The 63,860-nt window shown below is 34.1% G+C and overlaps 1 protein-coding gene and 1 pseudogene across 1 annotated transcript; one reads left to right on the forward strand and one right to left on the reverse strand.

The window, feature by feature from the left end:
- Nucleotides 1-18,009: 18,009 nt before the first annotated feature.
- On the forward strand, nt 18,010-21,138 carry LOC122282494 (annotated as a pseudogene).
- Nucleotides 21,139-37,228: 16,090 nt separating this feature from the next.
- Nucleotides 37,229-42,450, reverse strand: LOC122282061 (sodium/calcium exchanger NCL-like). The gene is made up of 7 exons (XM_043093988.1): nt 41,978-42,450; nt 40,185-40,370; nt 39,752-39,936; nt 38,584-38,729; nt 38,191-38,467; nt 37,797-38,105; nt 37,229-37,654 (listed from the first exon to the last, which is right to left on the reverse strand). Exons 1-7 carry the CDS (start codon nt 42,384-42,386, stop codon nt 37,406-37,408), a joined length of 1,761 nt encoding a protein of 586 aa, XP_042949922.1. The 5' UTR covers nt 42,387-42,450; the 3' UTR covers nt 37,229-37,405.
- Nucleotides 42,451-63,860: the final 21,410 nt, after the last annotated feature.

Consider the following 63,860-nt stretch of genomic DNA (forward strand, 5'->3'; position numbering starts at 1 on the left):
TTACTTTTAAAATGGATAAATGCATTATTTTGAATGATCATGATTGTAATATTTGTTTTATTGCTTTTAGAAACAATAATGTTTATACAATTGATTTTGAAGAAATTACCTCACAAGATGCTATTTGCTTGTCAGCTCAAAATGAAACTAGTTGGTTATGGCATAGAAGATTAGGTCATGCCAACATGAAACTTATTTCCAAACTTTCAAAAAATGATCTTGTGAGAGGTTTACCAAAAACATATTTTCTTAAAGACAAAATTTGTGATGCATGTCAATTTGGTAAACAAACAAAAACTTCTTTTAAAACTAAGAAACATATTTCCACTACTAGACCATTGCAACTGATACACATGGATCTTTTTGGACCAAATAGAGTTGCAAGTCTAGGAGGAAAATATTATGCATTTGTTATTGTTGATGATTTCTCTAGATATACTTGGGTCATCTTTCTTGCTCATAAAGATGAGGCACATAATGCCTTTATCAAGTTATGCAAGAGAATTCAAAATGAAAAGGGCTATACTATTTCAAGTATCCGAAGTGATAGGGGAAAAGAGTTTGTTAATAAAAATATTGAAACATTTTGTGATGAAAACGGTTTTATTCATAATTTTTCTGCTCCTCGAACTCCTCAACAAAATGGGGTAGTAGAGAGGAAAAATAGATCTCTTCAAGAGATGGCAAGAACAATGCTCAATGAGAACAACTTGCCTAGTTATTTTTAGGCCGAAGCGGTAAGTACTGCATGTTATGTTATAAATAGAGTTATGTTAAAGTCTAAATTAGATAAAACCCCCTATGAGCTTTGGAATGAGAAAAAGCCCAACATCTTTCATGTATTTGGATGCAAATGTTTTATTTTGAATGATAGAGATAATTTAGGCAAGTTTGATGCAAAATCTGATGAAGGTATTTTTCTCGGGTATTCTACTAATAGTAAAGCTTATAGAGTATTCAACAAAAAGACTTTAACTGTACAAGAATCTATGCATATAGTATTTGATGAATCTAATTCTCCACTCTCCAAGAAATCTATTGATGAAGAAACAGAAGGTATAAATAACACAGAAAGTCTCAATCTCAACAAAGAGAAAGCAATAGAGGAAGTTCAACATGGAGCCATCAGGAAAGATCATCAAAATTTAATACAAGATGCAACCAAACAGTGGAAATTTGTGAAAGATCATCTAGTAGAACAAATTTTGGGAGAACCTTCACAAGGTGTAAGTACTCGATCATCTCTTAGAAATATTTGTAATCATACTGCTTTTCTATCTCAAATTGAACCCAAAAATATTGATGACGCACTTCTTGATGAATCTTGGATTCTAGCTATGCAAGAAGAGTTGAATCAATTTGAAAGAAATGATGTTTGGACACTTGTTCCTAGACCCAAAAATTATACTATTATTGGAACAAAATGGGTTTTTAGAAACAAGAAAGATGAGTCTGGAGTCATTACTAGAAATAAGGCTCGACTTGTAGCCCAAGGTTTTAATCAAGAAGAAGGAATCGATTATGATGAGACATATGTACCTGTCGCAAGATTAGAAGCTATTCGAATGCTACTTGCATATGCTTGTTATAAAGATTTCAAACTTTTTCAAATGGATGTTAAAAGTGCTTTCTTAAATGGTTTTATAAATGAAGATGTATATGTTGAGCAACCTCCAGGTTTTGAAAATCATATTTCCCCAAATCATGTTTTCAAACTCACAAAAGCACTATATGGACTTAAACAAGCTCCTAGAGCTTGGTACGAGAGACTCAGTGGTTTCTTGATTGAAAAAGGTTTTTCAAGAAGAAAAATCGACACAACTCTTTTCATTAAATATGAAAATGATGATATTCTTTTGATTCATATTTATGTTGATGATATAATATTCGGTGCTACTAATGAAAATATGTGTCAAGTTTTTGCTAAGACTATGCAGGAAGAATTTGAGATGAGCATGATGGGTGAACTTACATTCTTTCTCGGATTGCAAATTAAGCAAGCAAAAAGTGGGACATTCATCAATCAATCAAAATATATTAAGGAATTACTGAAGAAGTTTGGGATGGAAAATGCTAAGGAAATTGGAACACCAATGAGCCCATCAACTAAACTTGATAAAGATGAATCCGGTAAGCCAGTTGACTCGAAGATATATCGAGGTATAATTGGTAGCTTATTATATTTAACAGCCAGTAGACCAGATATTATGTTTAGTGTGTGCTTATGTGCACGTTTTCAATCATCTCCAAGAGAATCACATTTAATTGCAGTTAAGCGCATTCTTAGATATCTTAGTGGTACAATTAACCTAGGGTTATGGTACCCTAAGCACACATCTTTCGATCTAATCAGCTACACAGATGCAGATTATGCTGGCTGTAAAATAGATCGAAAAAGCACTAGTGAAACATGCCATTTCTTAGGTCATGCATTAGTTTCCTGGTTTAGTAAAAAACAAAATTCTGTTGCACTATCTACTGCTGAGGCAGAATATGTTGCTGCGGGTAGTTGTTGTGCTCAAGTTCTCTACATGAAGCAACAACTTGAAGATTTTAAACTCATGTATAATCACATTCCAATCAAATGTGATAATACAAGTGCTATAAATCTTTCAAAGAACCCAATACAACATTCTAGAACTAAGCATATTGAAATAAGGTATCATTTTCTTCGAGATCATGTACAAAAAGGTGATATAATGTTAGAGTTCACAAACACACACGATCAGTTAGCAGATATTTTCACAAAACCTTTACCAGAAGATAGATTATGTATGATCAGAAGAGAAATAGGTATGATGCATGCTATGAATATCTCTTAAAAGATAGACCAGAGTCAATAAAAATAGAGATAGATTTTTTTTTAATACTTTTACATAAATTTGAGATTCTTAGCCTCATGTTTGAGACGCTCATTCTCTTCATACAATATCATGTCATTCTTATTCATGGGAACCGGCAAGCGGAATGAAGAATCTAATAAAGATTTCAACTGTTTATTCTTCTGCCAAATGATTCCTTCCCTTGTGTGAGACTCTTGAACAATTTGTTGAAGTACAACAATTTGTTCTTTGAGCTTTTCAACTTCGTGATTTTTGGCTTGTAGCCGCTGAGAAAAAGCCACAATAGAGGAAGAGTAGCGAGTCCCAAGACTCACCAAGTCATAAATAGCATCAGAATCTGACTTATTAGTCAGATTATTATTTTCTTGCTGCAACATGGCACCAATGGTAGCTGCAGAAAGAACAGGAGGTTGAGATGCAGAATGCCTCATGGATGGATCTAGAGAAATGTTAGAAGAATGAGCCATTGAGAAAAGAATAGAAGGCTTAAAACGAGAATGCTGAAGGAATGCAGATGAGTTATAGAGATGAGATGAAAACTTGATGCGGATTGGATGAACTTCAGGACTGATTTTATAGAGATAGCATAAAGAATAAGACAAACTATTTTCTCTTCAAATCTTATTTAGTCAAAAGAAATACAAGATATGCTGGACACACATTGTCAAAAGTTTTCTTACTAAGCCAGCGAGATTAACAGTAGATTGTCCCTATTTTTCTAGTAAACGATGAACCTCTGCTGTTATCTGCCGATGTTGACCTTGTATCTGAACCCTTTCTCGTTCCAGCTCCTCTATTCGTGGTTGCAGATCATGAGCATACCAATCTGCAAATTTTTTCAACTCTTGATTTTCTTGCTTTAGCCTTTTATTCTCACTATCCTTATTAGCAAGCTTCTGTCGTAACTCAGATATTTGCATGTTAAGATGATCAATCTCACTCACCCTCGCCATTAACCTTCGAGACATGATCGTAATAGAGGCAGCATATTGATTACTGAGCATTCTTGATTCTGCAATAATCTCAGAATCAGCCTTACTAGAAAAACGGTTCACTGCTCCTATCATGGTATTGACGGCCTCAGGAGAGAAGATTGATGATTAATGCGTCAAGGGTTCCTGATTCAAGTCTGGAACATTAGTGGAAGAGAATTGCTCAGCCATTCTATCGTTGTGGAAAAACAGAACTCAGGTCAAGAAGTGATTATTTTTTTGGCATCTGATAGATGAAAATGATCATTTTTTTATAGAAACTCGGAGCCTTCAATCCCGTTTGTCAACAACATCAGGCGATTGTTTAAATCTTCAGCCGTATTAAATTCATAGAGTTAGGCCTCGAGGCTTTGCAGCACTTGTCGGGTCACGGACGGCTCCATTTTTCAACTATCTACAGTGACTATTAAACGCATCGTTTTCTTCAGGTCCATTTACTTGTTGCGGATCCTTTTTAATGATGCCAAAAGGGGGAGAAGTGTTAGACTAGAACATTAACATCGTTTGAATTGCTAAACTTATTATATATATTTGGAATTATATTTATACTTTTGCTTGAAAAACTAACGCACATTCTCAGGGGGAGCTTAAGTATTAATTCAGGTTTCAGGTTCTATCAAGTATTTGTCATCATCAAAAAGGGGGAGATTGTTGAACCCAAGATTTCAAGTTTTGTGTAATTATATATTTACACATGGATTTTGATGATAACAAATGAATTCAAAGAATAAAGAAGTTTCAAGCTCAAGTTGTCTACACAATGGAGTCAAGCACATCAAGGAAACAAGCATGAGCAAGAAGGGAACAAGTTCACATTAAAATTATAGAGTAATGTTGTAAATCTCTTCAAAATTCGAAATTAGGATTAATGCTCAAAATTAATATTTTATCATAAAGCATTAAAATACATTTTCCACATGTGCATGAATATTTTTGAAAATTATATTTGAAAATTTTGAAAGATGATTGATTGTCATCTTTTGCATGTGCATGCCTTGATTAAAAGGTTGAACTTTGAAAATATTAAAGATGATTGATTGTCATCTTTTGCATGTGCATGCCTTGATTAAAGGGTTGAATTTTGAAAATATTAAAGATGATTGATTGTCATATTTCACATGTGCATGTTTTATTTGAATATTTTCAAAAGTGATTGATGCTTTTTTAGACTTATACAAAAAGTAAAAGATTAGGTTTGAATTTTTTGAAAATGAAAGTATGCTCATTTTGTCATATGCCAAAAGTAAAAGATTAGGTTTGATTTTTTTTGAAAAAGTGAATGATGTTGTCTTTGACAATTGAAAAAGAAGAACCTTTTATTTGAATTCTTTGAAAAAGTGAATGATGTTGTCTTTGACAATTGAAAAAGAATAACCTTTTATTTGAATTTTTTGAAAAAGTGAATGATGTTGTCTTTGACATGTGAATCTTTTTAAATTTGAATATGAAGTCTCATATGCCTATAAATAGATCATTTGAGAGCTTCACATATATAACTCCAAGAGCATACAACATTCATTCAAAGCTTTCATTCTCTCTTCTCTAAACATTGAGCCTTAATCCTTGTTCATTTTGAGAGATATAGTTTGCGCTGTATTGTTCTTATTTCACTCGTTGAGGAGTGTTTTCTGATAACCTACCCACTATCAGCTTTTGTATCAGAAAAAGGGTGTGTATAACCCTTGTGTGTGTAGAAAGTATTCTACACGGGGAATAGTTGAATCACCACGTGTAAGGTGATTGCAAGTGTAGAGGGTGTTCTACACGGATCCTTTGTAGCGGTGTTGGTCAAAGGTGTAATAGGTTTCTATCTCCACCTGAATGAGGTTGAATAGTGAATTTGAGAATCCTCAAGGGGTAGCTTGAGGCGAGGACGTAGGCAGTGGGGCCGAACCTCGTTAACATACTGAGTTTGCTTCTCTCTTACCCTTACTCTTTATATTTATTGTTATTTCATATTTTATTTATATTTTATATTATATATTTGATTTATAATTGTTATTTTTTTTAATACAACTCAATTCACCCCCCTCTTGTGTTAGTCATCTGGGCAACACGATGATATCTTGATTATCATATGTGAATCAGAAGTTCAGATGATAATTAAATTTTTGATATAATAAGATAAAAATGTCTCATATTCTAGCTGCTAAAATCCCAATGAGGATTGAAGTCCCTGTAGGACAATTAAGAAATTCAGCAGTCTAAAGACATGTATAAAGGCATGTGAGACTTATCGATACAAAAGATAGAGTATCTCAAAAGAGAAAGGCACAAATAATTTGGGAGAAATACTTTTTGCAGTCGGCAGATGCAGTCGCCGTGCAGTCGGCTGTAAAAAAGTGAATTAATACGGGACCTACATGAAAAAAAAATTATTTTTATAACTTTGTTTTATTCATGTAGGTTCCCTTGAATATAAAAAAAATTTTTTATAATTTTTTTTTATTCATTCCGTACAGCCGACTGCACGCCGACTGTATGTAGCAAAGCCCATAATTTGGTACTCCTGAAGAGGCCATTCCCACAAAACAAGCAATAAAGTCCATCCAAATTCTCTGTATAACATTCTCCTATATAAACTCTTGAAGAATGCCTCCTGAAGAGATTTTTCATGAAAATGTCTTCCCTTGAAGAGGGACAGGTACCTGAAAATAATAAGATCTCGTTACATTTCATGAATAATGGAGAAATTATGGATAGAAATAAAATTGTTGTCGACAATGTATTTCCATATGAGATGGCAATTGACATTACTAGAAGTAATGATGAAAGTGAATCAAGAATCGTCGAATAATACGACGTAAAATATTGGCTAAATTTGAAAAAAACAATTCCTGCATAATTGATTCACTAGTAAAATATGATGCATCGGGACTTATAGTCCAAACACCTAAAGATGTGATGCTTGTTGAATGTCAGTGGGTATTTATGGAAAGGAAATAAAAATGTGATATATAAATCACGAGTCAGTTTCTCAATTCCTGCAGAATTGATATCACTAAGTAAAATTTGATAAATATAGACTTGAAGTCCAAATACCTAAAGAGGTGATTTTTGTTAAATATCAGTGGATATTTATATACATGATATAAAAAGCCCGAAGCTTTTAATATGAAAATGTGATATAAAAATCACAAGTTAGTTTCACTAAGAGACAATATTGATATGATTTTAAAGTGGTTGAAATCATATTGAAATTTTTATTAGCTTGAAAGTTACCGAGAGTTTGGATATGCATGATTAACTGCATATTTATATGGATCATTGGATCATGATCCATCTGGAAATATGGATAGAAAATCCCTGAAGGATAGAAAATGTCTGAAGCTTCTAATATGAATACATCTGGAAATATGTATTCTATCAAGTTTCAAAGATCCTTATATGATCTAAAGCAATCCAAATGCAAATGAGGCTCCAGAAGAGCTCATGAAAACTGCACATATTTGAAATATAAATCTGAAACTTTTGCGGCTTCAAGGGGAAGATGGATGAGTTATTGGTCATGAAATACCATCTTTTAATACAATTAGTATTTCAGATTCATATTATGGATTTGATATGAAGTGTGCATTATTAAAGAAGAAATAAAAGAGAGCAAACAGAACATCTACCAAAAGATAGAAACATAAATATATTTGTGAAATATTATTTTATTATCTTGAAGCAAGAATTACAGAAATTTGAGGCACTTTGTCTCATTCTTCAAACGCTCTTGTTCTTCAAAAATCTGCATGGCATCCCTATCTAAAGGATTGGGCAATCGAAAAGAAGATTTAAACAAGGATTTTAAATTCCTATTCTCTTGCTTTATTGATTCTATCTTAATGTTGGACTCCAGAAGAAGTCGTTGAAGTATAGAAATATTCTCGTGGAGATTGTCAACTCCACAAGTTCTGGATTGCAGTCGCTGAGAAAATGCGATAATGGATGATGAGTATCGGGTACCGAGACTCACAAGCTCATAGATAGCTTCATTATCTGACCTATGAGTCAGATCATTATATTGCATAATAGCACCTGTGGTAGAAGCAGGTACAGCTGATGAACGAGGTGCAGAGTACCTCATATATTGGCCATGAGAAGATCGCTGAGCCATTGTAGGATAAGAATGCAGAAAGAGATTGCAGAGTAAAAATGCAGTATGATTACAAAAAATTGAAGAAGATGAGATGCGAATGAAGATGAGCTGAATATCCCTTTTATAGAGAAAATTATGATACAACATCTCTCGTGAAGTAAAAGAAAAGAGACGAAATATAGCTTCATAACTCTGCGGCGCCTGACAGCACGCCTGACACTTATAGAGGAGTTGAAAATCCGCGGTGCTTGTCTGATCTTAAAAGGCTGGCCACTATTTTTATTAAAAAATGAGGTTAGCGGTTTAATGTTGATGAATTCTCCACTAACTGTGTTATTTACAAGAATTCCAGAAGAGTACAACTCCAAAAAAGTAGTGATGAGCAGAAAGATCCAGTTGTGATTATTTTATCAATATGGATCAAGTCCATAGTTAGTTAGATGTACAGAGCGAGTTATCTTTCAGATACACACAAGAAAATCATTGCAATTCATGAGAAGAAAGTTAAAATTGATATCAAGAAGGTACGGTCAAGTAAAAATCTGGCAGATTTATTCACTAAAGCATTACCAACTGCAACATTTAAGAAGATTATGCAAAACATTGGAATGCGGAGGTTTGAAGACCTGTTATCATGCACTACCAACTGCAACATTTAAGAAGATTATGCAGAACATTTGAATGCGGAGGTTTGAAGACCTGTTATCATGCACTTTTCAGGGGAAGTAATGTCTTGAAGACTTGTGTTAATTGTACTCTTTTTCCTTCGCTAAGGTTTTATCCCACTGGGTTTTCCTTTGCAAGGTTTTAATGAGGCAATCCTAAAGCACTCGGCGATACACATGAATACTGTACTCTTTTTCCTTCGCCATTAGTTTTTTTTCCACAGGGTTTTTCCTTGGCAAGGTTTTAACGAGGCATATTCTTTAAATATGGTCATCCAAATGGGAAGTGTTATAAACTATCTTGAATTGTATGACCACATTTATCTAGTCATCAAATGCATAGTGCATAGTGCTAGCATAGTGAGTTGGTCGACATATGCATAGTGCATAGTGCTAGCATAGTACTAGCATAGTGAGTTGGCCGACATATGCATAGTGCATAGTGCTAGCATAGTATTGGCATAGTGAATTGGCCGACATATGCATAGTGCATAGTGCTAGCATAGTGAGCTAGCATAGTCCCATTTGTACGCCTATATATATCGTTGAATTTTTTAAGAAATTCATAAGTTTCATAACCTTTCTGATCTCTATCTCTTTCTCTCTCCTTTTAAAAGTTTTATAATACGTTATGGCTCTCTCTTTTCTATGATGTCATAACAGTGCCAACATTATATTGTTGGTTACTAATTATAAGCAGCTTCCAAGCTGCCTATTTTATATATAAATACCTATTTTTTTTAATCAAGCTTTCATATATTATAAATAATAAGTGTCAGATTACAAAGTTTACAGTGGATCATTTTTATTATCAAGAAACAACAAACACCTAGACAATAAATCAAAGGGTATACAGCCAAAAACAAAATTGGTTGCTACCCATTGTGCCACAACATGCGTACATCGATTTGCAGATTGATGAATTTTAGCCAAATTCCACTGCCTAGAAGAAGCGGATATATACTTAATGTCTTCAATGATGGGATCTATTTACTAACAGGGATTGGTTCTTGTGCTATCCAAGGCGTCAATTATCAGTTGCGAGTGACCTTCCAAGATTGTCAATTTTTGTTTCCTTTGGGAGGCCATTTGCGTGGCTAATATAGCTGTCTTTGCTTCAGTTACTAGAGGGTAGGAAGTGAGGATCTTTTCCGTCTTGATTTCCAAAATTTTTCCGCTATGATCCTTATAGATTGTAGAGGTCATTGACTACTACATCAAAAGAGAAGTTTTGGTAATTAATGAGAGGACACTTCCAGCTAATAATCTTTTTATGTTTTTTGACTATCCATGCTTCCTTTTATTCCTAGTAGATTTTGTTCAGTTGGATTTTTGCTAGCGCAAGAGAGAATGGGGTATGGTTATGGAGTATATCATTTCTTTGCTTCCAAATGAAATCCAAAATTAAAACTGCAAACAACTGAAAGTTATGTTCTTCTTCTTCCCGCAGTCCCAATTTTTTGCCCGGAGATATGATAATTTTTATCCAACCCGTCATAGATTGAATTGATAAATTTTCTAGCTTAAGTGGCCATGGGCTTTGATACCACATAATCTCGACAGTAGGACATTTTATGAAGAGATGAAAAGACGTTTCTTTTTCATGATTGCAAAAGAGACATTCTTGTGAAGGAGTTGCTGAGATAACATTTTTAATTCTTGATCTTGTAGGTAACATGTTTCAAAGAAGTTTCTAAATCAATAGCTTGTGTCTTTCATGAATTTTCAGTCTCCATATGCTCTTGAAGATATTCAGACTGTAGACTTGTTTGGCTTCTTCTTAGTTGTTGATGATCATTTGGTAGGTTTTTTTTACTGTGAATTCGTTTGAGGTACTTGGAGTCCAGATTGCTTTGTCCTGGCTTCTAGAGAAAGAAGGAAATGGTATTCTCCATATTTCTGCAATGCTTTTTTCATCAAACAGTTCTTGCATTTTTTGGATGTTCCATGATCTAGGGACATCATAAATAAATCAGAGACTTTTTGTTATGGGTGAGTCTTTTCCATTCCACGTATTGGCTTTGGTTTGAAGTTGCATATGGTGGGAATCCATGGTTCAGACCATATGTTGATTGACCTTTCATTCTAAATCTGGTAGCACATTCATTTTTTAAGCATGTCTCTGGTTTGCAATATTCTTTTCCATAGTCCCGAGTCTGACTGGTTCGAAGTAATTTGCCAGAAATCCGTGCTTTTGAGGTATTTTGCAGGTAAAATATCATGCCAGAGTCTATCTTGTTCTTTACTCATTTCCCATCCCCTTTTTGCTAGTAATGCTCGATTCAAGTTTTCCATTTGCCTGAGTTCTAGTCCTCCCAAAGCTTTTGGCTGTCATATGGATTTTCAAGATTTAAGAGTTAAATTGTAATGTCTATTCTTTGGTAAGCCCCACCAAATTTTTTTAAAGATTGTCTCAAGTGTCTTGCGTACTAATTTGGGTAATTTAAAAGAAGATATGAAAGAGGATGGGATGGTGCTTGCTACGGTGCTACCATTCTAATCAATATTGTTCTATCAGCTTGGGAGAGTAGTTTTGTTTTCTAACCTTTTAGTTGCTTTTCCACCTTAGTAAGCAACTCTTGGTAGTCTTCCTTTTTTTTCCTACTAAATGAAGTTGGGAAACCCAGATATTACATTTTTGTCGAGGATGATTTGAACGGAAGCCATTGTTTAATTGCTGTGTTGACTTCTTGACTTGTATTTCTTGCGACAAAAATGGAAGATTTGTACATATTTACTTTTTGGCCCAACCATTGTTGGTACTTGTTTAGACTCTTGGATATTGTTATTGCACTTCTTTAATTTGTTGCTTTTGCAAAAATAATTGTGTCATCCATGAAAAGGAGATGAGAAACTAGTGGGCTATTCCTGCTTATTTTAACTCCTTCCATTGCACCTTACGCTTAAGGCTTTAGGAGGATCTGTGATAGTGCTTCTGTCACCTGATTATACTTCAACCTTTAGGAAGATCTGTGTAAAAAAATAAAAATTTTCATCAAAAGCAGTGTCTGGTTGCGCAGGGGTTCCCCAACCCAGTTGCAAGTAGAATTTTTCATCCTCACTGTCTCTATTTACAACATTTACAACCGTGAGAGCATCCCCTTCTAATATAACCTTCCTGATGTTTAAATCATTGTAGACTTTTTTTGCCTTCCAAAGTGCATAGCACTCTGCCAGTACAGGTTCCCTCACCATTTCCTTTTTAGCACTTACAGTAACAAGGGCATTGCCTCCTCCATCTCTCATACTGATTCCAATTCCCATGGTTTTTGTATCACGTATGTACAAATAAATTGAAACATAGGATGGTTGAATCCCTTTAAATGACCGGACCGGTAGCTATATATCGGTTTGGTCAAATTATTTATTTATTTTTTTTTCAAATAAATTAATAAAAAATTTATTTAAATTACTAAATTAAAATTAAGTTAATTATTAATGTAGATTATGTAACTAACTCATTAAAAAAATATTTTATTTGGTCAATGATAATAAATTGGATGAAAATTACATCAATACCTTATATAATTACTACATAAAAATAATATATTAAATTATTAAAAACATTTCAAAAATATATATAGGAATTCGTTCCAGTTTGATCCAAAATTTATAAACCTCGAGACCAGACCGAATAGTTTCGGTTTACAATTTATGAGACCAAGACCGATTAGTCTAGAGTCCAGTCCGGTCCGGTCGTTTAAAATTAAATTCCATGCGGTTAGGGATGTGCGGTGTGAAGGGTAGGGCTTTTATGTATACTTACTCAAATTAGCATTACTTGTTAGAAATATGGAGGCCTTTAAAGCGGCCAATTGAATTATACCTACTTTCTGATCTGTGTTGTTTTGCATGTGTCCCATTTGAGGTGGAGGCGCATTACGCCGCCTAGCTATGAATACAAATTGCAAAATATGTAATAGGTTGGCCGGGGATGCAAAATATAATTTTTTTTAAGAAATCTAAAATAATTATTAGACTAATTACAGCCGTATGGGGTATTGCAAGCATGCAAAATCAACTCTTCTCATAATTATCACGTACGTACTAATTATGTCGACTGACATGCATGGCAGCTCCCATAGCTAGCATGCATTTAGTTTTCTCTATAAATAGTTGAGTTGCTCTCCGACATTGAAGCACAGAAAAACCACATCGATCGCCAGCCACTTGCAGCTTCTGCATACATCATATATATACAAAAGTACCCAGCTTGATGATCATCTCAAATTGGAAATAGATCAGAGATCATCATGTCATTCCCAGTTTCAGCAGTCGATCCTTCTTCAATCCAAATTGCAGCCTCTGGAATATTAATGGGTCGTAACTTGGCGAATTTTCGTCCCAGCGTTTGGGGTTCTCATTTCCTATCTTACGCTTCTGATTCGAACGTACTGGTGAGGAAATACTACTCGATCCCTACACACACACACACACACACACACACACACATATATATATATATATAATCTTATTTATTACACATATATAGCAATTAATATATATTTTCCTTTCTCATGATGATGTGTTTACGTAATTTATAATTTGCTGCAGCATGCCTATGTAAATTTGTGGTTGAAATATTAATATTGTTTTTACTCTTTGCAAATTTTCTTTAAAACATGTGCTAATTAATTAATTAATTATCAAGTAAACAACTTAATTTAGGTGAGGATGTACAACAAGTACTACTTCTAGCTAGCTTATTCCAGAATATATAATTAATCTCCACATCTTGATCGATCACTTGCAGTGTCACATGTACATGATGATCACGATCGAACAATATATACCAAGTTAAACGAAGGCCGCTTTGTACTGCTGTTTGTTCATCAACTTCTTAATTGCTTGTAGGGTAAAAAATATATTGTAGCGTTTCTGCTTAATTTCTAATTATATTACTTAATTTCTGGATTCTGATCACTAAAGACCGGATTTATAACCTAAAGAACCAAGCTGCCTATGATCATTTCATTTCATTTCCTAGTATAGAAGCAGAAATTCGTGCAGTACTGATGATCTCATCGGAAACAATCTTTTATGATGTGAACAAATTTGCTAATTGATCGATGTTAAAAATACTAAGCTCTGTATTGTATTTTTCTGCATATGGAGCAATTACATGATTGCCTTTTTATAGAGGTTGTGCTACAAAGAATCCAGAATGTTCTAAATGCAAAAATAAGAGTGATCGGTTTGTACAATGACAGCTAACAAATGAGTGCAATATTCAGGAGTGCATTGTGCATGCTCTGCAGAGTTTGTTACGCAGAGATAAGACTCAAATTCTTCTGCTGTGAGGTATTGTTGCTCACTGTGGGTGCAGGGGTAACTTTGTCCTTAACATCCCCCCTCAAGTCAAGCGGCAAAATTTGGAGCTGAAGACTTGAACAAAGCGATGCGAACCGAGACGATGAAAGAGGTTTAGTAAGCAGATCAGCAAGCTGATCTTTTCCAGAGATGAAAGCTACCCTTAAGGATTTGTTTTGCACCCGATTTCGCACGAAATGAAAATCTATTTCGACATGCTTAGTTCGTGCATGGAAAACGGGATTAGAGGACAGGTACGTGGCTCCCATGTTGTCGCAATATAGTAGGGGTGAACTTGTTAAAGGAACACCAAGATCACGACAGAGGTGTTGAAGCCAGATGATTTTGGCAGTGGCATTTGCAACGGCTTTAAATTTGGCTTCAGTTAATGATCTAGCAACTGTTGGTTGTTTCTTTGAGGACCAAGAAACAATATTAGAACCAAGGAACATGTAGTAGCCGCTTGTAGAACGCCAATCATCTGGGCATCCTGCCCAATCAGCATCAGACCAAGCTGTAAGATGTGCAGAAGATGATGGGGATAATTGCAAGCCGACAGTTGACGTATGCTTGAGATAGCGAAGGATTCGCTTGACTGCTTGCCAATGAGGCACATGGGGGCTATGCATGAATTGGCAGACTTTCCCTACGGCGAAGGCAAGATCAGGCCGTGTAAAGGATAGATACTGCAGAGAGCCAACTGTGCTGCGATATAACGTAGGATTCTCGAATGGTTGACCAGAAAATGCACTGAACTTCTCAGACGTAGACATGGGGGTCTTTACTGGTTTTGCATGTTTCATATTTGTTTAGTGCAGCAAGTCATTGATATATTTATGCTGGCTCAGAAGAAGACCCTTGACATTATAAGAAGCCTCGACGCCGAGAAAGTAATGCAGTTTGCCCAAGTCAGTAATGGGAAAGTCACGACGCAAAGCTTGGATGAGCTCAGAGATATATTGCATGGAAGACCCGGTGAACAACAGGTCATCAACATATACTAAAATAAAAGTAGTGATGTTGGCAGAGTGACGAATAAAAAGAGAAGAGTCTGCTGTAGAAATCGTAAAACCAAGGTCGACTAGCCGTGAGCTTAGACGTGCATACCAAGCACGAGGTGACTGTCAAAGGCCATAGATGGCTTTATTTAATTTGCAGACAAATGATGGATACTGAGGATGTGAAAAGCCAGGCGGCTGAGCCATGAAGACCGTTTCATGAAGTGGTCCGTGCAAGAATGCGTTCTGCACATCATACTGAAGGACGTTCCAGTTTCTGGAGACAGCAAGTGCAAGCACAGTTCGAACCGTGGTGGCCTTAACCACAGGGCTGAAAGTCTCTTCAAAATCGATGCCGGATTGCTGAAGAAATCCTCTGGCAACTAGGCGGGCTTTACGATGTTCAATCGAACCATCGGCAAGCCTTTTGGTTCGGAAAACCCATTTGCAGGTGATGGTATTGGTGGCCTGTGAAGCAGGAACGAGGGTCCAAGTTTGGTTGGTGAGGAGGGCTTGAAATTCCTTGGTCATGGCATCCCGCCATTCAGGGTACTGTTTGGCTATGGTCTATGTAGCAGGGGTTTCGGGAATGGGATCAACAGCAGTTATGAAGGCACGGGGTAATGGCCATTTGATGGTACCATCATGAAAGGTAGTGGGGCGAAGAGAGTTGGTTTGTGAACGAGTAACCATTGTGTGTGTGTGCAGTGGAGGTGGTGGGGACGATGGACTTGGTGATGGCAACGAGGAAGGTGAAGGCAAAGTGGGAGGTCCAAGAATTGATGGAGAAGATGAAATGGAGTGCGTAGGGGGACTGATGTGAAAAGGAGGAAGAAGAGTGTGAGTGGGCTGAGATGAGGTGGTAGGCATCGGCAGAGAAGAGTAAGGGATGTTATTTTCATTAAAACGAATGTCCTTCGAAATGTATGTTCGAGCGGTAGGAATATGGTAACATAAAAAACCACGGTGATTTTGACTTAGTCCCAAAAATACACAGGAAAGGGAACGGAAATTGAATTTTTGTGAGTTGTAAGCAACAGTTAGAGGCCAGTATTCGGAGCCAAATACTCGCAGAGATTTATAATCTGGGTGAGTTTTATGAAGTAAGAAATGAGGTGAAGTATTTTGTAATCTAGCAGATGGTAACATGTTAATTAAATATACGGAATGAAGAAACGCTTGAGGCCAAAAATGGAGAGGCACGGATGAGTGAGCTAAAAGCGCTAAACCCGTATCAACGATGTGATGATGCTTTCGCTCATCAATACCGTTTTGAGTATGCGTGTGAGGACAGGTGATTCTATGAGTGATGCCACATGATTTTAAGTAATTGGAAAATGGGCGATATTCGCCTCCCCAGTCTGACTGGAATTGCATGATTTTTGTATTGAATTGAAGTTCAACATTAGTCTTAAAGGTGATAAAAGCATCAAGTGCTTGAGATTTTGTTTTGAGTGGAATTAACCATGTGAATCTGGAAAAATCATCGACAAAGATGATATAAAACCGATAATCATCAGGGGATACATACGGGGATGGACCCCATAAATCTGAAAATAGAAGTTGAAATGGTGCAGTTGATTTATTTAGTTGATGATAAGCAGGTGATCTATGATGTTTGGCCTAAGCACAGGCATTGCAAAAGGGAGTTAAAGTATGCTCAAAAGGAAGTTGATGTTGCCGAAGAATGGACTGGACGAGCTTGATGGAAGGGTGGCCCAGCCTGTTATGCCATGTGGGTAGAGAAAGATGACTGGAAAACGCAGAAGGTGGTGAGACCGAAGGTGGAATGGTGTAGAGGCCATTACGTGTGGTTCCTTGAAGAAGATGCTTCCCGGTCTTGCAATCATGAATAGAAAAAGAGTTAGCAAAAAATTGAAAGAAGACATTGTTATCAAGGCAGAATTGTCGGACAGAAATCAAATTCTTTTTGAACGAGGGAACACACAAAATTTTATTGAGTAAAAAATGAGATGAAGAAGAGAGGAAGGAGGCTAAACCAGAATGTGATATAGGAACTGAGGATCCGTCACCAACACGAAGTTGTTCGTCACCACCGTACTCGAGTGCATGTAAATTTAGATTACTCAGTTCACTGGTGATATGGTTGGTTGCAGCTGTATCAGGATACTAGTTGGTATCAGGTGAATAATTTGTTGAGGTGAAGTTGGCAACGGGTGATGGACTGGTGTAGGCTTGGTTAAAGCGATACAGACAGTTGATGGCAATATGATCGTGACGATTGCAAACCTGACACACCACACGTTGATCATTAGAGGAAAAAGAATTGTGAGTTGGGTTACCTGCATAGTTGCCAAGCCCCCTAGTGGTATTAGGACGTCCACCATTTCGTCTGTGAGTAAAAGGACGTCCACCACGATGTCCTCTTCCTCGTGAATTGGAAGAAAATTTGGTAGTAAAATTAGCCGAGACTTCGTTTGGGAAGGTGCAGATTTCGGAATTGTGAAGTAGTCTGGCTTCATGAGCCAAGAGGTGTCCGAGTAGCTCTTCTGGAGAAATAGGAATGAGTCTAGCAGTTACTGAGGTGACGATTCCATCATAATCGGAACCGAGTCCAGCAAGCAGATATGGCACAAACTCATCAGGAGGGAGTGGACGACCTGCAGCTGTCATGATATCGGCAAGGCCCTTAACTCTACGAAAATAAGCAGAAATGGTATCAGCACCCTTTTTGAGAGAAGCCAATTGGAATTTGGTCTGGAGAAGTCGAGCCTGAGAAACGGAAGCATATGTTGATTCCAGAGAAAGCCAAACTGCACGGGCTGAAGAACAGCCAACTACTTGGGCCATTAGGGGTTCAGACAGAGAAGAAATGAGGGTGGACATGACTTGTTGGTCCTGTTGAAACCAGAGGGCATAGGCTGGGTTTGGGGTATGATTATCAAGCTCAGGTTTCGGTGCTGGACAGGAACCATCCACATACTTCTAAAGGCGATTGCCATGGAGATAAGGTACCAACTGAGTTTTCCAAAGAAGATAATTATCGGGTGTGAGTTTCACAGCAAGAATGTGAGAAAAATTGGCTTGTGGGAGGGGGGGGGGGGGAGAAATGATAGGAGGAGAATTTGGAGGGATGAAAGATGCTTCAGAATCGGATTCGGCCATGTACGATGAGTCCTTTTAGGCTTTGATACCATGTTAAAAATACTTCTGATACCATGTTAAAAATACTAAGCTCTGTATTGTATTTTTCTGCATATGGAGCAATTACATGATTGCCTTTTTATAGAGGTTGTGCTACAAAGAATCCAGAATGTTCTAAATACAAAAATAAGAGTGATCGGTTTGTACAATGACAGCTAACAAACGAGTGCAGTATTCAGGAGTGCATTGTGCATGCTCTGCAGAGTTTGTTACGCAGAGATAAGACTCAAATTCTTCTGCTGTGAGGTATTGTTGCTCATTGTGGGTGCAGGGGTAACTTTGTCCTTAACAATCGATCGTGTAGGACACAGATGATCAGGATCATAAAATCATGCAACAGGTTGAAGAATTGAAGGACGAGGTGAAGAGGATGCTAATTATAGCTCCTGGTAGTAACGATCAAACGCTTTCAGAAAAGCTGGATTTGATTGATGCAATTCAGCACTTGGGTGTTTCATACCATTTTGAAAGTGAGATCGACGAAATACTGCAAAAAGCGCACAAAATCAACCCTCCTTGCTTTAATAACAGCAATATTATGGATCATGCTGCAGATGACCAGCTTAAACTTTACACCATTTCTCTTTGGTTTCGATTGCTTAGACAACAAGGTTATTACGTTTCATCCAGTACGTACGTACGTAATTCTCATTAATTTGTTCTTCAAAATCTCTATTGTTTTCTCCTTAGTTCGGTAAAACTAATAATATTCATGAAGTGAATGTATATATAACAGCATTCGATCCTCCCGCATTTGAACCCTACATGATCTACTGCATGATGCTAATATATCAGCATGATCAGCATTAATATTCAAATTAGATGAATTCTTTTTTTGTCTGTTTTGAGTGCTCGATCACTAAGTACTGGCTGTACGTGTGGTTGTGAAACAGACATTTTTAACGAGTTCAAAGATGACAAAGGTAGCTTTAAGGCATCCTTAATTTCTGATGTGAAGGGCATGCTGAGTTTATACGAGGCTGCCCATCTTGGCATAAATGGAGAAGACATTCTAGACGAAGCCCTTCCTTTCACTACCACTCATCTCGAGTCAGCTGTGAATAATCATATAAGACCCCACTTGGCAAAGAAAGTAAAGCATGCTCTCAATCGGCCCATCCGCAAAGCGTTGCCTAGGTTAGAGGGATTATATTACATCTCTATCTACAAAGAAGAAGATTCATACAGCGAAACTCTGCTCAAGTTTGCCAAGTTAGATTTTAATGTATTACAATCACAACATCAGAAGGAAATAGGCGGTATTACAAAGTAGACGGTCCAATTACTTGATATATATATATATATATCGATCGCTGAGGCCTTTTTTTTTATTTGGTCCTTGGCGCATGTATATATATTTTGGTTGTAAATGATCAGTCCTAAAATAGTTGTAAAAGAATTGTTCGTGTTATATATTACCAGATTTTATTTGATTGTCATAAATTATAATGTGAATTAAGTTAAGTCGAATTTCTCTTTCAGGTGGTGGAAAAATTTGGACTTCACTACAAAGCTGCCTTATGCGAGGGATCGAATTGTAGAGGGCTATTTTTGGATAGATGGGAGTGTTCTTTGAACCCCAATATTCTCTTGCAAGAAGGATTATGACCAAAGTAATAGGCATGGCATCGATTATAGATGATACCTACGACGCTTATGGTTCATATGCAGAACTCAAGCTCTTTACAGAAGCAATTGAAAGGTTAGGTCGAGCACAATGCTCATATTATAATTTGGTTTATAATTCCATTTTCCATTAGAAATTTAGTTTATAGTTTAAAAGCTTTTCTCTGTCATATACATAATTAAGATGGTGAGAAGGAAATTCTTCTTGTTTGAGCTTCAGATGGGGCATTAGCGCCATAGATATACTTCCCGAGTATATGAAACTAATTTATCAGGCACTGCTAGATGTTTACGATGAAATTGAAGTAGAGACTGCGAAAGATGGTAGACCATTCTGTAGCCATTATGCGAAGGAATCAGTAAGCCAACAATTCCTGTTTTACTACGAACTTTTTTTTTTTTCTTTTGGACGAACAACTTTACATTGACGTTGGATATATATTTGCTTTGCAGATGAAAAAACTAATCCAAGCTTACCTTATCGAAACCAAGTGATGCAACGAAGGCTATGTTCCAACAATGGAGGAATACATGTCTAATGCCATGCCGACGTGAGGATATCAAATGCTAGCCACAACTTCCTTTCTTGGCATGGGAAATATTGCAGACGAAGAGGTCTTTAAATGGGTATTCAATGACCCTAAAATTCTGAGAGCTGCAACAATCATTTGCAGACTCACGGATGACATTAGGGGCCATAAGGTATAACGAAATACTTGTCATTTTCCCTTTGATATTTCACCCAGGCCAACATCATTTTTTTTTGTTGTCACTTGCGGTTTGAGCAAAGAAGAGCACATGTTGCGTCAGCGGTTGAATGCTACATGAAGCAGTACGGTATTTCGGCAGAGGAAGAGGTATACAAATTGTTCTGGAAAGAAGTTGCAAAAGCATGGAAAGATATCAATGAAGAGTTCATGAACTCGACTGCAGATCGTGTGATCCCGATGCCCATCCTTGAACGTGTTCTGAATCTTGCTCGTGTGATAGATTTGCTATACAAGGAGGACGATGCGTATACTAATTCTCATTTGATGAAAGATTATGTTGCCTCCTTGTTCGTAAATCCTCTTGTGCTACAGTGATCGATGCACATACACCAGTAGGGTTACCATTCACCATGCTACGTACCTGTTCCCTTAAAATAAAGGCTCGATCTATTTCGATTGCCCGCGGTCTGCAATACATGCACCGTAAGTACTGTTATTTGTGCTTGTTGTCTTAATGTAATCATCAATAAATGGAATAAGGTGAGAACTGGTGGATGAAGGAAGATCAACAATATGTATGCTAAGATAATATTGAATCGATATCATGGAACACGAGTTTTGAGTCCTTGGAGTTATATATCTTCGATGTATTTACTATCAAGTATTACTTCACTTAAACTCACGAGGATATATATATATATTAATTATAAAGTGCATCATGTCACATTGTTGACACGTGATCTTATTAACATGTCCAATAATCAGGATGTTCCAGCAAATTAACCGAGCGAAGTCTGAAGGCTCGCTGCACATGATCAGAGCTTCAAGGTCCTAATTTGCAATTAATAGATCAAAATTCTTCATGACATGAATTAAACCCGAATGTTCCAGCATGTGGATCAAGGATTTAAACACGTACGTGCATTAAATAAAGAGGGAGAGATCAGAATTAGAAAAATCTAATACCAAAGACTCATAATTAATCATGGATTATTATATTATATTATGGTTCTTAAAAACTCTCAAACATAGGAGTACTGTTGCACAAATGATTGCGTAGGGATTTTGCTTGGTCCCTTTTTTCTTTCGTTGTTAGTTGGGCTAGCTAGCTTGATGCACCCCGGTACTATACCAGTAGGCAGCAAGAAAAATATAGTGTTCAATTAAATAGGAATAATTAATGACTACTGAGGATTTATGGCTTAATTTCATGTTCGGTCGACAACTAACTACGGAAGGGCAATAACTTTTTCTCCCTTAAAAGATGGAAGCGCTGAGGAAACCTACGAGGCATCAAACAGAGAGTGTAATAAGCGAAACCCCCCGACCCCCCCCCCCCCCCCCCCCCCCCCCCCCCCCCCCAACACCAAAAAAATCTCTTTCTCACTACAAGAAAATACGCATTTTTCAACGACATAAATAGTCACAAAAGAGTCATAAAATCGCTGGAAATAGCTATAATTAGCGATTTCTTAACCGCTGGATGTTAGTCGCAATTGTATACTCACTTATAAATTAGTCTAGCGATAGTCAAAAATCGCTATAAATGTTCTACTATTTCCAGCGTTTTTTGCCACTGGAAATAGAAAAAAATTCGCTGATCTTATAATTCTGTTTTGACTATAAATCGCCGAGAATAAATTTTTCAGCGTAATATAATAGTCGAGAATAACTACAAATTTGCTAAAAATATCAGTAAATATTTGTAGCGTATTCGGAGAACGCTGGAAATATTCCAGTATTATTTTCAGCACTTTTAGATTACGTTGACAATACTTTTATTTCCAGCGGTACTAAACGCCAACAATAGTGTATATTTTCAGCGTTTAAGCTCTACGTTGAGAATATATTATATTTGCAGCGGTTTCTAACGTTGGAAATAAACTTCCAGCATTGTATATTAATGTTACTTGCAGTAGTGAGGGATCGCTGGAAATAAATTTGCGGGTAGAATTTTTTATTCCTAGCGAATGATGTAGCACCGAGAATTCTGCTGTTTTACACCTACCTAGTCCGTAAATTGGAATTGCTTTTGACTACCTAATTGACATCCAACTCAGATCACAACATATATTTCTGAAATATATTTACAAACATTCCATTTAGATCCAAATACCATACCATTTAACAACCATACCATTTTCTGTTAATATAAATTCATTCATCCAATACAATATTATGCGGATTCTTTTAGTTATAAGTAATACATTGGCTTGGTGCATTAATGGAAGGGAATTTTAAGTACTATAAACCTGAGCAACTAATCTGTTACACAAAATACATATGAAAATTTCCCAAATGTTCTTCTCTCAATAAAGACACAGCTGCACCCATGCGAGTAGACAAATGGTTAATCCTGAAAGTTCAACACCTTGTTGGCTGGAACATGTACAGCACAGCTGCACCCATGCGACTATACAAATAGGTTACGTACCCCTTCGATCCGTGTGGTCCAAACAAATGCAAGAGCTGGTAGGAACAAAAAAATTTAGTACGCAAAACGTACGATCAACATTATGATTCACAGCCTCTACATATTATATATATGCACTTGAAAATGTTGGGATACCCAAATCAGCATTACACCAAAATGATTTCTAGGTGGGTTACACATTTGTCTACTTATCTGCATATAATATATATATATATATATAAAACATCATACGAAGTTTTTCCTTATAAGATCTTATATCAGATTATGCTAACAACTCTATATAGACACATGAAAACTTATTACCTTAGCATAAACAGATTTCAACCTCTTCTAACTGTATTGTACTTAGAGATTAAGGCATTTACTCTATATAGACATATATATTGAAAGTATTTAAACAAACTGAATGTGTGCTTGTTTAGAAAACCCATAAAAACACTTACTGCAAACGATAAAGACCAAATTCTCCCATGCTTGTAAAATTTTGGACTTTCATGGAGTTGTGGTAGCTGGATTTAAGGAATTGTATGGGAAGGATAAAACCCAGTTTTCAGTCTACTGCAAAGAGGCAAAAAGATGCAGCTCAAACTGAATAAACTAGAGCTAAAATGAGTTAGGATAAAGCCCAAGACTCAAACTTAGTCGAGCCAAATAAAGTGAGAGAAATGTATGCCAAGGTTGAGATAGAAAATCTTCAAAAATGAATTGCAGAGTTCTAAGATGCTATGACTGGAAAAACTCAAGAAAGTATACAAGCTCCAGTGCACTGCATTCATATCAAACATTAAGGCAAGTACAAAAATGAACAGATGATAAAAGTGCTATGATGAGCACTTTGCTGCAGTTGGTAGCAAAGAACAAACAGATGTTACTTGGAAATAGGCTGAGCATTGCTTGGTCAATTCCAAGGAAAAGCAGAAAATCTTTATCTGGTCATGATAGTCAAATGGAGTATGGTAGGCTAATGGATTTTATAATTCTTAACTTTGTGCATGCTAGTTAGGGAAAACATGTTGTGTGTGTGGACTTGTGTGGTGTGCTTGCTATATTTTGCATGAATTTGTATGGTTGAAAAAGTGGCTTGTGACGTCAATTAGATTAAAAATGTAAGGTGTCTTGCAGTGCGGACATACCTTTGTGCCAATTTCAATAATTGCCCAGTTTTTGGCTTATTCATAACAAAGGTTGTGTATTGCCTGCATTAGTTGCTTTATTATAGAAATGGGCAACTATCCAATATCAGATGGGATTAATAGGGCAAGATGTTTATGTTAAGATGGTAAAAGTAGCGGCATATCAAATATTCTGCTACTTGAAAAATTATGAAAGATGGAGAAAATTTGTTATTTGGGTTGAGAACAACTTATAACTAGAGTGAATCTGGTAAGGAGAGATCTCTCTCTCTCTCTCTCCACCATACCTATTACCTCTCTCTCTCAATCCTTCATATCTATCTTCGGTCCAATTCTCACACACACAAAAATTCCCCCCCCCCAAATCTCCTCTCTCTCTCTCTCTCTAACCCTTCACATACATATTTTTTGAAAGGAAACTGTCATCATTCATTTATCAGAGAAACTTACATCCATGACCGAATATGTTTTGGGATGTCCTCATATCAACATGAATCATAAATCAAAATAATGCATTTCGAACTCCACCAGTACACTATTTCCTTTTGTGACTAGTCTGATTTTCATTGTTGCCGATATTCTCTACAGACAAACGTTCAAGAGACAACACTCTCTACCCAAAAAGAGACTCGACCTCACCATTTATAAAAAAAGGACTCAACCTTTATAGACAAACATTCGAGAAATGAACACTTTTTAATAAACAATAAAGAAACAAAAAAAAAACAGTAAGATAAATGCGAAAAAGGACGAATTACTATTTGAACCAACTCTGATAGACTTCATAATCTGTGATGGTCAATAAAGGCAACACACTTGTCCATTTTTAGCCACAAAGACTAGATCTAAAAGGTTTGGTGGTGGCGAGTCCAATGATCTAGTGTGTGTGTCGAGAAGAGTTACCGGAAGGAGTGGCGCGTGAGGACCATGCGCAGATGTGGGTGGCACGTGAGAACCACGAGCAGTGATTTTTGCAAAACCACCACTTTTGACTTAAGAATCTGCATATGCTGAGTGTGTCTCTGAGGAGTTGACAGAAAGCTGTAAATCTATCTTTTTCAGCTTTAAAAAAAGTAAAATAAAACTAAACAAAAGAAATCTTGATAGATAAGGTGGGCGAATGGAGGAAGGAGGGAAGGAATGGAGGAGGAGGAAGCCGAGGCCTCCTCCCCTTCCAACGAAAATAAGATTTGGAGCTCTTGATTTTTTAAGAGAGAGAGGGGGGGAGGAGGCACCTAGGGTTTTCTTGGGAATGAAGTTACAACTTTTAACCCTCTGTATATATATACATATATATATATATTATTTTTATCTCTCTCTCTCTCTAAACCGTACATATATATATTTCTCTCTCTCTGTAACCTTAACCCATGGCCACTCCTCCGTACTGTTTCATCACCATCAACGATAATATTAGATAAATTCTCATCCTTCATAAATAGTAGATTTAATAAATTTTTTATATGAATTTGTTAATATTTAGTGTTGTGATTTGTTGACAATATGCCTAGTTGATTACGTTATTAGGGTCTATTGAAGATGAATTTACTATTCAAGTGTTAGTGGTAGCTAGGTATTAGCTAGAATTAATCTATGTTTATGTCATTATTATATGGTTAAGTGTAGACATTATTTATGTTGAATTAATAAGGGGATAGAGGCTGTGTATGTGCTGTCCGAAAGCTTATTTGCAACTTAAAAATTTGTTATTTATCAATTTTGGAGGATAATCTTTTAGGACAAGTCTAAATTCATGTTATTGAGGATTGTATGAAATTTTAAAGTTAAATGAGATAATTTTTAGAGTAGAAATTGACGGATTAAAATGACCTTGAAATAAGTTCCGAGTGACCGTTGGTGAAGGAATATCGTGACTATTTTGAGTACAATTCGAGGTAAGTGACTCTTTAATGAGTTTTTAATAAAAGAACTGTTGGTTTTGTTTAGATGGTGCACTTGGGTATTATATTTTAAACTTGTATAAACTTTAAATTTGTACACATTCTTATGCTATTTTTTCCCTGCTTGTGTGATTTGTGCAAATTTTGTAATGGTTGAAATGCTTGAAAAATTATATGTGGCTTATTAAATTTGGAAGTTAAATGTGATCATGCTATTTATTCTTGATCCCATGATATAAATGTCTTTGTGACATATTTGACGTCCCTCATGACGTGATGTCTTTGTAGCATGATATATTTGTGGTATATTGGTGATTTTCCTATTATCATGTGGCCTTGAATATGATATTTGGCCGAATATGTTGGTTAAGATAAAATTGTATTGCTCATATTATTTTATTGGGAACTTATTCACTTTCTTATATTTAAGAAAATTGCCAACTCACACACCCCCATTAAATTGCTATTTACTGAGCACGTGGCAACTCACCACTTTATTTAACATATTTTTCAGAGTTGTAGAAGTTTCTTCATTTGAAGTGATAGTTTTTGAGTCAAAGATTCAAAGTGGACTTGGTTTAGTCACTTGAGGTTGGAAGTTTTGGGGATTAACGATTTTGTTGCTTGAAGATGGTTTGGTTGTACAAAGAGTTTTCTTATGGTCATATTTTAGTTATTTTACAGTTTTTATTGGAGTATCTATATTGTAAATATTTAGAATTTAATGACTTAAGCCGAACTTGTGAATGGATTTTTTAGAATCATTATATTATAGTTGTGAATAGTTTAAAGATTGTGTATTAGATATATGTTTGTAAATAAGAAAAAAGTTTTAAAAATATAGGCAGAACTTTATCCTTTTATAATTTTATGTTTAGGGCGTTACAGAGAGCACCAACAATATAAAGAAAATTAGGTAATACCATCGTACGTAGACATGATAGCCTTCAAATATTTAAAAATAAAGATTTTAAAATTTTAAAAATAAAGTTATCAATCACATTTATTTTATTTTATTTATTTATTTATTTTTAAGTTATCATCACATGCAATATATAAGATAGCGATAAGAATATAAGATCATGAGGCAAGCTACTCATCATTCTACACCACACATTTTATATATTTTAAAATTATTTTTTATTTTATTTTATTCTTGTTAAACTAATTAAGTTGTTCTACTTATCAACTATACATCACATATTTGTTATAGGAAAACAAAAATTAAAATATGTATGATATCTAGGAATGATAAGTAGAATTATTGATATATATACATATATATATATATATATATATTTTCATATATTTTGAAATTCTTCTAGTGCAGCTTGTTTGAAAGGTTGCATGCATGAATTCCGATCCTAGCTGTACTGTTTGTAAGAAATATTCTAGTTTCTCAAGGGAAACTACACTATACTCTTTTAAATTAGTCGTGCCCTGAAATATTATTATTTATGTTAGAATAATGTTATATATATTCACTTTTATGTACTCTCTGCGTATTCCACTGATGTGATTAGCTATATCAATTTTTTTAATACTTAACCAATCACATCAGTGAAGTGTGTAAAAGATTACACAAAAGTGACTGCACAAATTATTTTTATTTATGTTATCACCTTCAATCTAGATATGTACACATATGTATATATGTATGTGTATGTATATATATGCATATATATATATTTGTATGTATATATATATGAGTAATGTTATATACAGTTTTAGGGTCAAAGTGTAAGTTTCGTACACTCTCTAGCTTTAAAAAAAAGTGGGCTGCAACATTAAAAAATAAATTTTTTTACTTGAGTTTGAGATTTATTCGTGTTTTTTTTAAAGGAGTACGTGAGATTTACATACCCTACAACTACAAATATTATATATATATATATATATATCGCACCACAATCGCTGCAGACGATCATCGAAATCAAAAATGACTTTTGGTAAGAAAACGACAATGTCTCGAGAAGACAAAATATGAGCACATGAGAAATAAGTACAAGCAATATCTTGAGTCTTTCTCCTTGTCTTTGCCTCTGTTTTGCTTCTAACTCACTTTAAATTTATAAACTTTAGATGGAAAAGAACAAGAACGGATAAAGCGGATCAAACCAAGAAGTATAACAATAGCGGGAGTGGTGGCAGTATCGGCAGCATTGCTAGAACTTCAAAAAACTTAAACGAAAAGAAAGCCCCACACAAAGGATGTATTTGGGGTGGCGCAGCTTGAAAAGATCAACTAGAAGAACTACAAAAGAAAGATGTAGCTGCAATTTTGTCACCACTAACTTGATTATAACAGAGAAATCTTCGTTTCTATCTTTGCCAATTCCAGCTTACCACCACTCTATCCGTCTTCATGTTCCATTCCCTTTCCTTCTCCATTCATGTCTGATCATTCATCATGAAATTTGTTAATTTAGTCACCTCAACCGGCACAAAACAATGATATAAAAAAATTCGAGCAAGATTGTGACGCCCCCAAATTCCGTTTGGGATCGGACAGACATTTGAAGCATCGAGACATGCAATACAAGGTTACCTGCCCCCGTTCATGACATATAAGATGCAATGTTCCTAATATGCATATAACAATATGCAATATTCGCAACGGATAAATTTTTTTCTTTAGCAATACTATGCACCAAATTGAAAATATCCCAAATACTTAAAACATACTTCATACATAAAAACCCATTGAACAACTAAAATCACAACACTAGTCCAAAATGGTTATGATCCAAAAAGTACTAGAGATGCAACTCAATCGTTCAAGTAGTAATTTACGTTAATTACTATATTAACATTGATGTCGCACCGTCGCTTAGTCAACTGTGTCTAGTTGATCAGCTCCTGATTTTCCTTTAGGTCCTGTAACAAGATCTACCATTCGGGGGGAATGGTAGTTGGGACTACCAAAGTGAGATTTGATTACAAATCTCAGTAAGTTAACAAAAAACTTCCACACAAGCTAATAATGCATGGATGACAGTAAAAACATAAATGCGTAATCAAATTCATAAGTAATTAAAGCATAACTTGGCGTACAACATAGTATAATTGACATAACTTAAATTGAAACATGAACTGAACTTGACTTGACATGAACTTGATCTGAAACTTGACTTAGCATGAACTTGCTTTGAAACTTGAATTAACATGAAAAATACATACTTCACAGTTATTGTGGCCCCATGTATTCTACGTGTAAATACATACTCCACAGTTGTTGTGACCCCATGTATTCTACACAAACTTGACTTAACATGAAAAATACATACTCCACAGTTGTTGTGGCCCCATGTATTCTACGTGTAAATACATACTCCACAGTTGTTGTGGCCCCATGTATTCTACGGAAACTTATTCTTTAACTGCTTAAATACATACTCCACAATTGTTGTGGTCCAATGTATTCTACGTATCACAATTGCTGTGTCTCACGTAGTGTATGCGCCACAATTGCTGTGACCCCATACATAAGTAATCAAGATGAAACGTGACTGGAATACAAAATGACTAAAGCCCTGACGTAATATAACGTGACTTGAACATAACTTGAAATACATGACCAACTTAAGATAGAAACATTTCGTAACATGGCATAACATATAATAGACAACATATTTAATATGACATACTTGCAACAGTGAATATTACATGACTTGACATACATGTAATAGATGGCATATTTAGCATGACGTACTTATAAGGTACAGTAATACATGACAGAATATATTATGTAACAGATAAAAATTGATGACAGAATAAATTCTGTATAATAGACAATTACGTGATAACTTGGCATGACATGACATATATGATAACACACATACATACACTGTAGTTCCTTTACTTAGCACACATACACAGTAGACTACTAGTAAGTTAAAAGCTAACTTACCTCGATCTCCGCGTTTCTTATAAAACTTCAAGTGCGATCACGAGGAACTGTAATTAGTGATTCTAAAAGTTAGAACTAAATTACTAATAATTTGAAATATGGAAAATATTAACTTAAAGAGTAAAATTTTTATTTTACTCTCTACATGTGGGAAAATGACCGTTTTACCCATAACTTAAGGATTTTGCATACTAACTCCAAAAGTTTCCAAAATTTACATTCCTCATGTAAATTTTGTCCTAAACTTAAATATCAACTCAAAAAAATTTAAAACAAAACACAACTATGAAGAACACACTATGACCGAAACATCCATAGGCCATTTCCCTTGATTTTTGTTGCAATTCCTTCCAACTTCAAAACTCATGCTTAAACCAAAATTTTGCAACAAACATCTTCCAATCCTAAGTTCAAAACCATACTTAAAACATCCATTTAGAAAAAACTAATAATTAACACCAAACTTTTTTGTAAAAAGATCCAAGCACTTGAATCACAAGTTTTGACCTTAAATCAAAACATCTCCAAGAATTTTAAAAATCAAATCTTACTTCTAACATATTCATAATATCATCCTAACATCAACCATGCTTTAAATCATCAAACTAAAGTCACCAAAATCACAAAATAACATTTGGAGTTTTTGGTTTTACACTTAGTCCAAAAACAGAAACTTTTTCCTCAACTAGTTTTGATAAATCTCTTGATCTATGACTTATAAATATATGATCTTCAAACCAAACCATCACATGATTTAAAAAGATGTCCTAAAACATATATAAGCTTCTAATTCAAGATCACATGGTTAGAAATTAACCAAAACATAAATTTAGTCAAGAATATCCACACTTTGGCTTATCTGAATATTTCTTTGCATAAAATTTCATATCTTTGAAACTAACATCAAATATCTTCAAAATAATAATATAACATGTATATAAGATTCTTAGGATCCTCCAATAAAATTATTAAAGTCATTAGAATAGGTTTAGACCACCAAAGAGTTAAACTTTCTCAAAACAGAAACTGTTTTTCTTCTTCCAGTTTCTAAATCTAAGAAAATCTTTCATCAAAACCTTTAATCATGCAAAAATCCTCAACCAATAGTCACATATACATGTTAACAATACTCCATAAAAATTTCAGACCAATATCTATCCATTAGCTTGGTCAAAAACTCCAAACTATAACATATTCTCCAGTTTATCTCCCAGAATGACCTTTCTATATTTTATATAATATTTGACTAACCAAATGATCTTCAAATGGGGCAAATAATATATTCATATAAACTAGACTAAAAAAGGAACAACTTATATGAAGAGACTTTATGATAAAACACTTACAAAAGCTTCGAAATGGGCGTGCAAAAGAACTCCTAAAAGCTGTCCGAGAGAAAGTATTTGATATTCTTTTAAAGGAACGTGTAAATGAAGATAAGTTTGTAAGTGATGGCTGAAGCTACTTATGGACGATATAAGGAAGATGATAAGGCTGTAGTTGAGAGTTGAGTGTAGTTTTCTCCTACCCAAAATATCTATAAAAGATTATCTCATAATATTCTATCCAATAATATCTACAAAAAAATCAACTTAAGATATTTTTATCTAATAATATCTATAAAAATCAACTCAAAATATTTTTACCCAATAATATTCACGAAAATTACCTCAAAATATTTCTTTTTATCCAATAATATCTACAGTTTTGAACAGACATTTTGTCCGAAAATATGAAAAAATGTTATTACGCCATAAGACTTTAAATAACCCTCCGAGTCTAATGGCACAAACCATAATACATTTTGACACTTCTAACTATCTCCAATAATAAAAAACACACTTCTGATACCATAGTAAATAATAACACTAACTATGTAGTTAGACAAAAACCTATACGATTAATGGATTCGTGAAAACTTATGGGGTTTTCACGAGGTTCCTAAAGTTAATAGAAATTTCACAATTGAATTTCTAACGGACTGTTACAAAGATAAATAGTTGTGGGTTTGAAGCCGGACGGTTAGGGATTTCAATTCCTAAGCAGGGCTGCATGCCTAGATTGTGGAACTCCCACGAGTAAGGGTGTAACCGATTCAATTTGATTCGGTTTTGGACAAAATTTGGTATTGAAACGGTATGTACCGATTTTGCATTTTTGAAAACCGATCATACACCGGTTACCCTCCTAAACTGGTACCTTTGGTTTTACCAGTTTCAGTCCGATTTTTCTGTTTTAATAATATTAGTATATATATTAGTATTAGTTATAGTGATTAGAATAACTACATTTTAGTATCTGTTATAGTGATTTTAATTTATTATAACTATATCATTGATAGTGATAGTATTATTATTATTACATCATTATTTCATATATAATTATTTAGTATAGTGATGTATATAGTAATTTATATATAAACTTAAAATATATCACTAATAGTAATATAGTATTACACTATTAGTATTAGGTCATAAAATGTAAATTGTAATTAATATACATTATATATTAATGTATATTAGTATTACTAATTTACTAATATACTTGTCAAAAAGAATATTTGAGAATTTATTAGGTCATAAAATATTATTAATATATATATTTTATGACTAAAGTGTTAATGGCTTGTTTTGTATACCTAAGGGCTAGGCTCTCAGTAGTCCAGATCTTTAGTTTCTTGGGTTTGCGATAACAAAGAGAAGATTGGAAAGGGTGGCTCTAGGACGGTCCGGGAAGCCTCCGATACCTAAATTAGCAATAACTCTCTTGATAGTTTGTGAAGTAACGAAAACAAAAAGTCAAATGCTTACTCGGAAGAATTTGATCTCTTTACCTAATGACTGGGGGGCCTTTTATACCTAGCCCTGAGGGTCAGATGGTCATACCCTGCAGCCTAGGGGGAAGGGAAGTCCTCTCGGAGCTCCCTTCGCCATACCGTCTTTAATGCGATGTGACCCTCTAGAATCAGTTATTAATGCGATGTGACTGTCTAGTAATCCCATTTAATACGGTGCGATATCCTAGTTCTGCTTTGGAGTCTCATCTCTTCCCTTTGGTGTGCTCCCTTCCCTTTCTTCTGGTCTGGTTTCTTGCACTTCTTTTGTAACATCCCATCTTAACCTGAATACGTATACCTGACTTACATGGGTTGCCGGTTCTTCTCAGATTGTTAAGGGGCTTTGTGGGCCTAGGCTAGGCTTCTCAGGTTCTCTAGTGTTCGGGCCAATCTTCGTGGACCTTGAGCCCTCAGCAAAAATCCCCCCAACATAAAGCATATGATCATATAAATTTTCATATTTAAGATTAAAATTTTATGTTATAAATTAGAACAACATTATTATAATAACATTATATTATATATAATTATAATTTATATTATTATATCTAAATTATATATAATACAAAAAATATTATATATAATATTAAAAAAATTAATTTAAAATATATAATTTAGTGAACTGGTTAGGTCCGGTCCTAAAAAGCATAGAATTGGAATTGGATCAGTACCGGTACCTGCCGGTTTTAGAGCTAAGGGAATTGGTCCCTGACTGGACCAATTCCACCAGTTTGGGTTGGACCAATTCTATTGTTTCGGGCCAGTCTGATCCGATTTTTTGATTTTTCAGTTAATTTTTACACCCTTACTCACGAGTATAATCTGGAAAATGAGAATTCTGGCATGGATCCAAGATTGACATTTCAGTTGAATTTGAATTTGTCTTATGAATCGGACAGCCCTATCTGACTCCCTATTACAGATTTAATATATTGATATGTGACGTGTACAAATGTTAGATGTATGATGTGCAATTTTCTCATTGGTTAACACTCTGTTTCTTTGCATATACAAATAGAGACTTTCTTGTAAAAGAATCATTAGAAATAAAAGTAAAGACTTCTTCTCCGAGCCGAGATCTTCTTTCTTTCCCTTCTTTATTTCATGGTATTAGAGTGGTTACCTTGAGAAGGTCCACTGCCATGCCTTCTTTCGCTTCCGTTTCTCTGAACTTGGATAATTTTGCAAGTACTTATCACTTACAGAATGGTGATTTGCCAGGCACCATGTTGGTGTCTCATGCCCTCATTGGAAAAAATTATCATACATGGAGCAGATGGATGTTGATGGCTTTGAAAGCAAAGAATAAAATTGGGTTTGTAAATGGGTCAATTGTTCGACCAGTTTTGACAAATCCTTTGTATGAGATGTGGGAACGATGTAATAACACGATTTTTTCTTGGATAATCAATTATGTGGCTAAGGTAATTGGTGGAAGTATTATTTGTGCAAAAAAAAGTAAAAGATATGTGGCAAGACTTGAAGAATTGATTCGCACAAGAAAATGGGCCAATAATCATTCAATTGCAGAAAGATTTATCAGCTTTAACACAAGAAGATATGTCCATAAGTGAGTATTGTACAATATTCAAGTGTTTATGGGATGAATTACTTGAATATAATCAAATACCTACTTGTTCTTGTGGTGGATTATGAAGATAGGCACCATGTCATATAGTTTCTGATGGGGTAAAATGAATGTTTTTCCCATGTGAGAGGGCAAATCTTGCTTATAGAGGCTTTACCCGATATCATTGAAGTGTTTTCTTTGATAGTTTAAGAAGAGAAGCAATTAGAAATTGTTTCTGGGAGAAAAAAAAAATATGGTAGATAATGTAGCCTTCATGAGCAAAAAAGTAGCAGAAAATACAAGATTCAATTTTGGAAAATAGCAGGCATGAAAAGAAAAAGAATTTCTGCACTCATTGTTGTATGAATAATCGTATAATTGATAGTGTTACAAGATATATGGCTACCCTCCAGGTTTCAAGCAGAATTCCACCAACTTTCAACAAAATAGAAAGTTCACAATAGTTAATCAAGTTACAAGCCAGACTTTGAGTACACCCTTCGAGATTTGTAATTAATTTCCTTTCTCTAAAGAAAATTGTCAAAGATTGTTGGATTTAATTGATCATTCATAGCCTACTAACACTAACAATATTAGTCATCAAGTAGCCAATGTCATTTCTAATTCCAAATCTTTATCAGGTATACCGTTCCATTCAAGCCTTTCTTCGTGTACTTCTTTTCCTACTTCATTATCTTACAGAAGTTGGATTACAGACATGGGAGCCACAGATCATATCATCCATTCAGTTGATATATTCACATCCACTACAAAATCGTTAAATACCTCACTCAAACTTCAAAGGGCGATACTCTACCTATTCCTCATCTTGGCATAGTTCAATTATTTGAAAATTTAATCTAGCAAGATGTACTTTGTGTACCATCTTTTTCATACAACTTACTCTCAATCAGTAAACTCGCTTCATCTTAGAAAAACTTTTTTTTTTTTACCTGATTGTTGCTTTCTTCAGGAACTTACCCCATGGAAAATGATTGGGATAGCTAGAAGATCAGCTGGCTTATACATTCTTCAAAGGTGTTAATGTTGTTAAGATCTACAACAAATCAAACATGGTGAATTCTGCTATATATAAATTCCAAAATTTGGCATAGAAGGTTAGGCCATCCTTCCATGTCTAGATTGTCAATCCTTTCCAAAGTTGTACCATATATTCCTTTCTCAGACAAAGTTGTTGATCATTGTACAATTTTCCCTTTGGCAAAATAGAAAAGGTTACCATTTCATATTCATTCATATAATACAAGTTTTCATTTTCATTTGGTTCACTGTGATATATGAGACCCTTTTTCTACTCCTACTCATAATAGTTCTAAATTTTTCCTTACTATTTGATGACCATTCTGGGGCTACTTGGGTTTATTTGATGAAATCAAAGTCTGAAGTTAAAATCCTATTCATTTCCTTCTATAATCTCATTGAGACATAATTTGGTACAAAAATACAATATGTAAGAAGTGATTATGGTTTAGAATTTAAAATGACAGATTTTTACTCCTCACGAGGAATCATTGATCAAGTCTTGTATATAGAGACACCTCAACAAAATTTTATAGTTGAAAGAAAACATCAACACTTACTAAATGTAGCAAGAGCGTTAAAATTTCAGTCAAATGTACCCTTAACCTTTTGGGGAGAAAGTTTCCTTACTGCTACTTGTCTTATAAACTGTATTCCATCCTCAATCCTAAACATTAAATTCACATGAGATCCTTTGCAACTCAATTCCACCATACAATCACTTGAGAAACTTTGGTTATTTGTGTCATGTTTCTGCTATTACCCAAAACAGAACAAAATTTTCTTCTAGAGCAAGAAAATACATTTTTGTAAGATATCCCTTTGGTACAAAAGGATATAAACTTTTTGATCTGCATTCTCATACATTTCTTGTTTCCAGAGATGTAATTTCTCAACAGACAAGAGAAAGAAAGAAGATCTTGGCTCAAAGAGGAAGCCTTTACTTTTATTCCTAATGATTGATGCAGATGGCTTTGAACGCAAATTATCATTTCTTCACTAGGAAAAATTATCATACAAGGAGTAGATTGATGCAGATGGCTTTGAACGCAAAGACTAAAATTGGGTTTGATGAAAAGAACACAATAATATCAGCAAAAGCTGATGTTAAAATATTTGCTATATTTGTGTTTTTCAGCTTTTGGGGGGAAAAAGTTTTCATCGGTTTCATGATTGTATTATTACTCCATTTTGTTTCTTCAACTCCTTTTAGCTATGGATTTGAAGAGGACTTTGGTGTATGAAAATTGTAGGTAAATGTCTAATCGGGTACTTCATCGTCATCTGTACTAAAGTTTCGGATGGAGCCCCCTTCAAACCAAAGCTATTATTGCAACTATACACCTAGGTGGCCTCCTTCTTGTCTTAATGTATTCTGCTCGACATTTTATTTTAGAGAAATAATACTTGCAGTTATGAATATGTAAGTGCTGCATAATTATTTTAAAAAAATAAGTAAATATAGAACTTATATGAAAAAAAAATTAATTTTTTAATAATAAATCTTTTTTTTAAAATAACTGCACGACTCTTACACATTTCACGACTATATATAATATTTATTTTATTATCTAATCATTACAACTTTTATTAAATTTAAAACAAAATACAAAATAATTACTTTACATTCTATTACTATTATGCTCGGGATTTTATTTTATTACTTAATCATTTTAAATTTTAAAACTTCAAAACAAAACACAAAAAAATAAGCATAATTTTTTCAAATTTCAAAAATATAATAATAACAATAATAAATAAAAAATCATATTCAAACAATTTGTTAACTCTATAATTTTTTGTTTCAATTTTTTCTCTCATTTTTCAAAACTCAATAAAACATCTTAGTTCAAACAATTTCATTACTATTCACAGAATTTTGAGATAGTTTAAGGGCTTGTTTGGAACATAACTATTCTCAAATTTTTTCAAACTAATTCACTAGTATTTTTCAATTATTTCACTACAATTCACAGATATTTTAAAATATTCAAATATTCAAACAAGCACTAAATATAAATGTCCAAGCGAGCCTTGATTAAATGCATCACAAAATGTCCAAATCATGTCCAAGCGAGCCCTAAATAAAATCAAAACGATTAAATGTATTACAGAATAATCATTAATAACATCTTATTAAAAAGAAACAACCTCAGTTCTTTCAGGAAATGGAATACATCCGTTAATCTATGACCAGCCCAAAACGTAGTGAAGAACATAGATCAAGACAAGGGAGAAAGGATAAAGCAGGAAAGCAACAAGAACTGTCCAAAGAGGGAAATGGGTACGGAAGCTAGCGAAGCCACCCACCAGAACGCTGACAATAACAATAACCAGCACTTCAGAGGAGAAATCCCATGTCAATCCCCTAATGTTAACAAGGGCTAAGAACACTGAGATGCAGAGAACATTATTTATTGTTACCACCCCATATAGCTGCATGCACCAACAAATATATGCATTATAATCAATCACTTCAAATCAATCGAGGTACAAGACAAACTTCTGTAATTTATCCGACATTCCACTCCTATAGAACAAGCACATTGATATGAAGAGTGGGGGATGAGAAACGAACCTCGGAAAATGTTAAGGAGGCAGTTATACGTTTGTCATGGCTAGCAGATGTAATTGTTGACACAGCTTCCCTAGAGTTGGTAGCTAAAGGCAGCGCGATGAAGGAGACGAAGAAAGAAGGAATACTGGTGGCATCAGCAAAGTTATCAATAGCATCTACTAAGGGGTCAGCAAATGCGATAGCAATGAGAGTTCCCAACAACAACAATAGCACTGCTTTGATAGATGTCCACCTGGAATCCCCAGCATCCTCAAATTCTTCATCGCTTTCATCATCCACATCCAACAAATCATGCTCTCTATATGTGTCCTATAGCAAATGAATTTCCAAAGAGGTCAAGCATCTTGTTTGATATGAAAGTCAGATCGAACACAATACAGCTCAACTTAATTACCTGGTGAATGGCATCTAAAAATCTAAGCGTTTGAGGATTAGGATTCCGAGAGGCAGTCCGTATATGCCTTGCCCTCTTCAGCCAATTAGAAATGACCTTGACAAACTCTGCCTCATCAACGCGATGATCCTGGGATGTATCAAAGTCTCTCATTAATTTATTAGCAGCCTCATCCTTATTCAGGTCAATCTCTTCAAACTGAATTGAAACAATCAATGCTCTCAATTCACTATATGAAATGTTTCCATCTCCATTTGTGTCTACTGCAGAAAACAACCTGTCATGATATTGAACAAAATTCAGCAAATACCAAAAAAAGCTTTGTAATGGAAAAAAACCTGTTACATAGTTTAACAAAATCAAGATTAAAAAAAAAAAAAAAAAAAAACCAACTTTTTAATGCTTTCCTCATTAGGTTCACCATTATCCCTTAGCAGCTTTCCCACTGCCCGGTCTCTTAGATGCCTTAGAAGTCCTAATACAACATGCTTATGCTTCACATAAGATATTTTCCGTCTCTGGATCCAAGGTTGAAGGACCTGCAAAAGGTTTTCCATGTTATCCATCCAACAACCAATGCTCTGATCAATTCGCTACATGCAAAAGGACCTGCGAGCTTGAGATTATGGTTAATTGAATGTTCGATCCACAACTTCAAATTCCCTTGGCAACGGTGAACACGGCAAAATACAGAAAACCTTAGGGCCCAATGTGCACTGACCCAAGTCTCTAAAGAGCTATGAACTAAGGATGGTGGATAATAAAGTACTTAAAACTACCCCGGGGGTACTTCATTTGAGGTGTGCTTCGGGACTCTTTCTTCAATATTACTTGGCAGAAAATTAAATTTCACCACTTGCATACTGTGAGGTCAAAATCAAAATGAGATTTTACATAGAATAAGATCAAACCTTTCTTTTTTTAATTTTTTTTCTTTAGTTTCAAACCTAAATACATGGGATTCCTCTCTTATTATTAAGTGCGTGTGCCATGTGCCAAGTGTCAAGTGTCAAGTGTCAAGTGTCAAACATTAGCATCTGAAATTAAGTCATTAAAGCATTACCAAGCATTTGATAGGTTATGCGTATTAAGTATACAAGTTTAGTTTATCATCAATGTTACAAGTTTTCGTAAAACTGAAGAAGTAGCTCAACAGTTTGGCATTGTCAAGCTTCTTAAGAGGCCAGAGTTCACTTCCCTTCTAAAACCCTTGACGAAAACTCTTGCCATGATCCCCAAACCTGACTTCAACCATGTATTAGTTAAAACCAGCAGTTTTAACAATCTGATCATGGACCAGTTTGGTTGCTTATCAGGTCCATAACATAAACTGGAGCCCTTGGCCTTCACATACTTGCGTATGGGGCATATTTGCTTCAAATTTCCACCTAGAGTACAGGTTTAATAACGCTGTCCAAAACCCTTAGTAGAACAAATTTTCAAAGTTTCCACATCAGACAAAAAGCACCATTCAATATGATCCACAGGAGAACGAAAATTTTAGATAAAGATGGCTAATGAAACTGTACAGAAAATATAATTATGGCATAGACGCATTTACTTGATAAAGACAATAGGAAATCAATAGTAGGAGAGAGAAAATAAGCGCAATCCAGACTGCCAAGTGCCTCCCCGAGGTTGAATTGAGAACTTGTACTGGTATTTGAACGATTAAAAATGGCATGGCAGAAATCACCATAATCCTTGCAGTATAGCTAGTCCAGATATCAGTACTAACACCCGATTCTGCAACCATGGGGATTTTATTGGGTCATGAATCCATCTAACACGTTTAATCCTACAGTTAAAATACAGTTCACTCTACAGGAAACATAAACAAACGATTCATGTGTCTAGAATAGTAACTTGAACATCCATTCATAACTCTCATAAGTTCACGGTACAGTTCGGTGGATGGCATAATTTATGCATGTCTACTGCATATAAGCTATGTCTCATGTAATAAAAAACCCAAAGCCAAAGGACATACATACCGGTTAAGTTAAACCCTTTTGTGTCTTGTGCATCTTGTGCAACATCGTCAACGAGGTCGCACTTGCCAACAATAACACATGTTCCCCATATTATCGTAAGAAGCGTAACAGTTGAACCAGCTAGCAAGCCCATACCAACAGAAATTTGACTTTGAGCAGTTTCTGTGCTTCCTGAAAGACCGGATACTAAACAAGGCAACAGATTATAAGAATTAGCATTAGAAACCAATCTGGGGAATTTTCAATGGCTCTGACAGATAAAATGCAGTAACAAAGAGATAGATTATGACAAATCATTTCTCATATATAGATAATGGAGTCTAAGTAACCGGTCAGACCTTTTAAGCACAATGAACCAAAGAGCGTATATGACATCTAAGCAAACTAAAATGAGCAAATTTTAGAGAAGTTTGAGGTTTAACTCACACCCTAAGTGTACTATGATAAAAACAATGATAAGTAAGTTAATGTTTAAATGAATATCATCCTTTTTTTTTTTAATTTTAATTGATAAAAAACAATTAAGAAAGCTTCAAGACTTCTTAACGCTACCAAAACTCAGTAGCAAACTTCCTAGTTCTTTCAAATTATCCAAGAAATTCCATTTTAAGGGTGTTCGAAACCTTTTTAATGAAACCCAATAGGAAAACAAAATAGCCCATTGTTTAGAGTCCTTGTTTATGAAAAATTTTATTCAGCGTTCCTAGCCACATGTTTAATGAGAAAAAAAATGAAAGAATTTTCCTACTTGGCAATTATGTGGTATAAAGCTGTTAAAGTAGAACAACTGATCCTTGTTTATTAGTCCGTACCCCTTACGCTGTATTTGCTCACCATCTCCACCTACCTCTCATCAATCAATTCGTATTTCGGCTGGGTTTTTTAGGCCTTGTATGTGTAGACTATATTTTTATATATATTTTTTGAAATATTATTTAAATATAAATTTTTTTTAATTTTTCACTATTTTCTCTAATCATTATCTATTTATTGTCTAAGTATAAAATTCAATATAAATTTTGTAAACTTACAAATATAATATATTCAAACTTCAAAGTAAAAATATTATTAAAAATTATTTTTAAATAATAATTTTTTTTTATTTTTTTCCTTATTTTTCAAAATTTAATAAAAATTTTAACTATTTTTCAAAATTCAATATCTCGAGATATTCTTTGAGCGTACAAACAAGCCCTTGTTTCCACGCTTATCCGATGAGTAGCAATCAAAACTCGAGAGCAAAGTCGTGGCCACCAGTCTTATCAAATGTACAAGGTACCAACAGAAGTGGGCCCAAAAGTTGATACGTCTCATCTTAGCCATAAATGAAAGGAAAATGACCCTCAGCAAGAATATTCTTTTATATATATATATATATATAATATTGTTTAGAAATTCTTTATCAAAGAAATAAAGGGGAAGAGAAAAACAACACTGAACGAATAGGATCCAAAATTATTTTTTTTCTTGTTATGATCAGTCTATCTTATATTTAATTGCTGATAAAATCTAAAGGAGAGGAAGAAAGAAAGAAAGAAACTCGACATGTTAATATTAACTACCAAGTTTTAAAATTTTCTTCCGCTTTTCAACACACAGAGTTTCAGAGAGGAAGAAAGAAAGAAAGAAACTCGACATGTTAATATTAACTACCAAGTTTTAAAATTTTCTTCCGCTTTTCAACACACAAACAGAGTTTCAAAGAAACAAAAGGAAAAAAAATAGATCCAAATTACAATTTCTTCACAAACTAAATAGAGAAAAATCGAAAAGTACTGAATAGAAGAGCTCACCGAGAATAAGCATGGCGTCCGGAACGGCGCCGAGGATTGGAAGGAGCAAACCGCCGACAATACCAGGGCCAAGAATCTCCAACAAGACCTCGCTGCCATTGGACAAATAGGTGGCGGAGAGGAACATGAGGTAGTCATAGATGACGATGAGGAAGATATTTCCAAGGACGGTGGTGCTGCAGGGCAAGAAGCCGTAAGTCTGCTCGCAAGTGGACTCGGCAGAGAAGGAAGAGGACCGGTTGAGAGCGAGGTAGGGCGGGCCACGGAGCTGCTGGACCCCATCGGAGACTAGATCAGAAGATAAAGAGAAGTACGTTCGGTGGGTGATGAACCGGCCATAGGAGGTATCGCATAAGATCAGGAAGAAGAAGAAGAGGAGGAGGAAGGAGAGGGTTAGATGCTTGGACATGGCCTTATCCTTAGCCTTAGAAGAAGGTTTTTAGGCCGGAGGTGGGGATTTTAGGGGAGTGTTGGTCAGTTGGACAGACTAGTACGTTGACTTTGGCTAATAATCATTTTTCAAATTCACCCGATAATATTTTTTAAAATTGAGTGGATGATATTGTTTTAATTAAAAAATAAAAATTGAATTAAAAAATCTATAAAATCTAAGTCCAATCTCATATTGATCTAAACAAGCTCGTCCCTTTTTAATTTGTCCAAGACGTTATTTTTCAAACGTGAAACTGAAGCTTATATAATAATTAAAAGCCCATATTAATTAATTACAATATCTGCATGCACGTGCAAAATTGCAATTGACTTTGAATTAAGATTACGTACGTACCAATTAAAAAAGATTAACATTATAAAATCCCCACAGGATGTCCTTTCGATCACATGCCGATCAACTTCAATGTACAAACAAAATTTTTCCTAAACATGGCGCCACGTGAAGAATATATAATATGCTCCATACTAGTAGTGATGAAGACACTATCTTTGTTTGGAGGTGCCGAATTCGGTGGTTGGCATCCAAATCTCAAGCCACACCTAATCGAGATATCAGCATATATCTGCATGGCAAATAATAATAAAATTTGGTGGTTGCACATGCAAAATAAAGTAGAAGGTTGGTTGGGTGCACGTGTTGAAATGTGGATAGCATATAGATAGCATATTATAATGCTAGGGTGTCACTTTTTATGGCAGGAAAACACAGAACATTAAGTATCAAGGCATTTGAGATTTTTTTTTTTTTTAAGATTTTCTTGATTTTTAAAAAATTACACACCGTGAAGGGAAATGATAATACAGAAAATTACAACTAATAAAGATAATTGTAGAAATTAGTGTATATATGAATTAATAATATTCTTGCAATTTATTCTAGTTTTTCTTACTTATTATTGTAGGCTAGGATTAAAAAAAAAAAAAAAAAACATTGGTTAAAAACCTAATATTGGAATGGTACGTACGTGGACAAAAGGGCTATATCTTAGGAAAAGGATCATCAAGACCCAATTTTTAATAATCAGAATTATAAAAGTCTTAAGTAATCAGAATTTGTGCAAGTTCTCACCACAAGAATTATAAAAGGGCTATATCTTGGGTTCTACTTGGCCATTGAAAATTCTCAGATGAGAATTTTGAATTTTAAAATTAAATATTAAAATATTATATTTTAATATTATTATTGTATTGGGATTTGAAAAAGTTAAATTGTTTATTATATTTTGTATGGGGATTTGAGAAAGTTGTAATAATGAGATGAGAATTTTATGTTTGAGATGAAAATTTCTTGGGGCCAAGCAGAACCGAGACAAAAAAATTTGTCTCAAAAAATAAGAATTTCATCCCTAGAAGTTTTTTGAGACAAAAATTTTTTGTCTCTATTTTGTCTCAGAAAGTTTTTGGAGACGAAAAAAAAGTACTTTTAGGGATGAAATTGGACGGAATCAGTCGACACAGTTCGAACGAAAAAATTTTTTTGAGACAAAAAAATTTCATCTCAGAATGTAGTTCGAATAAAAAAATTACTGTTCGAACAATAGGAAATGATAATTCGAACCAACAACCATCTCTGATCGAATCCGTTCGAACAACAGAGTTTGAAGTGACTTTTGTTCGAAGAAAAATTTTAATTGTTCGAACAAACAATATATTGACGGAAATATTTTGTTCGAACGAAGTTTTGAAAACATCGCTATTCAAATGAATATGTAATTGTTCGAATAAAGGCAGTGATTGTATTTCCCGATACGTTCGAATGAGTTTTTTGTGTTCGAATGGATATGTTTTTTGTTCGAATATATGCATAACTGGTAATTTACCATTCGAACACATTATTTAAAGTTCGAACGGTATTGATCAAACAGAATAAAATTTAATTAAAATGATAATAGTAATACAAATTTAATCAAACATACATCAATTGGTTTATTTGTTTACAAACATCATAAATAAAGGTAACTAAAAAAATTAAATGAACTATGATTGTGGTGGTACTGGTGGCGTAGGGTTTTGAGACATCATTGACTGAAATTGTTCAAACATTTTTTGATTATTTAATTGTAGCATCTCTTCTAATCTTGTCTCTAAATCTGCTGCTTGATCTAATCGGGTCAGCAACTCTTTTTCCTTCGACCTCAATCGTTCGATCTCAAGTGTAGCTTCCTCTAACCTCTTAGTCTGGTCGTCATTTGATCTAGCTTTAAAAGAAGATGACAATGTTGAGGATGGCTTCACGCAACATCCTGAGCCCCTCAAATATCCAAAACGTGATCCAAGAACTTAAGAAAATATTTGAGTATCGTTGACAGATGATTCATCAGATGGATTCGCAGTAATATCTTTAAGAGATTTCATCTTGTCATACAAAAAGAAAAACATTAAAATTAGTATAAGTAACAAAAATATATCTAGACAATGAAATTAAATAAACTTAAACTTACATAATTTGCCTCTGCTTCAAGATTGCTCCAAACACCATCACGATTTTTATGTACTTTAGTATACAATTGGGTCAGATCATAATCAGCAGTATTTTCTTCTTGCTGTAAAATGGAAATTAATATCAGAATTTAAACCAGAAAAGTGTATGTATTAATATTTAATGGAAAATAAAATAACTAACCATTTTTTTACAAGCGATGAAAAGATCGAGAACCCGCATGATGGTGTATCGTTAAATTTGATCTATTTGCTTTGTTCACCGTACTTCGTTGCTAAAAAAAAGTATTATAATTTTATATTTAATACATCTATCATATTAAAAAAAGACAGCAACGAAATTACCTGATAAGCAGAATCTTCAAACAGATTACAAACTTTCTCCCAATCGTTTGGTGGCATTGCTTGGAATGGATTTTGGCGCGCCTGTGTCGTAGTACTGAACTTCTGATAGTGTGCATGGCATCGACCTTTGTACCTCTGGAATGCATTCGACATCAGTTCCTCAATCGTTAGTCGATCCTCTTGTCGGCCAAAATTTAGTTCAAACTCATCCTTCAAAATTAGAAGCAATTAATATAATTTCAAAAGTTATTTAAATAAAAATGTTCTCTTGAGTAACTTATTACCAGGCAACGATTTTTTATGTGATCTTTCACATCTTGGAAAACTTTAGCCCAAAAGGATGTAGCCATTGGTGCATACGTGCGAGTAAGTGTACCAACATAAGAAGCAAGCCAAGCTGCTGAATCCCCAAAGCCACCGGTGTGATCATCAGGTATATCAACTTTAATTTTACCTACTTTTCTTACTTTCTCTATGCCGACACCCCTCGTAATGCCTCTAACTCGACGCTGATTTACAATAGCTATGTAACAGTCCGCTAGAAATTCAATTGTGAAATTTCTATTGACTTTAGGAACCTCGTGAAAACTTTATAAGTTGTCATGAATCCATTAATCATATAGGTTTTAGTATAACTACATAGTTAGTGTTATTACTCATTATGGTATCAGAAGTGTGTTTTGATTATTGGAGATAGTTAGAAGTGTCTAATTGTATTATGGTTTGTGCCATTAGACTCAGTGGGTTATTTAAGGTCTTATGGTGCAATAACCCTTTTTCATATTTTTGGACGAAACGTCTATTTAAAACTGTAGATATTATTGGATAAAAATATATTGAGCTAATTTTTGTGGATATTATTGGATAAAAATATTTTAAACTAATTTTGTGGATATTATTAGATAAAAATATTTTAACCTCATTTCGTGGATATTATTGGGTAAAAATATATTGAGTTGATTTTTGTAGATATTATTGGGTAAGAGAGTTATACACTTAACTCTCACTCCGGATAGGAGAGACCTACACTTAACTCTCACTTCGGGTAAGAGAGACCTACACTCAACTCTCACTCCAACCTCATCTCCTCCATATCTCATCCATAAGAATCTTCAGCCACCCCCTCCTATAAAATTATCTTCATTTACACTTTCCATTAAAAGAATACCAAACACTCTCTCTCGAACAGCTTTTAGGAGTTTTTTTGCACACCCATTTTGAAACTTTTATAAGTGTTTTATCATAAAGTCTCCTTCATATAAGTTGTTTCTTTTTTAGTCTAGTTTACGTGAATATCTTATTTGCTCCATTTGAAGGTCATTTGGTCAGTCAAATATTATTTAAACTCTAGAAAGGTCATTCTGGGAGATAAACTGGAGAATATGTTATAGTTTGGAGTTTTTGACCAAGCCAATGGATAGATATTGGTCCGAAGTTTTTATGGAGTATTTTTAACATGTGTATATGATTATTGGTTGAGGATTTTTGCATGATTAAAGGTTTTGATGAAATATTTTCTTAGATTTAGAAACTTAGAAACTGGAATAGGAAAAACAGTTTCTGTTTTGAGAAAGTTTAACTCTTTGGTGGTCTAAGCCTATTCCAATGACTTTGATAATTTTATTGGAGGATCCTAAGCATCTTGTAAACATGTTATATTATTATTTTGAAGATATTTGATGTTAGTTTCAAAGATATGAAATTTTACGCAAAGAGATATTCAGATAAGTCAAAGTGTGGAAGTTCTTGGCTAAATTTATGTTTTGGTTAATTTTTAACCATGTGATCTTGAATCAGGAGCTTATATATGTTTTAGGACATATTTTTAAACTATGTGATGGTTTGGTTTGAAGATCACATCTTTATAAGTCATAGATCAAAAGGTTAATCAAAACAAGTTAGAAACAAAAATCAATGGAAATAGCATATGGGAATTTCGGCCCTATGGAATTTTTAATAGTTGTGATTAGTTTTAAATTTTTCTAAATTGATATTTGAGTTAAGGATAAAATTTACATGAGGCATGTAAATTTTGGTGACTTTTGGAGTTAATATGCAAAATCCTTAAGTTATAGGTAAAACGGTCATTTTTCTACATGTAGAGAGTAAAATGGAAAATTTACTCTTTAAGTTAGTATTTTTCACATTTCAAATTATTAATGATTTAGTGCTAATTTTGAGAATCACTAATTAAAGTTCCTCGTGATCGCGCTTGAAGTTTTATAAGAAACGCGGAGATCGAAGTAAGTTAGCTTTTAACTTACTAGCAGTCTACTGTGTATGTGTGCTAAGTAAAGGAACTACAATGTATGTATGTGTGTTATCATATATGTCATGCCATGCCAAGTTATCATGTAATTGTTTGTTATACAGAATTTATTCTGTCATCAGTTTTTATCTGTTACATAATATATTCTGTCATGTATTGTTGTACATTACAAGTACGTCATGCTAAGTATGTCATCTACTACATGTATGTCAAGTCATGTAATATTCACTGTTGCAAGTATGTCATGTTAAATATGTTGTCTATTATATGTTATGCCATATTACAAAATGTTTCTATCTCAAGTTGGTCATGTATTTCAAGTTATGTTCAAGTCACGTTATGTTACGTCAGGGCTTCAGTCCTTTCATATTCCAGTCACGTTTCATCTTGATTACTTATGTATGGGGTCACAGCAATTGTGACGCATACACTACATGAGACACAGCAATTGTGACACGTAGAATACATGGGGCCTCAACAACTGTGGAGTATGTATTTAACTGCATTGTGATGTGTAGAATATATGGGACCACAACAACTGTGGAGTATGTATTTACACGTAGAATACATGGGGCCACAACAACTGTGGAGTATGTATTTAATTGCATTGTGATGTGTAGAATACATAGGACCACAACAACTGTGGAGTATATATTTACACGTAGAATATATGGGGCCACAACAACTGTGGAGTATGTATTTAACTGCATTGTGATATGTAGAATACATGGGGCCACAAAAACTGTGGAGTATGTATTTACACGTAGAATATATGGGGTTACAACAACTGTGGAGTATGTATTTTTTATGTTAAATCAAGTTTCAGAACACGTTCATGATAAGTTAAGTTTTAGATCAAGTTCATTTCAAGTCAAGTTCAGTTCACGTTTCAATTTAAGTTATGTCAGTTATGCTATGTTGTACGTCAAGTTATGCTTTAATTAGTTATGAATTTGATTAAGCATTTATGATTTTACTGTCATCCATGCATCATTAGCCTGTGTGGAAGTTTTTTTTGTTAACTTACTGAAATTTGTAATCAAATTTCACTCTGGTAATCCCAACTACCATCCCCCTAAATGGTAGATCTTGTTATAGGACCTGAAGGAGAATCAGGAGCTGACCAGGTAGACACAGTTGATTGAGCGACGATGCGACGTCAATGTTAATATAGTAGTTAACGTAAATTACTACCTGTACGATGGAGTTACATCTCCAGTACTTTTTGGATCATAAGCATTTTGGACTAATATTATAATCTTAGTTGTTCAATGGGTCTTTATATATGAAGTATGTTTTAAGCATTTGGGATATTTTCAATTTGGTACATAGTATTGCTAAAGAAAAATTTATCCGCTGCGAATATTGCATAATGTTATATGCATGTTAGGAACATTGCATCTTATATGTCATGAACGGGGGCAGGTAACCTTGTATTGTATGTCTCGACGCTTCAAATGTCCATCCAATTTCAAAAGGAAATTTGGGGGAGTCACAGAGTGGTATCAGAGCAATACGTCTCTGGGTAGTAAATCCATATGTCCTTATGAAATGCACCAAACATTAGGCTTGAAATTTTAGTCGTCAGTAGGCTTGAATTTATTAAGGTATGAAAGGTAGTATGTGGTTTTAATACATATACTCGTGTGTTTCAAGAAGGGACACATGACTCGTGGTAGAATACCTCGGAATCCTAAGGGAGATAACAATCAAGAGGATCAAAATTCCCCGATGGATGAAGGATTAGTTGAGGTGGTAAGTTTGCTGACCAACGTGTTTAGACATCCACAACTACGGCAAGTGCACATACCCATTAGAGTATATGCTGTCACTCAGAGAGACGTAGATGCTAGCGCCCCAGGAACTGCAGGAGCTAGTATCGTCACTGGTATTTTACTAGGACCTATGTGTGGTTAAACATAGTTAAGGTTTATCTAATTACAATTGATGGTAGTATTGAATTATTATTATTTTGGAGTAGGTCAAGTCATTGGGGTTGGTAAATTGTACATTGTTTGATTCAAACGAGTCATTGTTTCTATTAATTGTGGTAGTGCTTGAGAATTCAGCTTGGAAGCTGAATTGTTACCCTAGTGGTAAAAGTAACAATTTTCATTAGAAGTATTATTGTTCATACCAATGTAGATATAGAATACCTTTTAGTAATATGAGAAAGGATATTTAGAATTGATGAATGGTATTCCACATATTTGGAGAATTGTTTTGATTATGAGAATACGATAGAAATTGTGTTTGGAAGAGTAATTTGATTAGGAGAAGCTTTAGTCTTAGTAAGATTCATTTATGATAATAGTATTACCACGCCGCTAGTAAATGATTTTTGACAAAACACTATCTTTATGGATACATAGATCGATATTCTTTTGGAGACTATTATATGGGGAGTAAAATCTTGGTCTTGAAAATTTATGTGAACATTAGGAACAAATCATTTAGAATTAGAATAATTGATAGCTCATGATGGATAGAAGAATTATAACAATCATAAGAGAGAAAGTCTTAAGTTTAAGTTATTATCTGGTCAGTTATCGAAGTACCACCTAGGAAGAGAACTGATTGTTGCGATTATAAAAAAGTAAGTTAGTCCTAGACCAGTAGAACTCCTTGAGGTTTTTATTAACTTGAAAATTACTGAGAGTTTGGATATGCATGATTAAATGCATATTTATATTAGTCATTGGATCATGTCATATATATGAAAATCCCTGAAAGAAATAAAATGGAGCACATAAAATATCTACTAGAAGATAGAAACACAAATATTCATATTTGTGAAATATTATTTTATTATCACGAAGCAAAATTACAGAAATTTGAGGCTCTTTGCCTAAATCTTTAAACGCTCTTGTTCTTCAAAAATGTGCATACCTTTCTTATATAAAGGAGTAGTCACTCGAAAAGAAGAGTTAAGTAAAGATTTTAAATCTTTGTTCTCTCGGTTTAGTGCTTCTATCTTCATGTTGGACTCCATAAGAAGCCGCTGAAGAATAGAAATATTATCATGAAGTTTGTCAACCCCACCAGTCCTGAATTGTAGTCGCTGAGAATATGCGACAATGGTTGATGAGTATTGGATACCGAGACTCACAAGCTCGTAGATAATTTCATTATCTGACTTATTAGTCAGATCATTATTAGATTGCATTATAGCACCTACGGAAGAAGCAGAAACAACTGGTGAATGAGGTGCAGAATACCTCATATATTGGTAATGAGAAGATTGCTGAGCCATTGCAAAGTAAGAAAGCAGAAAGAGATTATAGAGTAAGAATGCATTTCAGAAAAGTGAAAAAGATGAGATGCAAAAGAAGATGAACTGAATAATTTTTTTATAGAGAAAATTATGACAAATCATCTCTTGTGAAACATTTCTCTACAAGAGACAAGAGCAATGTAGTATCATAACTGCGGCGCCTGATAACTACAGAAGAGCAAGTAGTGTCATAGCTATGCGGCGCCTGACAGCTACAGAAAACTTATAAAAATCATGCGGATCAGAGTTGTCTGGTCTAAAACAGAGGGCCACTGATTTTGTTAAAAAGAGAGAGAGAGAGAGAGAGAGAGAGAGAGAGAGAGAGAGAGAGAGAGGGTTAACGGCTTAATTTTTTATGAATTCTCTACTAACTATGGTATTTACAAGAACACTTAAAGTATATCGCCTATGTTTTTCTAAAGAAGAGTTTCGGAAGATTATTTACTTGAAGTTTTAGGTTTGAAGAGTATGTCGTTACAACTTGGACAACCTTGTGCAAAGAAGTATAATATAATTGTTGATTAAAGTAAGAGAGTTAAGGAATGACATAATCTCAAAGGCAAATATATACGGAATAGACAGCAGGTTGGTAAGCAACACCTCCTCATTAAATTGCTATTTCTTATTTATTTCGATTTCGAGGACGAAATCTTTTTTTTAGGAGGGTTGATTGCAACAGCTCGCTAGAAATTCAATTGTGGAATTTCTATTGATTTTAGGAACCTCGTGAAGACTCTATAAGTTTTCACGAATCCATTAATCATATAGGTTTTAGTCTAACTACATAATTAGTGTTATTACTCATTATGGTATCAGAAGTGTGTTTTGATTATTGGAGATAGTTAGAAATGTCATTTGTATTATGGTTTGTGCCATTAGACTCGGTGGGTTATTTCAGGTCTTATGGCGCAATAACCTCTTTTCATATTTTCGGACGAGACGTCTATTTAAAACTGTAGATATTATTGGATCAAAATATCTTGAGCTAATTTTTGTGGATATTATTGGATAAAAATATCTTAAACTAATTTTGTAAATATTATTAGATAAAAATATTTTAAGCTAATTTCGTGGATATTATTGGGTAAAAATATATTGAGTTGATTTTTGTAGATATTATTGGGTAAGAGAGTTCTACACTTAACTCTTATTCCGAATAGAAGAGACCTACACTTAACTCTCACTCCGGGTAAGAGAGACCTACACTCAACTCTCACTCCAGCCTCATCTCTTCCATATCTCATCCATAAGAATCTTCAGCCACCCCCTCCCACGAAATTATCTTCATTTACACTTTTTATTAAAAGAATACCAAACACTCTCTCTCAGACAGCTTTTAGGAGTTCTTTTGCACACCCATTTCGAAACTTTTGTAAGTGTTTTATCATAAAGTCTCCTTCATATGAGTTGTTCCTTTTTTAGTCTAATTTACGTGAATATCTTATTTGTTCCATTTGAAGGTTATTTGATCAGTCAAATATTGTTTAAACTCTAGAAAGGTCATTCTGGGAGATAAACTGGAGAATATGTTATAGTTTGGAGTTTTTGACCAAGCTAATGGATAGATATTGGTCCGAAATTTTTATGGAGTATTGTTAACATGTGTATATGATTATTGGTTGAGGATTTTTGCATGATTAAAGGTTTTGATGAAATATTTTCTTAGATTTAAAAACTTAGAAACTGGAAGAGGAAAAACAGTTTCTGTTTTGAAAAAGTTTAACTCTTTGGTGGTCTAAGCCTATTCCAATGACTTTGATAATTTTATTGGAGGATTCTAAGCATCTTATATACATGTTATATTATTATTTTGAAGATATTTGATATTAGTTTCAAAGATATGAAATTTTATGCAAAGAGATATTCAGATAAGCCAAAGTGTGGACGTTCTTGGCTAAATTTATGTTTTGGTTAATTTTTAACCATGTGATCTTGAATTAGGAGCTTATATATGTTTTAAGACATCTTTTTAAACCATGTGATGGTTTGGTTTGAAGATCACATTTTTATAAGTCATAGATCAAAAGGTTAATCAAAACAAGTTAGAAACAAAAATCAATGGAAATAGCATATGAGAATTTCGGCCCTATGAAATTTTTAATAGTTGTGATTAGTTTTAAATTTTTCTAAATTAATATTTGAGTTAAGGATAAAATTTACATGAGGCATGTAAAGTTTGGTGACTTTTGGAGTTAGTATGCAAAATCCTTAAGTTATGGGTAAAACGACCATTTTCCTACATGTAGAGAGTAAAATGGAAATTTTATTCTTTAAGTTAGTATTTTTCATATTTTAAATTATTAGTGATTTAGTGCTAACTTTTAGAATCACTAATTACAGTTCTTCGTGATCGCTTTTGAGGTTTTATACGAAACGCGGAAATCGAGGTAAGTTAGCTTTTAACTTACTAGCAGTCTACTGTGTATGTGTGCTAAGTAAAGGAACTACAGTGTATGTATGTGTGTTATCATATATGTCATACCATGCCAAGTTATCACGTAATTGTCTGTCATACAGAATTTATTCTGTCATCAGTTTTTATCTGTTATATAATATATTCTATCATGTATTGTTGTACATTATAAGTACGTCATGCTAAGTATGCCATCTACTACATGTATGTCAAGTCATGTAATATTCACTGTTGTAAGTATGTCATGTTAAATATGTTGTCTATTATATGTTATGCCATGTTACGAAATGTTTCTATCTCAAGTTGGTCATGTATTTCAAGTTATGTTCAAGTCACGTTATGTTACGTCAGGACTTCAGTCCTTTCATATTCTAGTCACGTTTCATCTTGATTACTTATGTATGGGGTTACAGCAATTGTGACGCATATACTACGTGAGACACAGCAATTGTGACACGTAGAATACATGGGGCCACAACAACTGTGGAGTATGTATTTAAGCAGTTAAAGAATAAGTTTCCGTATAATACATGGGGCCACAACAATTGTGGAGTATGTATTTAACTGCATTGTGATGTGTAGAATACATGGGGCCACAACAACTGTGGAGTATGTCTTTAACTGCATTGTGATGTGTAGAATACATGGGGCCACAACAACTGTAGAGTATGTATTTACACGTAGAATACATGGGGCCACAACAACTGTGGAGTATGTATTTTTTATGTTAAGTCAAGTTTCAGAACACGTTCATGATAAGTCAAGTTTCAGATCAAGTTCATGTCAAGTCAAGTTCAGTTCACGTTTCAATTTAAGTTATGTCAATTATGCTATGTTGTACGTCAAGTTATGCTTTAATTACTTATGAATTTGATTAAGCATTCATGCTTTTACTGTCATCCATGCATCATTAGCCTGTGTGGAAGTTTTTTTTGTTAACGTACTGAAATTTGTAATCAAATCTCACTTTGGTAGTCCCAACTACCATCTCCCTGAATGATAGATCTTGTTACAGGACCTGAAGGAGAATCAGGAGCTGATCAAGTATACACAGTTGATTGAGCGACGATGCGACGTCAATATTAATATAGTAGTTAACGTAAATTACTACATGTACGATGGAGTTACATCTCCAGTACTTTTTGGATCATAAGCATTTTGGATTAGTATTATGATCTTAGTTATTCAATGAGTCTTTATATATGAAGTATGTTTTAAACATTTGGGATATTTTCAATTTGGTGTATAGTATTGCTAAAGAAAAATTTATCCGCTGCGAATATTGCATAATGTTATATGCATGTTAGGAACATTGCATTTTATATGCCATGAACGGGGGCAGGTAACCTTGTGTTACATGTCTCGAAGTTTCAAATGTCCGTCCAATTTCAAACGGAAATTTGGGGGTGTCACAAGCTATATATACAAAAATTAAATCATATATTTTAATTAAAATAATCATATAATGTAAAATATATGCAATAATAAAATACCTTGTTCTGATTCTGGTGATATTGGCCTACTATTGTTGACAGGTGAATCACACAAGGAGTTAATAGGCGGTGGGAATGGCTCACGTGTTCTTTTGCGTTTAGGAGACATATCTATTTAAAATTATAATAAGTTATTATTCAAACAAATGGAAGAATCTTTTTATAAGAATTATACCTACACAAATATCTGTTTGAAAATCATTCGGTATCAGTTTTGTTGGACCAGTCACTCTCATCATCAATAGACACTTTAGTTGATTAATGTTCTTCCGACATGTCACCTTCAATTACTTCGGGTTGAACATCTTCTCTGCGTAATGGGACCATGTCATATTGGCTTAGATTAACAAATAGATTGATGCCTGATTCATTTTCTTGATATGCTTCTTCATGGTCTGGACTATCAACTTCTTCATGTGGTTTGTCTGCCTTTAGAATATAATCATATACATTTTTTGGTGCAAACTTCTCGACTACCCGCCATGGATTTCCGAACTCCGAATAATCTAAATAAAAAACTTGATTTGCTTGGTTTGCGAGAATGAAAGGATCGTCCTCATACCATTTGCGAGAGGTATTGACACTTACAAAATATTCATCTTTACTCACTCCCAACACTAGGATTTGAGACATCCCACCAATTACATTTAAATAACCAGACCATATATCCCCCCACCTACTTTAACGTTATGATATCTTCCACAATTCCGTAAAAGTCGATATTATCATCCCCATGACTTCCTTCGACTACGACCCCACAATTTTGAGTTTTCCTATATCGTTCTCTGTCTGCTGTGTGAAATCTATATCCACGCACCAAACATCCTGAATATTGGATAGCCCGCTTAGACGGATCACATGCTAAAGCATATATTTCTGGTGAGATTTCACTTGAATGTTCACTATATTTCGATGCAACCTACATAAATAAATTTTATTCTACTCATATCAATATCATATATAAATATCAATACCATATACAAAATGTATAAAATTTAAAATAATTGTGTTTATTTATTTTTAGTAATACCGTATGTTCAAACCATGAGGCAAATTCTTCTTCGTGCGTCTTTTCTACGTCAGTCACACCATTCGTCTGAAGTAGTTATATATGTTCACTGCGCATGTTAATGTGAGCTATTAATTAGTTTCAATATATATTATATTATTATAAATACACTTAAAAATACTATTAAATTAGATGATCATCACTAACCTCAAATAATGTTCAATCTCTTCACAGTTATTCAAGACATACCAGCGAGCTTTTTCAAACTCTCGCTCACATAGGTTATAGCCCCATTGTGCACCAATGGGACGTACTTTCTGGGAAAACACAGTAAATGCTGACGAAACTTCCATTTGTCCACCTTCATAATTTCGATCTGGTCTTGTAAATCTAGTATTAACCCCACGAAAATACATTAAAAAAAATGTATGCCACTCATTATGAATATATGACTCTGCGATCGATCCTTCCAGACAAGCCTTATTCCCTACAGATCGCTTAAGTTTTTCCAAAAACCGTTCAATAGGATACATCCATCTATACTGAACAAGGCCAACAACTAAAGCCTCACGAGGTAGATGCACAGCCAAATGAACCATTACATCAAAGAATGAAGGCGGGTACAAACTCTTCAACTTGCACAATATCAATGCAATGTCAGCTTCCATTTTTATTAAGGCATCAACCTTCAACATTCTACTGCAAATACTCCTGAAAAATCGTCCTAATTCTGTCAGAGCTGCACGAACATCTCGAGTAAGCTTTCCGCGCACACCTACTGGCAACAATCGCTGCAGAAATATATGGCGGTCGTGACTTTTGATACCAGTTATCTTACAATCATGAGCTCAGACACATCTTGACATGTTTGAAGCATAATCATTAGGTAATTTGATTGTCATGAACCAGTCACAGAATTTCTTTCTCTCATCACTTGAAAGTGTATACCATCCAATGGGCATATAAGCTGACGACCCAGTATCTTACAAATGCAACTCCGATCTTATTCCCAACTCTTTCAAATCTTTACGAGAGTTGACTGTATCTTTTGTTTTCCCTTGTATTGACATCAGGGTATCCAAAATATTCTCGCATATATTTTTTTCAATGTGCATAACGTCTAGATTGTGACAGAGTGTCAAGGTAGACCAATATGACAACTCAAAAAAATACTTTTTTTTGTCCAATTCAATTCCACTGCTTGTCTTTTCCTCTTTCGACATCTTGCATTTTTTCCAAATCTATTGTCTGGAACATCTTCCAATTGAGTGAGAATATCAATAACAGAATACTCTGGTGGTGATGACCTACGCTCAACCCTTCCATCAAACAATGCTCTATTTGAACGCCATCTATGATCATGAGGTAGATATCGACGGTGTCCCATGAAACATAACTTCCGACCATTCGTTAACCACTGAGATTGTGTATCTTTGTTACAAACAGGACAAGCCATCTTTCCTTTCGTACTCCACCCAGACAAATTACCATATGCCGGAAAATCATTTATTGTCCAAAGTACTGCAGCATGCATCTTGAATTCTTCCGACATGGCCATATCATATGTATTGACACCCTGCTCCCACAACTCTTTCAACTCTGCTATCATTGGCTGTAAATATACGTCTATTTCATTTCCTAATGACCTTGGTCCTGGGATTAATAAAGTCATCATAAAATAGGGATCTTTCATACACTTCCATGGTAGCAAATTATAAGGCATTACTATGACAGGCTAGGTGCTATGAGAAGTGCTCATGTTGCCAAATGGATTAAAGCCATCAGTTGCTAACCCAAGACGTACATTGCGAGGTTCTCTGGCAAACCATGGATACTCGTCATCAAATTTCTTCCATTGTAAGGAATCTGCAGGATGCGTGAGAAATTGATCATTTTGAACTCTCCCTGTGTGATGCCAAGTCATATATGTCGCAGTCATCCAGGAAGTAAACAATCTCTGAAGTCGAGGAATAAGCGAAAAATGTCTTAGCACTTTATAGGGTACATTACGCTTATCTGATGTCCATCTTGACTCATGACACACCGGGCATAAATCAAATTCTGCATATTACTTCTAGAAGAGAATACAATCATTTTTACATACATGGATGATATTATAATCAAATCCTAAACCTCGCTTCAATTTCTTCGCTTCATAAAAATTTTGAGGTACTACATTATCTTATGGGAGAGCCTCTTTAAATAATTCAAACAACATATTGATGGCCTTTGCAAAAATACGACAAATAGACTTAATATGGAGCAGACGGACAGTGAATGACAACTTGGTATGACGGGTGCACCCTGGGTACAATTCTCGTTGTACATCCTCCCATAGTAATCTAAATTCTTCATTTCCCTCAAATGATTGTGCAAATGTTCCTTCTCCATCCCTGGCACCAAATATGTCTGCGCCAAGATCCCCTAACATTTCAGTCATATTTTCTCCATTATCATTGCTATCATCAGAAACATCATCATTTATGTCGTCCGTGCCAATCTCATTACATTCATCCATCTGATTGAGATTACTGCCAAATCGAACTCCCTTAGGAAATGGTTCGCCATGTAAAACCCAATGTGAATATTTTGGATCAAACCCATTTACGAATAAATTATCCTCCACAGCCATCATATTATATGAACTAAGGTTTTTGCACTTCTTGCATGGGCATCTTATAAATCCTCGACTATCAACACTCCCAGAAGCAAATTCTAAGAAAGACTTTACCCCTTGTGGATATTGCTTATAGTCTCAACCAATTCTATCTCCCAACAACATCCAATTCTTATCCATCTATAAAAAACTCAATTCATGGGATAAGCACTATCAATAAACTATTATAATAAACGTGTTTGGGTACCAAATATTTTTAAGATAGTTGGTCATATCCCATTCGAGAGACTATCATCTATATCGCATATATATTCAGTCCAAAACTCGTATGTTAGTAAAAATTTCGGCAGCATTTCCCTACAATTCTTCAAGTATGCCAATCACAGTAAGTCATCGACCCTATTCATCGGCCGAGAAAGTTACGAACTACATACTCGAAGAATGTAAGAAAATGCTAAACCAAAATTTTAATTGATTAACACATGAGTTTTAAATGAATATATATGCCATATAGATGATAGAATTCCAAATTGTCCACTTTGGACAATTCAAGAGTTGTACCCAAACATTTTTTACGAGAATATTTGGCCACAACTCTCGAACGAGTCTAAGGTTTAACTGCATGTAAAATAATTAGAAAATCCAATACCTCAGTAATAAACATAACAAATATACATCATAAATACATTACAAGATTACATTACAAATATACATGATGGGCCTTGCCATATATTTAAGCACGTATAATTTTTTACTTAAAGATTCCATCATGTTAATCATCTTAATTAGAGAGCTTAAATAATTCTGAAAATATAAGTTATAATTTTTTATAACTTATATTTTATAATTATAATTGAAGTATTAATCTATTAATTAGAGTACTTAAATAGAATTAATTATATATCAATATTCTTTAATTAATTACAATAAGAATATTTAGAGTATTAATCATCTTAATTAGAGAGCTTAAATAATTCTGAAAATATAAGTTATAATTTTTTATAACTTATATTTTATAATTATAATTGAAGTATTAATCTATTAATTAGAGTACTTAAATAGAATTAATTATACATCAATATTCTTTAATTAATTACAATAAGAATATTTAGAGTATTAATCATCTTAATTAGAGAGCTTAAATAATTCTGAAAATATAAGTTATAATTTTTTATAACTTATATTTTATAATTATAATTGAAGTATTAATCTATTAATTAGAGTACTTAAATAGAATTAATTATACATCAATATTCTTTAATTAATTACAATAAGAATATTTAGAGTATTAATCATCTTAATTAGAGAGCTTAAATAATTCTAAAAATATAAGTTATAATTTTTTATAACTTATATTTTATAATTATTATTGAAGTATTAATCTATTAATTAGAGTACTTAAATAGAATTAATTATACATCAATATTCTTTAATTAATTACAATAAAAATATTTAGAGTATTAATCATCTAATTAGAGAGCTTAAATAATTCTGCATATTTAATTATAATTTTTTATAACTTATATTTTATAATTATAATTGAAGTATTAATCTATTAATTAGAGTACTTAAATAGAATTAATTATACATAAATATTCTTTAATTAAGTACAATCAGAATATTTAGAGTATTAATTATCTTATTTAGATTACTTAAATATTTTCAATTAGAGTAGTTATAATTTTTTATAACTTATATTTTATGGGTTTTTTTTAGTATTAATCTATTAAATATTTTCACTAATACATTAAACTTCATTTATTAAATATCAAATAATTATTTTTTAAGTTTTCGAATATTACAATTATACATTATAATTACATTTTATAATTACTTTATAACTATCATCTAATTGATACTGTTCGAACAAACACTCAATATGTTCGAATAGAATAAAGCCATCATTTGATTCCGTTCGAACTGATTACATTCAATTCGAATGGTATTCAGAGTGTTCGAATGAGAGAAAACTAGAAACCAGTCACGAAAAATAGTAACAAACTGAATCGCAAAACACAATTTTCACATAGATGATGGCATATTTCAATACGATACATTGGAAACTATATGATTATCCCTAAATATGATTATTAAATAACTTAGAAAACTATAAAAACTTACCTCCAATTTTTGCAATCCAATAAAAATATCAATCCACAATACCTATATATGCATAAAACACATTAAACAGCTGTTCTATACCAACAAATAAATGCAAGAAATGAAATTGTACTTGTAAACGAAAAACGGAATGAAAAATAACAAAATACCATTTACCTCTTCTCCTTCTTTCTTCTCTCTCAAGAATCTCTTCTCTCTCACTTCTTTGAAGCTCTCTCTCTCTACAACACTCTCTATCAGCCTCTGTCACGCTCTCTCTCACTTTCTTAAACTTCAATCCGAGTGAAAATAAAGTTAAAGGATCGAGTTAATAATATGTGAATTTGCGTTCGAACAGATTTTTTACAAGTTCGAACGCGAAAATAAAAAAACCACGAATTTTTCCCACAAAATTTTCCCGTTCGAATTAATAATATTTCAGTTCGAACTAAAAAAGGAAATATTCTCTAGCATATACCGATAATTTGGCACAAATTTTCCCTCCAAACAAAAAACTTCGTTCGAACAAAATTTTATATCTATTCGAACAACTTAATATGCGTTCGAACAAATAATAAAAGAAATATATAAATATACTTATTATATTATTATTAGTATATAATAAAATACAATACACTTTATAATACTAAGTGTCAGTAATAGCATAATACTAAGTTTCTTATCAATCTATAATATTATATATTACTAATAGACTAATATTTTATTTAGTATCACTAATAGTGTTATACTTATAATTAGTATCACTATAAGTATAACACTAAGTATCACTAATAGTATAATACTATCTATTATAGTATAAATATCTGAAAACTAATAGTACTATAATACTTTCTAATATATTCTAGGTACTTGGTTTATTAATTACTAATACACAAACTAAATATATTAGATATATGTATTTTATACTTATATTTAATGCAATGTTTTACTATAGACTTAGTATATTACAATATAATGCAATGCTTTACCTGAGACTATTTTATACTCAGCTAATGCATAATTTAAATATTAGTACTAATACTAGTATATATTGTTTTACCTCTTGTACTTATATATATCAAATTATTTTTGAATTATTACAATATCCATTCGAACAAATACCCTTTCAGTTCGAACATATACCCTTTCCGTTCGAACGAATTTACGTTATTTAAGTCGCGATACAGTTTCTTCTCCGGCCATTCGTGCATCCTCTCATTTGAATAGACCGATCGAATCCTCTGCCGTTCGCAACCCCAACGCCGCCGCAAACTCTGACCAAGTGCTCAAATCCCCTACAACAAGAGGTATGGGTTAAATATTTAGAGTTTTAACCGATTATTCAATAAGTTTTGGGGGGGTTCGGATTTTGAATCAATCCGACCCCATTTTGTTGTTTTGGGGTTAAATGACCCAAAAGTAATCAGTAGAAATGATGGGGCTTTACTCCTCAATCATTTCTACCGATTAAAATATTGGTACATTGCGTTGTTTCAATTTGTAGATTCGGGACTGAGTCGACTCAGCCATGTCTGTTTGGCTCAGTCCCGTTCGAATGGGCTTATATTCTGTTCGAATTAAAGTTATTTCAATTTGAATGGAATTTATGCTAATTCGAATAGAAAAGATGTTCATTCGAATGGACTTCTTGCTCATTCGAATTAATGTTTTATGAACTCATTCGAATTACTTTTATGGTCATTCGAATGAAATTAAATTCCATTCGAATGGACTTTTACTTCATTCGAATGAAAATTGAGGTCATTCGAATTAAATTTTAATCATTCGAACTAAACATGCTATTTGGCAGCCCGAATTCGAACGGCTTTTAATCCATTTGAATAAAGACTTGCCAAACACTGCAAGACAACATCATCAGTAGACAATATTCACTTTAGTTAAATTACATAATTATTTTGTATATCAATAGTATTCTAATGGCAAGCAGCAGCGGAAGAAAACGTTCCCGACCCCAAACAGGCCAAAGTAGCGAAACAGCTCCTTCTCAGCTTGTCGTGCCGCCTATACTTGTTGAGTGGGAGATCATTCTGGCTGACTTCCGTGATCTCATTTGGAGGGACGGAGCATACATGACATCATTATCGATTGTGGATGGACCCCTATCTGTCGGCAGAGGGGCGCAGCATATCCTAAGATGGTCGGTGAGTTTTACCGTGCCATGGGAGAGCAGTCTGGTAATGCTCTGTGCTACAATTTAGTAGTCTGGGGAGTGAGTATTATCTTCTCTCCCCGCATTATTGCTGAATTTCTTGATCTGTGGCGGGAGCCCGATGCATATCCTGCAGCACCAGCACCAGAGACAGCAGCGACTGCACCATCTGGAGAGGACACACCAGTCGCATCCTCATCGCTAGCACCGGATGTACAGACCGCAGAGCTGGATATCGACTTAGATGGTAGTAAGATTCGCATTGAGGTACCTGATGATGGTCGCACAGACGATCAGGTTCGTGGCATTGTGCGAGATCCTTCAGCTCCTCCATATGATGGCAGTAAAGTGATCCAACAAGCTGACTGTATAGCATTTTTCAGAATGCTTAATCTGATTGTCAGATATAATATTGATCTGAAAAAACAAAAGACTGATTTCGGGATCGAGCGGGCCAGATTTTTGTTACGGTTAGCACGGGGGGAGCCGATTGATGTGGCATTATATTTCTTCCTCCGTATTCGATCAGAGTCACGCTATTTGGGTGGAGGTAGTCTACCATTTGCACTACTGATATCTAACCTCCTACTCCAATCGGGGGTTGAAGTGACTTCAACTGAGCGAAGGACACCACAGATGGGGCTCGTTAATAGGATCACATTCAGCAAGAGCAGGGATCACTTGCCGAGGACTCATGCAGTACAGGATCAGGATCAGCCTCCGCCTACTGATCCAGCTTCTACTGCTGCTGCCTCTATTGAGAGACAGCCTGCTGGGGCTACTCCGGATGAGGTACAAGCTATATTGGCGGAGCACCGCCAAATTATATTTAGGGACTTCATTCATCCCATTATGGATAGGCTTCAGGACGTGGAAGGACGCTTATAAACTTTACAGGAGGATTTTGATTTACTTAATAAATAGATATTATTAGTTATTATTTTACTTTTTTTATGTTGTATAGAACGTTTAACTCTTTTTGGGATGTGATTAATGTATGATTTTTATTTTTAGTGTTTGCTAGCCTCTTTATTGTTAATTATATTTTCTTCTCATTATACTTAATGTTCACAATAATTGAAAAAATGACACTATCTTTAAGTAATATTTATTTAACTAAACTATTTTTAAAATAATTACATAAAATTAATTTATGAATTCGTAAATATTTTAATTTATTGTAAATCATAATATATAATATATAGAAATTTTTATTTAATTTGAAAATGATAAAAAATTAATAGAAAAAATATGTATTATTACAATTTTAACAATATATCTTTTCAATTAAATAATACCGT

This window comes from Carya illinoinensis, chromosome 11, assembly GCF_018687715.1.
Source record: "Carya illinoinensis cultivar Pawnee chromosome 11, C.illinoinensisPawnee_v1, whole genome shotgun sequence".
NCBI classification, from domain to species: domain Eukaryota; kingdom Viridiplantae; phylum Streptophyta; class Magnoliopsida; order Fagales; family Juglandaceae; genus Carya; species Carya illinoinensis.

Coding starts and splice junctions, on each gene's coding strand:
- LOC122282061 (XM_043093988.1), bottom strand. CDS start 42,386: ATGTCCAAGCATCTAACCCTCTCCTTCCTCCTCCTCTTCTTCTTCTTC. Junction 38,730..39,751: donor TTTCCTATTGTCTTTATCAA/GTAAATGCGTCT, acceptor AACCTTTTGCAG/GTCCTTCAACCTTGGATCCA. Junction 38,106..38,190: donor TTTTAGATGCCATTCACCAG/GTAATTAAGTTG, acceptor CATTTGCTATAG/GACACATATAGAGAGCATGA.